Genomic DNA, 71,164 nt, shown 5'->3' with positions numbered 1-71,164 from the left:
ACAACTCACGCACCTGATTTGTCTGCACTCACGCACCTCAATCAATGTTCATTTATATAAACATAACATAAATCACAAATGTCTCAAAGGACTGTACAAACCACTACGACTACGACATCCTCGGAAGAACCCACATAAGGGCAAGGAAAACTCACACCCAGTGGGCAAGGAGAACTCACACCCAGTGGGACGCCAGTGACAATGATGACCATGAGAACCTTGTAGAGGACCTCATATGTGGGCAACGCCCTCCCCCCTCCCTAGGGGACCGAAAGCAATGGATGTCGAGCGGATCTAACATGATACTGTGAACGTTCAATCCATAGTGGCTCCAACACAGCCGCGAGAGTTCAGTTCAAAGCGGATCCAAGACAGCAGCAAGAGTCCCGTCCACAGGAAACCATCCCAAGCGGAGTCGGATCAGCAGCGTAGAGATGTCCCCAACCGATACACAGGCGAGTGGTCCATCCTGGGTCCCGACGAGCGGTCTATCCTGGGTCCCGATTCTGAACAGCCAGTACTTCATCCATGGCCCTCGGACCGAACCCCCTTCACAAGGGAGGGGGGGACAGAGGAGAAAAAGAAAAGAAGCGGCCAATCAACTGATCTAAAAAGGAGGTCTATTTAAAGGCTAGAGTTTACAAATGAGTTTTAAGGTGAGACTTAAATGCTTCTACTGAGGTAGCATCTCGAACTGTTACCGGGAGGGCATTCCAGAGTACTGGAGCCCGAACGGAAAACGTTCTATAGCCCGCAGACTTTTTTTGGGCTTTAGGAATCACTAATAAGCCCGGAGTCCTTTGAACGCAGATTTCTTGCCGGGACATATGGTACAATACAATCGGCAAGATAGGATGGAGCTAGACTGTGTAGTATTTTATACGTAAGTAGTAAAACCTTAAAGTCACATCTTAAGTGCACAGGAAGCCAGTGCAGGTGAGCCAGTACAGGCGTAATATGATCAAACTTTCTTGTTCTTGTCAAAAGTCTAGCAGCCACATTTTGTACAAACTGTAATCGTTTAATGCTACACATAGGGAGACCCAAAAATAATACGTTGCAGTAGTCGAGACGAGACGTAACAAACGCATGGATAATGATCTCTGCGTCGTTAGTGGACAAAATGGAGCGAATTTTAGCGATATTACGGAGATGAAAGAAGGCCGTTTTAGTAACGCTTTAATGTGTGACTCAAAGGAGAGAGTTGGGTCGAAGATAATACCCATATTCTTTACTGAGTCGCCTTGTTTAATTATTTGGTTGTCAAATGTTACAGTTGAATTATTAAATAGAGGTCGGTGTCTAGCAGGAACGATAATCAGCATTTCCGTTTTACCTGTCATCAATACACCTATTAAAGCCTGTAGTTGCCAGGCAGTCAGCCTGGCGACATCACCCTCTACCACCCTCTACGCACCCTTGCTCCATGCTGATGATCCATGTTCTTTTCTCGTTCCCTCTTAAGTTTTGTTATTCATGCCATAGTTTGCAAGTTTTGTTTTATGTCCATAGTTGTACTAATAGTTTGGTTTCATAGCCAAGTTTTGTACCTCCTCTGAGAGCGCCTTTTGTTTATACCCTTTGTTTTGTTTTCTACTTTTTGAGTTATTAATTCAAAGATGTCCTTACCTTCACGCCATGTCCGTTCCAATCGCTTTGCCCCACGGGAAAACAAACCACACTATAGTCCTCGTCATGAAATACAGTATGTATTGATTGATTGAAACTTTTATTAGTAGATTGCACAGTACTGTACATATTTCATACAATTGACCACTAAATGGTAACACCCGAATAACTTTTTCAACTTGTTTAAGTCGGGGTCCACGTTAATCAATTCATGTACTGCTAAAACACCCAAAAAGAGGAAGTCCGAGGAAGAATAGGAAAAAAGTTATACGTCTAAAAAACAAAGAAGAGCCAAAACTCATATAAATATTGGTCCAGTGTATTCAGGAGGGAGGGCACCGCGGGCCAGTCTTGGTGTCATGAACTGTGGTCTGGGTTATGTTGTTTTGGACTCTTTTAGTTCCTGTTTGCGTTCCCTTGTTTGTTAGGTGACCATGGCGACTTATTAGTTTCACCTGCCTAATGTGTTCGGGATACGCACCTGCTCTAATTAAGAGACTATTATTCAAGCCTGTCTTTGCCTGCTCGTCGGCCTGGCGACATTGCTCTTTGAATGCTTGTTTCATGCCACTGCTTCATTCATGCCGCAGTAAGTCTTGTTCGTTCTATGCCACCGTTTGTTTAGTTGTTTTCCATGTCCATTGTTCAGTCTAAGTGTTAGCGTGTGTTTCCTGCGTTAAAATGTATATTCCTTAGCCTCTCGTTCAATCGGCACGCTTTCCTTTTGTTTTAATTCCTGTCTTTTGTCCTGTGTAGTTAGATTAATGATAAATATGTTCCTACCTGCTACCTTTTGTCCGTAAAAGTCCGATTGCATCTCGGGAGAGCAATCCCCGCAGTAGGCTGCGACCCCCACCCCATCATGACACTTGGAATAACTTTGGACGCGCAAGAGGCAGTTTTCCTTCTACCGAAGAAATCTAATGTTCCATTTTCCTATATTTTGTGTGTATCCTTTTTGCATGGCGTCATGTGTTACTGATAGTCCTTTATCTTCTGCAACAAAATACAAATTAGGGGATCTTTTGATGCAACTTCAGACTGTCAACAACCTATGCGTGTGCACGTACAGCTCTTATGCGCGGTTTTGTGCACTTCCAGAGAGGAGGAGCCCGGGAGGGACTTTCAAAGAGAATATATATATATATATATATATATATATATATATATATATATATATATATATATATATATATATATATATATATATATATATATATATATATATATATATATATATATCTCCTGATATATGTAAAAATCTCCTGATGATTGAGGGAACCCCTCATGAAACAGTTCTGTAGAGACAAAGTAGTCTTGTGATTTTTATATACGTATATATGTATATATATATACGTATATATATATGTATATATATATATATATGTGTATATATATATATGTATATGTGTGTGTGTGTACATGTATGTATGTTGTGTGGGTATATATATATACATATATATGTCTATGTGTACATGTATGTATGTGTGGGTATATTTATATACACATATATGTATATGCTTATATATGTATATACGTACTGTATGTATATATACGTATATATGTGTGTGTATACATGTATACATATACACACGTGTGCCTATATATATATATATATATATATATATATATATACATATATATATATATATATATATATATATATAAATGTGTATGCATATAGACACACGTGTGTATATATATATATATGTATACTGTGTGTTTGTATACATACCCACAAATACATATATGTATTTGTGGGTATATACTGTATATATACACATATATGTACATACTTATATATATATACTTATATATGTATATATGTGTATGTATATATGAGTGTTTGTATACATATATATACACACGTGTATATATGTATATATATGTGTGTATACATATATATATATATATATATATATATATATATATATATATATATATATAGATATATATATATAGATAGATAGATATATAAGGGACGGCGTGGCGCAGTGGGAGAGTGGCCGTGCGCAAATCGAGGGTCTCTGGTTCAATCCCCACCTAGTACCAACCTCGTCACGTCCGTTGTGTCCTGAGCAAGACACTTCACCCTTGCTCCTGATGGGTGCTGGTTAGCGCCTTGCATGGCAGCTTCCTCCATCAGTGTGTGAATGTGTGTGTGAATGGGTAAATGTGGACGTAGTGGACGGTAGAAAAGCGTTATACAAGTACAACCCATTTATAATTTTTATATATATACTATTATTTGTAATTATTGTAATTATTTCTATTATTTGTAATTATGTATGCATATGTAGGTATATAAATATATATATATATATAAATTATTACTATTATTTGTAATTATGTATGCATATGTAGTAATAGTAATAGTAATAATTTATATATATATATATATATATATATATATATATATATATATATATATATACCTACATATGCATACATAATTACAAATAATAGTAATAATTTATTACCATTGAGGCATTTGTTGTCAATGAAGGGCTGTTGTAAAGCCACATACAAACACAAGAGACTAGGATCTCACAGCCACAAACTTTGAACACAACATGACCTTTTGGCTGTAAAGTCTTGAAGGATCAGGCTTCCAATAATAACTGAACTGTGTAGATTGCTAGTAGATAAACACATGCTGAGTTGATATTTAGGTCAACTTCACTGTGGACGATGCGAAAAGGCAACACCCCCGCCCCCAGCCGGCAGCTCTGCAGTTTAAATCTCTGAGAAGTACAGGATGTTCCATCACAATCTGGACATACAGCGCACGCACACACTCATCCAACTGGTCCTTGCTGACAAAACAGGTGCAGGACTGCATGAAATGTGAGCCATGAAAGATGGTATCTGAAAACTCGATGAGCATAATACTTGCTAAGGATGAACAACATTTTTTTTTTCAAGCCGATACCAAAATTACAAATTTCCTGCTTCTCAAAACAGATACCTTATTTGTATCTGCTATTTTTTTAATATTTTGGTTTACCTGTATTTTATGCACACCTGGTGGTAAGAAATACTCAAACAAAGGTGCATTTGGCAAGCTATTTGTATATTTGTCTTGACAAAGGCCAGTACCTTCCATGATGGGCTTGTCATCCATCACCCTCAATGCCATTATAAAATCATAAATCGCTTTAGAACACACAGGCCTTTCTGGGCTGCTTTTTTAGAAAGAGGCTTTTATAAGGCTTTCAAAAGACCGTGGTAACAATGCTGGCTTTTCAGGTGGCTGATGAGGTCTGTTGCGTAAAAGTGTTTGTCCCTCCTCGTGGAATGTTTGCAGAACATTTGGTACAAATAACACATGAAAAGTCTTGCTTTGAAATAGCGACAAATTTCCACAGGATTGACACCATATTTGTTTACAATGAATTCAGGTTTACAGCATAGCACTTACTGTAGGAGAAAACAACGACTTTATTCGCTAAGCCGAACCTATTGAAGCGTTGTTGTAGTTAATTAGGCTGACCATATTGTGAAATCCCAAAAAGAGGACACATAAATGCGTGCCAAGGCGGGCAGCACGCCAAGGCCGGGACTAAGTGAAAATTTGCCAATGATACTTGAACTTGCTTTATAAATAATATATTTATTTAAATAAAGCATTTTTTCTCCTCTGTTGGCACTAGGAATTTTCAAAATGGGGTCCCATGGACCTCATCAAGTCATAAAAATGGGGTCCCACAGTACATTTTTGGGATCCCACTTTTTTGTAAGCATTTTGAAAACAAATGATAAACGTATGCATTGTCCTGTTTTATCTCAAATTATATACTGTGTTTTGGAAAAAGGTTGTCATAAATGTTACTTAATTAATTAAAAGTAATAATATAAAAAGAAGACAAATTTGTATGCAAATGTAAATGTATTCAGTTCTAAACATTCATTTACTTTCTTCTTTCCTTCGTGGATCTAAACTTTACCGGTAGTTTTTTCTATGTTCTAATTTAATAAGTTGTAGGTGTATTTATTTCAGAATAGAAGTGTAAAAAGTGTTCTGCTTCGGTCATGAAATGATAATGGTGTGCCAGGGCATACTTACATTTTATATTTAACGCTTAAATCTCTGGAGTCTACATCAACTTTAGATCTATTCCTCATTTCAAAATGTTTTATTTTTTATTAATATTGTTTGTTTTCCGCCCCTTTTTGTCAAACAAAACAGTTTTTTTTATGGCAAACACACAAAATATGCAAAATCTTCCACCAAAAATATTTTTCAAAGTGTAATATTTGATGTGACGTAATCGGGGTTGAGGTGGGGGGATTAAGGGGTGGCGGGGGTGTATATTGTAGCATCCCGGAAGAGTCAGTGTTGCAAGGGGCTCTGGGTATTTGTTCTATTGTGTTTATGTTGTGTTACGGTGCGGATGTTCTCCCAAAATGTGTTTGTCATCCTTGTTTGGTGTGGGTTCACAGTGTGGCGCATATTTATAACAGCATTAAAGTTGTATATACTTCCACCCTCAGTGTCACCTGTATGGCTGTTGACCATGTATGCCTTGATTGACAGTCAATGCGGTACTTCGCTCTCTCTGTCAGCCTCCCACACAAATGTTGCTGCGTGCGCACACATTCGCAATTCGTTACGTTATTAACCCCTCTTAACCCTGTACGTACATTGAAAATACACGCAACCTTGACCCAAAACGCCGGACATTTGAGGCATTTAAGAAACCCCGCCCGGACACCCCGGACAGTCCCGCAAAAGAGGACATGTCCGTGGAAAAGAGGACGTATGGTCAGTCTAAGTTAATTGTTATCTGAGCTATTTTTTAATGAGCTCAGATGTATATATGTGACGTCATAGTTCCTCAAATCGATCCGATATTTATCAGGCTATATTTATCATGCACCCCTACTTATTGCTACATTTATTTACTGCCCTCAACTTCCAGATTCAATGTCCTTGGCTACGTTCACACTGCAGATTAAATGTGATATTTTTAGCCCTAATATGACCTGTATCAGACTTATTTTAAATCTGACACAGGCCTCTTTTGTATGTGGTCATAAATCCGATATCCATCTAATATGACTGCAGTCTGGACAAGTGGGTTGCATACAGAAAAGACGAACGAAAGAGCAGAAGACAGTAAATGTCCCACCACTCCTGACTCCTCGCCCACACGCTCCTCGGAACAAATGTTGCAGAAAGTGCCGCACAAACTGCTATAGCCGAAATGCTTTCCCTCGGTCTTCTTAATCCCCTTCACAACATAATTTCGTTAAAAACAGGTTGACTTCTTTTTGCATAAAATCCTTCAATTTGTCACAAATCGTGGCCATGTTTACTTTAGCGAACACAGCACCACCTGTGACATGTTTTGTGCGCATGCGGGTCAACTTCATGGACATATTTCAATCACAAAAACAAAGAAAGGGTACATTTATTGGTAACGTGAACCACTGTAGAAAAAAGTTAGAATTTGAACAAAAAAAATGAATTGGCCATCATACCCTGCAGCATGACTGCAGCCCTTGTTGAACTGTTCTTCGAAAGAGGGCTGATTGCACAATTTCATAGTATCACAGGGGGTGGTTGTAACGTTAGAAATGTGGGAATCAAAGCTCAAAGGCAAATTGTTCACACTGTCAGGAGCTTGATAGAGAGAAGCTTTAGGGGCGGCATATTGGCTGCAGCTACAACCCCAACGTGGGCTGCCTGTTAATTCAAAGTGTTTATTTTCACATGCAAAGTCAAGAAATTTTAAAGTCAACAATGTATGTCGATACATTGTAAAAAAATATCAAAATATGGGTTTGTTGGGCACTTCCTGGTTTGTCATGTCGCCATGGTTGCATATCTGTTTCACCTGTTCCTTGTTTCTGGACTCTTACCTGTTTGTTGATTACCTTCCTTATTTAAGCCTGCATTTTCTGTGACTCGTTTTCGCATCCTAGCCTTTTTTTCCCCCAACAAGTGACGACGCTAACTCCCGACATTGGTGAAGCTGTTTTTGTACTTGCTAGCTTCCATGCTATTCCTGTGTTTAGTTCCCTAGCTTCCATGCTACCGCTTTTGGTTTGTCTTTTCTACTTAGCACCAGTGTTTTTGTTCTTAGCCTGATTTTAGTTAAATAAACCAGCATTTCTTTCCCTTACGCTGTGTCCGAGCCTGAACTGCATCTTGGAAGAAGCACCACACAATGCAGAGCAAACGTCGCAGAGTTCTCTGAATTTGCACTTGTTTTTTTTGTTGTTTTTTTTATCTCAGCTTCCATCCATTTTCTACCGCTTGTCCCTTGTGATTTGCCTTCTTCTGCTGCCAAGTCATGTCATGGCAAAAATAAATGATGTAGCACTACACCACACATCTGACTGTCTAAGTAACCATCTAAGTAATCTGTATGAGAGTAACGGTGTTGCATATAAAGCTCTAATCAACCACCTTAAGCCAAATGGTCTCAATTTGATCGTTTGCGCTTTGTGAGCAAGGCCTGGCTACCTGTATGAGGATTTATATTGGCAATTATTCATAATATGCAGAGAGCTCATTCCAAATTAATAAATGGTAAATAGGTTGTACTTGTATAGCGATTTTCTACCCCTTTTTAAAGGTGCCCAAAGCGCTTTGTATTTCCACATTCGCCCTTTCACACACACATTCACACTGGAAGGTCAAAGATCAACATCTAAGAACTGTATATGGTTAAATGGCACATAACTCAACACTGTTGGTTGTCCGTGGCCACTTGCTAGAAAAAAAATACTTGTTCCGTTACTCACGTATTATTAATGTATTAATGTAAGTGAACCGTGAAAGGCTTGCCAAAGTAGAGAAAAACAGGCACCGCAGTCCAACAATTAAAAACAGTGTGTGTTACAGTAAAAGACTATTGAGGAAACTTTAACCTAATTAGCTCAGCTTTATTTCATGCAAATGTGAGGAGATTTTATGAGGCAGCTAGTGGAAGTATTCAAAAAGAGGTTTGTGTTGCAAAGTGGAAATACCTGATTAATACTCAAGTGTTTTAAGTAACTTCCACAAATAAACACCAACCAGTGAAACACATATGTGCATCTTTAGTGTAATTCTGTTGTGATGTGTGTAATTTGAAGTGACATTTCAACAGCAGAAGTAAAGAGGGCTGGTAGATTTGACAGCTTTAATAAATGTAAGTGCAGCAGTAGTGCGACACTGCAGAAGTCCCACACAAACAATGCACCTTTTAAAAATGGGCCCCAAACTTTTGTGTTTGAGCGATTTATTGTAAACAGACCTTTGGTCCACAAATCCAGCACATTTAACCTGCTGGACCTTAACCACACTTACTGGCAACAACTTTAGACATTCCTGCGCAATCTAATTGTATGAAGAATGTCATCTTTACAAAGATAATAATGCTCTGTTTGAAAAATGTATCAATATCACTGATGTTAGAGTTTGGAGGTGTACATTTAAAAAATGTATGGATGTATGGAACTATAATTGCAAAATGGCCATACGACCAAACAATGCAATTTTCTTGTAACTCTTCTTCTTTTTTTGTTTTACTCCTACACATATTTAACAATTCAAAGTGTGTATTGGCCCATGTTTTGTTCTTAAGTCGAAGATTAGTGATTTCAGTTACAGGAGTGAATATTTAGCATAGATTTAGCAAATACTTAAAATATAGCCAATTGGTATTTGTACTTATAGCATGTTGACACTTATGCGGATGACAGTTATTTAACAAAAAACTGTCTTTAAAAATAAACAAATAACATCAAATTAATAATTAGGTACCAGGATTGTGCTGATATATTAACTCCCTCAATAGTTTCCATTTAATCAAATAAACAGGAAAAATACATTTCTTTTTATAGAAGGACTTACCTGCTTCTTATTTTTTGTCTTCCTATGGCCTGCAGATGATCTGAATGATGCAACTTCATGTGGACCATGTTATTTGTGGAATATTTTGAACATTTTAGTTGGGTAATACAGCATGTTAGGGTAACAGGACTGAGTAAAAACACAGCCTAATAATTAAAGTGTAAAATTTGTGTTTATTATTTTTGGAGGCAAATTCATTTAAAGTATTGTTGGGATAAAGCATAACACAAATATGCAAAAAATATCAAACATTTTTTTAGGGATTTCAGTCAATATGTTTGATAGTAAAATCTAAATTTAGGAAGCGGGGACAGGCTACATTAAATTTGTCTATTATGTTGTATATATCTAATATGCATGGATGTCAATGTGCAAAATATTGCCTCATTAAAATCATTTTACAGTTTATTTAATAATGCATTTATACATTTTATTTCCTGTGGGTGCAAATGGCACTGGTTTGGTGGAATGGCGAATAACAATAACAATAACCTCAGTTGAGGTGCTTTAAAGTGTGTAATTGTTGCGATCCGCTGCTCGGATCTGTACATATTCTGGTTTATTGTTCCATTTTTGTATCACCCTGTTATTTAACGTCTTTATTTCCTGTTTAGTCTGTCACCAAGGTAGCTCATTAGTTCACCTGCCCCTTATCTACGCACACCTGTTTCTTCTAATCACCTCCCTTATTTAAACTCGCCCCTTTTCGTTATTCATTCTCGGATCCTAATTTGCCCTCGTGCAACTGTGATGTCTTGTTTGTTCTTGCTCTCTATCGCTAGCTCTCACGCTACGTTTATTTTATTCCTAGCTTTCACGCTAGTTGTTTTGTGTTCTCTTTTGTGCCTACGTGCCAGTTTTATTTTCTTAGTGGTTTATCCTAGCTTTCACGCTGGCGTCTTTTTTTTGCCTTTTTCCTTAGCTCCTGTGTTTTTGTTCCAGCCTTTTATTACTTTAATAAATCCATTTATATCTTACCTTGTTGTGTTCATCGCTTCGACGCATCCCTGGAAGAACCAATCCGGCATCACAATGCCACACAAGCCTCACAGTAATGCTACAATAAATCTTACTCCATCACTGTGACTCTTCCAATCAGTTCTTCTAGCATGGCAAGGAAAGTCTGCTTGACACTCAGATGTGGAATTACAGCTGGGAGATATACTCGATATATCGCGGGTTTGTCTCTGTGCGATATAGAAAATGACTATATTGTGGTATTCGAGTATAAGTTCTCACACAGTTGCTTTTAGCTGCTGGCATTACACCCCAGGCTCTTCCCACTCTTTCTTGTCTCTCCTTCTCACAGACAGCAAGCGCACCTTCTTACATACGTCACATACGTATACGCCCTCGGGGAGCAGAGAGGTAGCAGCATGGGTAACGTTAGCTGTGGTGCTAATGGTAATACGAGAGGAAGAAGGTGCGGATCTGGTAACAAATAAAGAAATAAATAATTAATTCCTAAGAAAAACAGCAGGGGGTCCATCGTCTGGCGGTGGTTTGGCTTCAAGAGGGAACATGTCAAACAGACAACCGTAATTTGTCATGTGTGGGGCAAAAGCGTTGCTAAAAATGTAGCATTACTGCTAATATGTAGCATCATTTGAAAAGTCACCTAGTAGAGAATAAAGAGTGCTTACTCCGTATATCAAAATCTCCATTCGGTACCACACTATCAAAATGCCGAGGCAAACATTTCCAGATCAACACCGTATGAAAAAAATAGTCAACAACAAAAGGAGATAATGTCCGCAGTAACCTACCACATAGCAAAGGACGAACACTATTTGATTTCCTACTATGCAGCTCATTTTTATTTGACACTTTTTGAAATATCTTGTGTGACATCATGCACAAAAGTGCACTTTATTTATTTTAAACTATTGTAGTGGCGTTCTGTACAAAAAGTGCACTTTAATTTAGTGTTGTTTTGATATGTCATCTTAGTGACATCATGCACAAAAGTGCACTAATGGCGTGTTTTAAAATGTCTCTGACAATCTTGCACTTTCTGTTTTGAAATGACATGAATGTTTGTGCCACTGTTTAATAACTGTTTAATAAATACAGTTTTGGTCAATTGACTTAGTTGTGATTTCCCTCTCTGCATGAAAGTTTAAAATGAGCATATATGAATGCAGTATGAAGAGGAATGTTTTAAAGTAGACACATAGAATCATCATAGTGCTGTGATTATATGTATCAAGTGTTCATTGAAGTAAGGCAAAATATCGACATATATATCGTGTATCACGCTTTGGCCTAAAAACATTGAGATATTAAAAAAAGGCCATATCGCCCAGCCCAATGTGGAATACAGTAAAACTCCCTAATTCTACAGAGTATTGCTTGTTAATACGTTCTGAGGTATGGTGGAATTGGCAAAATGTCGCCCTGGTTAGCCCACAGTGGAACTGTCACTTCGCCCTACATCAGGCAAGGCAGTGAGGCGGAAGCTGGAACAGTGTGTACCAAAATGTATCGACAGTTGGAGCTTTTGTTCTGGCTGATGCACCACCCGCACGAACACTAAAGATCATGTGGATACTGTGTTTAATTTAGCCAAAAACAATATACTTTATATTTGTGTGTACTACATATCTACATACATATGGTACATATGTATATATATATATATATATATAGAGAGAGAGAGAGAGAGAGAAAGAGAGAAAGAGAGAGAGAGAGAGAGAGAGAGAGAGAGAGAGAGAGAGAGAGAGAGAGAGGTATAATATGTATATACAGTATAGCAAATGAAACTTTTATGGCCAATATATTCCTGCTGCTGCTAGTTACAGCATTGTGGTACAATAATGGGAATATTCAATATATCCATACCTTTGTTTAAACATGAACATGAAATATAATGTATGGGTCACATTATAAAGTTATACATTTTACACTGCTGCCCTCTGTTGGTTGATTGCATCCACAACTTCCTCAGCCAACCATGTATGAACATTAAATCCCATTATTCTCCACCATCATGCAACTAAATTAAATCAATTGACCACTAACCACTTAGTCATTTGTTGATCCCAGCTTACTTTTGAGCTCAGTTATCTGTCTCTTCATGTGGTCCATGTCGCTGGACATTTGCCTGAAACAAGTAAGAACATTTCTCAGCCTAACACAACTCATCCTCACACGAGGAGATATAAAAAAAAACGGTCTTTGTTGTGTTACCTATGAAAGACCTGGGCCTTGCTCAGTTGGCGATGAAGGCACTTGACCATGGCTGCAAAGCGCTTGTTTTGAATCTAAAAAAACCAACAAAAAAACCTTGGTTTTGTATGCAACACGTGTGAGTGGTTGATGATGTCATCATACCTCAATGTCTTTATTTATCTGGGCATGAGTCTCCAACTCTTTCTGCAGATTCTCTCTCATCCCAGCTATAGTTTTCCTCATGCCAGCAATCTCTTCTTTCAGAGCATCAACTTCTCTCTGTAGAAAAAAAAAATCTGCATTTATGTGGAACTAAATTTCAAGGTCAAAATCAAAACCAGACTAAACCATGCCTTAAAAAAACAACCTTTGCCATCCGGGCAGTGTTTCCATGACAATTCTTTAAGTCCTCCTCCAGTTCACCTTTGGCCTTCCTCAGTGTCAGAACCAGTGCCCTCTTCTCCTCCAGCTCCTTGCAAGCCAAAGTCCAGCCTGCTGCATGCAAAGCCGCCTGCCTGTGGCCATTCATCTTTCTTCTATAAATGTTGAACTGTATTCGTGCCGTGCAGGCCTTTTCTTCCTGCTCACATATTTGCTCTTGGATTTTGATGTTGTCCGCTCTGATTGAAGCACACTGGTCATTTTGGGCCTGCATCTGCCGCTTTGAATACGTCATCTCGTCCTCCAGGACGAGGAGCTCTGTGGCTTTACATCTCAATTTCCACTGGGCCTCATCACCTTTCTTCTGCACACCTGCCAGAATTACCTGTTAATGACATTCATCATTTAAGCACGTCATTCTCCTACTTCAGTGGTTCTTAACCTGGGTTCGATCGAACCCTAGTGTTCGGTGAGTCGGCCTCAGGGGTTCGGCAGAGGTCAAAACACACCCGACTCATTGTGTGAATACAAACTTCTCCCTATTGGCGTATTACGGTTTCGGCAACAGCTGACTGGTTTTTGCAGGTGTGTGATTGGTTGGTTTTGTTGTTTGAACAAGGTGATGTTCATGCACGGTTCATTTTGTGCACCAGTAAAAAAACACTTTACACTTTAGTATGGGGAACATATTCACCATTAATCAGTTGCTTATTAACATGCAAATTAGTAACATATTGGCTCTTAACTAGTCATTAATAAGTACTTATTTATGCATTATTCGGCATGGCCTTATTATAACCCTAACCAAATAACTCTAAATTAAGTCTTTATTATTTTTATAATATGTTCCCCTTGTCATGACGCGGAGTCAAACCCGCGTTTCCTCGGCGGCTGGAGCTGTGTGCGCCTGTACTGACAGTGCGCCAAGAGGCGCCTCTGCTGACTACGCACTTAGACACGCCCTCACTCGTGCTGAGTGCAGCACGCCCACGCAGCAACGAGCCTGCAGCCTATCAATAATCATCACACCTGGATTTGATGAGAGGGAGCAGCATAAAGACCAGCAGACCCGAGGAACCTTTGCCAGAACGTCGCTAACCTTCCAGTAAGCATCACGTCTGGCATTTCTTGTTTTCCCACTGATTTTCTCGCCCTTGTTTTGCTCTATCTCTCCGTGTTTTCCCCTGGTTCATGTCCTTTTGTATTTCCTCAGTGACTCCCCTGTCCTCCCTGATTGCGCCTTGTCACTCAAGTCCCATCTGGATTCTTGACTGCTCTCCTCGATCCACGACCTCCCTGCTCAGACCCAGACCACGCTGCCCTGCTGTTGCCCATGACCTCATGCCTGTCCACGACCTGCCTCTTCGCCTTGCACTCTTGGATAACGACGAAAGATATAACCAACATTTACAGACAACAACCCTTGGTAATATTTACATATTTAAAATAACACATAGTCAACACTCATTCACTTTGAGTAGCATACACACGCCAAGTATTCATCAAAGGTTTTTAATAAGCCTTGTAAACCGCAGTCCTGCCCTGGTTGTCGCCTCCTTCCCTTTTCTTTCTAGTACACAACACCCTTAGTGTCCAAATAACTCTAAATTAAGTATTTGTTACTTAGAATATGTTCCCCATACTAAAGTGTTACCAAAAACATATAACTTTGTCTTGAATTTGAAAAAATAAATAAAAAATTCCACTAAAGTCGGGTTTGGTGAATGCGTTTACGAAACTGGTGGGGTTCGGTACCTCCAACAAGGTTAAGAACCACTGTCCTACTTCCACACATCTTAATTGTGACCATTCTAATTAGAAGCAGACACAGCGTCATGAATAAATAATGATTCATAATAATAAATAAAGCTTTTCCAACCTGTAGGTGGCTGAGTGTCTTCTGCTTCTCTTGCAGAGTTTCAGTCTGAGTGTGGCCATGTTGACTAATATTTTCTAGGGCTTGAGTTAATGATAACTCACTCTGACCCTCTGGTGAATAAATAATAACAACATTACAACTTATTTGTAATAAATATGTGTATAAACATCACGGCAATTGTACATCATCAAATAAGCGGGTTTAACGTCCTTACAATTAGCAAAGTTTTAAATAAATGCTAATGCTGGTTAGCTTGAAATAATGCTGTATATTTAGAAAATGTGCAAATTTCATTTTGCCAAACGATGTTGTAGTTATTAATAACCTTACCATCTGTACAAGCTGCCATTTAAACAACAGTCAACTAACGTTTTAGACAAAAATTTACATTAAACGAGTTTATATGTTGCGTGTGTATTTTTAAAACTCGTAATCCCAGAGTTCTTTGCGGCAGCAGTTTGCCGTCGTTCATAGAGAGCTTATAAATAGACGCAGCATTGGCTGCTGTGACGCGAGAAATTAAGCCGCCATCTTGAAGTGGTGATGAGGAGCCGGCGAGCAGCCTAAACTGTCAGTTGACAGGTAGAAAACAAAGATGCCGGGATGGTGTTCAGCGTCTTCGTGCTCAAATGAGCGGACTGTTGAAAATAGCAATCGGAGGATTACTTTTCACAAGTAAAATCCAACATTAACGCACTATTATTGTATTTTGTGAAAAGAATAGTGCCACATAGTTGAGAAGGAGCAAAGATTGATTGATTGATAGATACTTTTATTAGTAGATTGCACAGTACAGTACATATTCCGTACAATTGACCACTAATTGGTAACACCCGAATAAGTTTTTCAACTTGTTTAAGTCAGGGTCCACGTTAATCAATTCATGGTAGATCTTCAATAGTACTGAAATAGTAGCCGCTAGTAAACAAGAGTATGACCACAATATAATTGCTTGCCAATTAAATTAATTAAATTAAAAAATGTCATAACATAAAGTTGGAATAAATGATGAAGACAAAGATTGTAAGAGCCAACAGGGGTAAGGACCTTAGTCTTGATCAGGGGTGCCCATTACGTCGATCGCGAGCTACCAGTCGACCGCGGGGGGTGTGTCAGTCGATCTCCAGCCAGGCTTTTAAAAAAAATAGACCTAAAAATTAGTGATCATCAATCTTCACCAAGACGTCACTTAAATGACATTCGCGGCACCCGAGGGTCTTGTGAGATGACGCTGGCTGCTGCAAGATCATTATTATGAAAATATGACCGAGAGGAAGGCGAGAAACACTTTTTATTTCAACAGACTCTCGCGCCCTACCTTCCATCAAAACTCTAAAGGCCGACTGCACATTTCCTATCTTCACAATAAAAGCCCTGCTTCATGCTGCCTGCGCTAACTAAATACAGAGTCTCGGAAAACTGGCGTGCACAAGCGATCCCTCAGAAAGCTGGCGTGCACATCACTTGTGCACGCCAGCTTTCCGAGACTCTTATTTTGTTAGCGCAGGCAGCATGAAGCAGGGCTTTTATTGTGAAGATAGGAAATGTGCAGTCGGCCTTTAGAGTTTTGACGGAAGGGACGGCGCGAAAGTCTGTTGAAATAAAAAGTGTTTCTCGCCTTCCTCTCTGTCATTTTTTCATAATAATGAACTGGCAGCAGCCAGCGTCATCTCACAAGACCCTCGGGTGCCGTGAATGTCAATCAAGCAAGCTACGGAATTTGCCGCCAATGTTTTTCTTGTAAAGTGTATGGAAGCTGGATGAATTAGATGCCAAAAACCAACCACTTTCATGTGGTATTGTACAGAAAGGACAACTTTTTTCTCCTCCATTTGAAAATGTGGGCGTTATCATCATTACTGTCTGATTCCAATCAATGCAAGTCATCAGAATCAGGTATTACACCAACTTATATTCTTGTCTTTGTGAAAGAAAGACATCTATATGTGTTACACATGCTTGTATTATCATTAAACACATTTAACTTGTTTACAAAAATGTCTCTTTCATAAATAAATAAATATAAATGATATATATAAATGAGGTAGATCCCCTTGAGTTGGTCAATTGAAAAGTAGCTCGCCTGCAGAAAAAGTGTGGGCACCCCTGGTCTAGATTGTGTAAAAGGGGAGGGGGGGGGGTGTAATATCCATCCATCCATCCATCCATTTTCTACCGCTTGTCCGTTTTGGGGTCGAGGGGGGTCGCATGGAGCCTATCTCAGCTGCATTCGGGCAGAAGGCAGGGTACACCCTGGACAAGTTGCCCATTCATCACAGGGCCAACCTGTGTTGGGGTGTAATATGTTAGCTAACTAGACAATCAGATGGACAGTGGCTATACAGTATATACAAGACTTAATTTAGTCTACCTTTCCAACCCATTTTTTGCGTTGGATACACGCATGTATATACAACCTAATCATCGACAACAAGCTGAATGCGTCAAAACACGCTGAGGCCCTCTACAAGAAGGGACAGAGCCGCCTCTACTTCCTCAGGATCCTTCAACGTCTGTACAAAGATGTTGAAGATATTCTACGAGTCGGTGGTGGCGGGCACTTTCTTGTATGCCGTGGGACGCAAACAGACTGGACAAGTTGGTAGAGAAGGCCAATAACGTGGTGGGAGTGGAGCTGGACTCTCTGGCGGTGGTGTCAGAGAGGAGAAGTCTAGCAAAACTCCTAGCCATTATGGACAACACCTCCCACCCACTACACTCAGACCTTGCGGAGAGAATGAGCACGTTCAGTGGAAGCCTCAGACTCCCAAAATGTAACACAGAACGACACAGGAGGTCCTTCATACCGACAGCCATCAGACTGCATAATGCATATGTTCCTTCTTGACTACACTTAAATGTGGAATATATGTAGAATATATTTATATTATTTATATATTATATGTAATAAATGTCATATATTAGTTATTTTTATTATTGTTTATTGTGAGCGAACTGTGGTGCTGAATTTCCCTCAGGGATCAATAAAGTACTTTCTATTCTATTCTATAATGTTTCTTGAATTTAATAATAGTTGACCGTTTTAATTCCCCCTTCTCTGGGATTATATTCCCAGTTTTGATCTCGGATCTCTAGTCACTTATAAGAATATTCTATTACGGTTAAATAAACTATGAATAATAAAACACGCCAAACATGTGTCCTTTATCATAGCTACACGTATGACAAAAAACTGCGTGAAAATCAGTGGTATTCAATGAGGCAAAATGAATTAAATACGCTGACAGTTCATTGCTCCTGCCAAATGAATTGCACTGAGTGGAGCGGATCACCACTCCAAGATGGCGGCCCAGCATCTTGTCAGCGACGGTAAGCATTAGCGCTCAATGCTGCGTCTACGGCCGTCGTTTCTCACCACACTTCCGGGTTTCGTTCTAAAGTCGTTGCATGTTTATACAATTTAATACGTTTTGTTTTCTTGTAGACGAGTGAGTTATCAAATGTTTTTCCTTAGTTGTTCTCGCTTGTGTTCCGTCAGTACCCGCGAAGTATACACCCAGCTACGACGAGGACCGTGGAGGACAATTTCAGGACATATAAGTGCTAAAGACGCTAATGTGAATGTGTTCCTAGCAGCGCAGCGCTGTGTTGCTTTGCCTTCAAGACGCCTCTGTCACAGTCATGTGGGTGACTTGTACAAGAACGATGCTGTTCAAAAGTATATTCAGCAACTCATGGAGGAGCAGCAAGTTCTCCAACAGCAGCTGCAACGTGCACACCTGAACGAAGCAGACAGGAAAGTGATGGTGAAGAGACACACACAGCTGCTGCCCTTTGCAAATATCTTCCATAGTGTTGAAAAAGCTCTCAAAGAGCTTGCGGAAGTCCGGGCACTTTTGTCTTGTAAGTAAATGTCCATCCATCCATCCATCTTCTTCCGCTTATCCGAGGTCAGGTCGCGGGGGCCAAGGCTGTCCTTTGTCACCGATTCTGTTCATAACTTTTATGGACAGAATTTCTAGGCGCAGTCAAAGCGTTGTGGGGTTCCGGTTTGGTGGCCGCGGGATTTGGTCTCTGCTTTTTGCAGATGATGTGGTCCTGATGGCTTCATCTGGCCGGGATCTTCAGCTCTCACTGGATCGGTTCGCAGCCGATTGTGAAGCAACCGGAATGAGAATCAGCACCTCCAAGTCCGAGTCCATGGTTCCCTCCCGGAAAACGGTGGAATGCCATCTCCGGGTTGGGGAGGAGACCCTGCCCCAAGTGGAGGAGTTCAAGTACCTAGGAGTCTTGTTCACGAGTGAGGGAAGATTGGATCGTGTGATCAACAAGTGGGACAGTTCGGCGTCTTCAGTAATGCGGACGTTGTACCAATCCGTTGTATTGAAGAAGAATCTCTAAATTTACCGGTCGATCTACGTTCCCATCCTTACCGATGGTCATGAGCTTTGGGTCATGACCGAAAGGATAAGATCACGGGTACAAGCGGCCGAAATGAGTTTCCTCCGCCCGGTGGCCGGGCTCTCCCTTAGAGATAGGGTGAGAAGCTCTGTCCTCCGGGGGGAGCTGAACGTAAAGCCGCTGCTCCTCCACATCGAGAGAAGCCAGATGAGGTGGTTAGGGCATCTGGTCAGGATGCCACCCGAACACCTCCCTAGGGAGGTGCTTAGGGCACGTCCAACCGGTAGGAGGCCACGGGGAAGACCCAGGACACGTTGGGAAGACAATGTCTCCCGGCTGGCCTGGGAACGCCTCGGGATCCCCCGGGAAGAGCTAGACAAAGTGGCTGGGGAGAGTGAAGTCTGGGCTTCCTTGGTTCCCCGCGACCCGACCTCGGATATGCGGAAGAAGATGAATGGCTGGATGGGTCGTGGGGGCGGCAGCCTATGTAGGGAAACCCAGACATCCGGCTCCCTAGCCACTTCGTCCAGCTCTTCCCGGGGGATCCCGAGGCGTTCCCAGGCCAGCCGGGGGACATAGTCTTCCCAACGTGTCCTGGGTCTTCCCCGTGGCCTCCTACCGGTCGGTCGTGCCCGAAACACCTCCTTCGGGAGGCGTCCGGGTGGCATCCTGACCAGATGCCCGAACCACCTCATCTGGCTCTTCTCAATGAGGAGGAGCAGCAGTTTTACTTTGAGCTCTTCCCGGATGGCAGAGCTTCTCACCCTATCTCTAAGGGAGAGGCCGGCCACCCGGCGGAATTTGATTAATTGAAACTGTTATTAGTAGATTGCACAGTTCAGTACATATTCCGTACAATTGACCAGTAAATGGTAACACCCGAATAAGTTTTTCAACTTCTTTAGGTCGGGGTCCACGTTAATCAATTCATTGTACAAATATATACTATCAGCATAATACAGTCATCACACAAGTTAATCATCATAGTATATACATTGAATTATTTACATTATTTACAATCCGGGGGGTGGGATGAGGAGCTTTGGTTGATATCAGTACTTCAGTCATCAACAATTGCATCAGCAGAGAAATAGACATTGAAACAGTTTACTTAGCAGGATAAGTACAGCCAGCAGAGAACATAGTGAGTTCAGATAGCATAAGAACAAGTAAATACATTAGAAATACATTTGATTATTTACATTAGGTTATTTACAATTCGGGGAGATGGGATGTGAATGGAGGAGGGTATTCGTAAAGGGTTGAAGTTGCCAGGACGTGTTGTTTTAGAACAATTTTGAAGGAGGATAGAGATGCACTTACTTTTACATCTGTTGGGAGTGCATTTCCTCATTGATGTGGCATAGAAAGAGAATGAGTTAAGAGTTAAGGAGGAAACTCATTTCGGCCGCTTGTACCTCTGAACTTGTCCTTTCGGTCATAACCCAAAGCTCATGACCATAGGCGAGGATGAGAACCTAGATCGAACGGTAAATTGAGAGCTTTGCCTTCCGGCTCAGCTCCTTTTTCACCGCAACGGATCGATAGAGCATCCGCATTACTGAAGACGCCGCACCAATCCGCCTGTCGATCTCACAATCCACTCTTCTCTCACTCGTGAACAAGACTCCGAGGTACTTGAACTCCTCCACTCGGGGCAGGGTCTCCTCCCCAACCTGGAGATGACGCTCCGCCCTTTTCCGGGCGAGAACCATGGACTCGGACTTGGAGGTGCTGCTTCACATCCCAGTCGCTTCACACTCGGCTGTGAACCGATCCAGTGAGAGCTCCTCACTGGATCTGAGTAAATGTGTTTTTTTTTTATTTTCTGTTTTGGGTATCTAACATTAACCAGCACAAATGCAACTTAAATGGTGGCGATCAGGAGGATAATAGTCTGCTCTCATTCCATCCCAACTCCAGCTGTCCACAAAGATGAAGATGAACAGTTAGTCCAGCTGCTGAAAGAAGAGGATGCTATTATCTCTCATAGGATTTCAACGTTAATAAAAGAGGTAAAAAAATTCTCACGCACATAGATTATCAAAAAATAATTTGTATTTAATGAGTCTTTATTGTCTCTCCAGTTGATGTACACTCTAGTACCGACTGACCCTATGGACCCTAGTAATGTCCTATTAGAGGTGGTGTCTGGGCGAACAACGGGAGGTTTGGGATTTTTTGTCAACTTACAGTGCATCCAGAAAGTATTCACAGCACTAAAGTTTTTCCACATTTTGTTATACCACTGCCTTGTTACAAAATGGAATACATATCTTTATTTCTTAAAATTCGACTGGCAATATAATGATAATGTGGTATTTTTTAATTTTTTTTAGATACACCAATGGTCCAACTGGAAACATCCTCAGTGATGTAACCTAGGATCACAGGGGGTTTCGGGTCTTTCAACAATCAAACCTCCTCCTCTAGGCCAGTGGTTCTCAAATGGGGGTACGCGTACGCCTGGGGGTACTTGAAGGTATGCCAAGGGGTACGTGAGATTTTTAAAAAATATTCTAAAAATAACAAAAATTCAAAAATCCTTTATAAATATATTTATTGAATTATACTTCAAAAAAATATGAATGTAAGATAATAAACTGAGAGAAAAGAAATGCAACAATGCAATATTCAGTGTTGACAGTTACATTTTTTGTGGACATGTTCCATAAATATTGATGTTGAAGATTTTTTTTTTTGTGAAGAAATGTTTAGAATTAAGTTAAGGAATCCAGATGGATCTCTATTACAATCCCCAAAGAGGGCACTTTAAGTTGATGATTACTTCTATGTGTAGAATTCTTTATTTATAATTTAATCACTTGTTTATTTTTCAACACGTTTTCAGTTATTTTTATATATTTTTTTTTAAATAGTTCAAGAAAGACCACTACAAATGAGCAATATTTTGCACTGTTATACAATTTAATAAATCAGAAACTGATGACATAGTGCTGTATTTTACTTATTTATGTCTTTTTTTTCAACCAAAAATGCTTTGCTCTGATTAGGAGGTACTTGAATTAAAAAAATGTTCACAGGGGGTACATCACTGAAAAAAGGTTGAGAACCACTGTCCTAGGCGACCCACCCAGGGTTGATCAGGCCCCAGCCTGTATCCAGGTAGCGCTACTGCCCTACATGCCACGCCTCTCCCCTCCTGGTCCACAGCCACCTTGATGCCACTTCTGCATCAGTGGCTAACTTGATGGCCTTTCACTGGCTGGCCCCTGTGATGCCAAGCATTCTGTAGGCCCTGCAGAGGGATTTTCCCACAAACCCTCGACATCCCACTTCAATGGGTTGGCATATCGCTCGCCAGCCATTTCTCCAACACTCCTCCACAAGCTGAGAGTACTTTGCACTCTTCCTCTCATTGGCCTCCTCCATACGGCCCTCCCAAGGCACTGTGAGCTCCAAGAGGCTTACCTGCCTGGAGGCCATTGAGGTAAGCACAATATCTGGACTTAGTGTTTTGGAAACCACGTCAGGGAACTTCAACTGCTTGCCCAGATCAACTGACAGCTCCCAGTCGCGTGTTGCTGCCAACCTGCCAGAGGAGGTGTTCCGGGCAGCCTGTGTTGACTTCTCCCCAGCTCTGATAAAAGCGGTGCTCTTCACTGGGCGGAGGCTCTTGCTTTGACTATCTCCCCTGCAGATGGAATTGGCTATGCCATCGGCAATGGAAAATTCATAAAAAAAATATCAAGTAAGTTCACAGCATTTGCTCAATACTTTGTTGGTGCACCTTTGGCAGAAATTACAGCATTAAAGGCCTACTGAAATGAGATTTTCTTATTTAAACGGGGATAGCAGGTCCATTCTGTGTCATACTTGATCATTTTGCGATATTACCATATTTTTACTGAAAGGATTTAGTAGAGAACATTCCCGGTAAGGTTTATTCAGGTGTACTGGAGAGGAGGCTTCGCCGGATAGTCGAACCTCGGATTCAGGAGGAACAGTGTGGTTTTCGTCCTGGTCGTGGAACTGTGGACCAGCTCTATACTCTCGGCAGGGTTCTTGAGGGTGCATGGGAGTTTGCCCAACCAGTCTACATGTGCTTTGTGGACTTGGAGAAGGCATTCGACCGTGTCCCTCGGGAAGTCCTGTGGGGAGTGCTCAGAGAGTATGGGGTATCGGAATGTCTTATTGTGGCAGTCCGCTCCCTGTATGATCAGTGTCAGAGCTTGGTCCGCATTGCTGGCAGTAAGTCGGACACGTTTCCAGTGAAGGTTGGACTCCGCCAAGGCTGTCCTTTGTCACCGATTCTGTTCATAACTTTTATGGACAGAATTTCTAGGCGCAGCCAAGGCGTTGAGGGGTTCCGGTTTGGTGGCCACGGGATTAGGTCTCTGCTTTTTGCCGATGATGTAGTCCTGATGGCTTCATCTGGCCGGGATCTTCAGCTCTCACTGGATCGGTTCGCAGCCGAGTGTGAAGCGACCGGAATGAGAATCAGCACCTCCAAGTCCGAGTCCATGGTTCTCGCCCGGAAAAGGGTGGAGTGCCATCTCCGGGTTGGGGAGGAGACCCTGCCCCAAGTGGAGGAGTTCAAGTACCTAGGAGTCTTGTTCACGAGTGGGGGAAGAGTGGATCGTGAGATCGACAGGCGGATCGGTGCGGCGTCTTCAGTAATGCGGACGTTGTATCGATCCGTTGTGGTGAAGAAGGAGCTGAGCCGGAAGGCAAAGCTCTCAATTTACCGGTCGATCTACGTTCCCATCCTCACCTATGGTCATGAGCTTTGGGTCATGACCGAAAGGATAAGATCACGGGTACAAGCGGCCGAAATGAGTTTCCTCCGCCGGGTGGCGGGGCTCTCCCTTAGAGATAGGGTGAGAAGCTCTGCCATCCGGGAGGAGCTCAACGTAAAGCCGCTGCTCCTCCACATCGAGAGGAGCCAGATGAGGTGGTTCGGGCATCTGGTCAGGATGCCACCCGAACGCCTCCCTAGGGATGTGTTTAGGGCACGTCCAGCTGGTAGGAGGCCACGGGGAAGACCCAGGACACGTTGGAAAGACTATGTCTCCCGGCTGGCCTGGGAACGCCTCGGGATCCCCCGGGAAGAGCTAGACGAAGTGGCTGGAGATAGGGAAGTCTGGGCTTCCCTGCTTAGGCTGCTGCCCCCGCGACCCGACCTCGGATAAGCGGAAGATGATGGATGGATGGATGGCATTGACGATAAAGTTCGCAACTTTTGGTTGCTAATAAAAAAGCCCTGCCTTTACCGGAAGTAGCAGACGATGTCTTCACCGGTGTGAGGCGCAAGCTCCGCTGATCTCCGGTAAGAGGCGACTTTTTACCACAATTTTCTCACCGAAACCTGCCGGTTGACAAGTGGTCGGGATCCATGTTCGCTTGACCGCTCTGATCCATAGTAAAGCTTCACCTCCATCAATTTTAAACACTGTGTGTTTGTGTGGCTAAAGGCTGAAGCTTCCCACCTCCATCTTTCTACTTTGACTTCTCCATTATTAATTGAACACATTGCAAAAGATTCAGCAACACAGATGTAAAAAATACTGTGTAATTGCGCGATGAAAAGAGATTACTTTTAACCGCAAGTGGTGCTGGCTAATATGTCCCCTCCAACTTATAACGTCACAAATATGCGTCATCATTCCGCAACGTTTTCAACAGGAAACTCTGCGGGACATTTAAAATTGTAATTTAGTAAACTAAACCGGCCGTATTGGCATGTGTTGCAATGTTAATATTTCATCATTGATATATAAACTATCAGACTGCGTGGTCGGTAGTAGTGGATTTCAGTAGGCCTTTTAAGTATTTTTGAAGATGATGCCGCAAGCTTGGCACACCTCTCATAGGGCAGTTTTGCACATTCCTCTTTGCAAAACCTCTCAAGCTCTATCAGGTTGTATGGGCAGCGTTGTTTTTTGTCCAGAATGTCTCTGTACATTGTTGCATTCGTCTTTCCTTCTATCCTGGCTGACTGGTCCCCCAGTTCCTGCCGCTCAACAACATCCACACAGCATGATGCTGCCACCACCATGCTTCCCTGTACAGATGGTATTACCATGGTGATGAGCGGTGCCTGGTTTCATCAAAATATGAAGCTAAAGTTAAATTTTTGTCTCTGAGATTTTGTTTCGCATGGTCTGACAGTCTTTCAGGTGCATTTTGGAGAACGTAATACTAAGAAATGGTTTTCGTCTCTCCACTCCACCATGCAGGCCTTATTGGTAGTTTGCTGCAGAGACGCTTGTTTTTCTGGTCCTCTCTGTAGCTCAGACAAGAGGAATCATCGAGTTCTTGCTCACCTCCCTGACTAGACTAAGATGAATGCAGCAATGTACAGACACATCCTGAATGAAATGCAAAACTTCCCATCCAACCTGATGGAGCTTGAGAGGTGCTGCCCAAAGATAGTCAAGCTTGTGGCATCGTATTCAAAAATACTCCAGGCTGTAATTGCTTCCAAAGGTGCATCAACAAAGTATTGAGCAAAGATTGTGAATACTTATGTACAATTGAATTTTTATTTGTGTTTTAATACATTTGCACATTTTATAGAAAAAAACCTTATCACTTTGTAAATGTGGGATATTGTGTGTATAATTTTGAAGACTAAAATCAATTTATTCAGTTTTGGATGAAGGCTGTAACTTAACAAAATGTGGAAAAATAAAGCATTGTGAATACTTTCAAGATGCACTTATTTTTAAAACGCTTATAATAATAGAGATTGATTTTGACTTGAATATTTCTTTTTGTCCTAGGTGATATATGTCAGCAATTCACCCGAGAAATGTTTGACATGTATCAGGGTTTTGCTGCTTACAAGAGATGGGATTTTGAGATGTTGAACTACACACCTGCTGAGTATGGTATGTTTGATGTGTTACGCATTTTACCTGTTAAGATTCGAGATCAACCGATTATCGGCGCCCATATTTGACATTTTGAAATATAGCAGTATCAACCTTTTTTCAAATCTGTATTAGCTTTTTTTCTGCAAAATTACATTAGCAGATACAATATGCACAAATATGATTTAAATAGTAAAGTAGATCACCATGTGCTGAAACAGCAGCCATTTACCCCTGCATGAGAAAATGCCATTTTTGTTGGGAGCCCTTTTTTAAAAAAAAAGTCATTTAAGAATCAAAATTACACCATCAATAATTCACCCCAAATATCTCTTGATTTCTGACAGGGCGTTTATTTGAGTTATTGTGAGAATTTTTCCCTGATCTTCTCAGCTGCGTTCACCACAGCCATACCCCTCCTTCTCTCCTTGCAGTCCTGATTGTCTAAAGTACAGATTATTTTTTGCTGGGAAATCCTGTTATTGTCCTTCTTTCCCGATGTCTTCCCGGTAGGGCTGGGCGATATGGCCTTTTTTTAATATCTCGATATTTTCAGACCATGTCACGATACACGATATATATCTCGATAATTTGTCTTAGCCTTGAATGAACACTTGATGCATGTAATCACACCAGTATGATGATTCTATGTGTCTACATTAAAACATTCTTCTTCATACTTTGTCTTATAATTATATATTTTTTTAAACAATAAATCCTTGTTCAGCTTTATACTGACGTATACTCGTAATTTTTATCTAACTTTCACTGCAAACGAATATCGGCTCCAAATAACGGTTATCAGCTTTCTTGACTACAAAAAATCGGCGTCTGCCCTGGAAAAACACATGTATTGATCTCTGGTTAAGACTTTTCAACTTTGTTTTGTGTGCTTGTTAGGTGGTTTACATCACGCGGCTGTGCTGATATCCGGGGAGAATGTGTACAGACATCTGAAGCACGAAGGGGGAACACACCGGGTGCAGAGGATCCCTGAAGTAGGCCTTTCGTCCAGGATGCAGCGCATCCACACTGGAACCATGACTGTAATCATCCTGCCTCAGTCTGTTGAGGTACAGTTAAACTTTGGTCTCTGTATGCCCCACTTTTCGCCAAGTACATTTTTGACCAAGTGTTTTGCCAAAATGTTCTCTTTGTATATCTACTCGGTTATTATACGTAACAAACAAGTAGTCCATTTGCTCGCGTATAATTCAACAGAATATAGTGCCCACAGAAAGAATCACACACACTTGTCACTTAGTCTTATTTTTTGTACTGTAAAATAACCTTCCACAAGGCCAAAGAATGTTACCAGCACTTTGATCAGCACTCTCCTCCCTCTCTGCTCATTGCCATCTTCACCCCAAAAAATATTCAATAAAGATATGCAATGTAAATGTTCACTCATCCATTTCATATGTATTTCACAATGTTTTTTTGCATGTAAAACTATAATTATTTTCTATGTAATGTATTTTGTGTTAATATTTTTGGGTTAATTGGATTTGCATTATTTCTAATGGCTCGTGTGTCAAAGCCGCCACATTGTTTTACGTGACCCGGAAAAGCTTGGAAATAATGTGCACCAGTAAAGCACTTTATCTTTCTTGCTATATTTAGCTAGTTATTTGCAGTTTTTTCCTAACCTGCATCCAGTACAATTGCAATGTAATACATCACATATTTCCAGTTGTTTCATCACAGCACGTTCGAAAAGGAGTAAAGGAAAGAGATCTTATTTAACCCTACCTCTTTTCGTATCATAGCAATTATATCCCATTTCTTTGTTCTCTGTTTGTAACAGAACAGTGAATAAATAAATAAATTAAATATACCAGTAAGTAAACAATCATTACATACATAGTACATATTAGACACATAAACAAATACACAATAATAAAAGTTCTCATAAATCAATAGTTAAGTAATTTATGGTTCACCTAGGAGATTAATGAGATTATTTAAATTTCTAAAGAAAATAAGGTTCAAAATGTTCATCTTTGTATTTTGTGAACACTTGTAGTTTGAACAGTTTCTTAAACTAAATCATATTAGTGCTTTGTTTAATTTCCTTGCTTAATCCATTCACTAATTTAATTCCACATGGTGATATGATAAAGTCCTAGGTGTTGTACGTGCATACATGTGTTTTAAATGAAATTGTCCTCTCAGGTTATATTTCTTCTCTTTTGTTTACAATAATTGTTGTACATTATTAGATAGCAGGATATATTTTTCTTTGTCTATAATTTTATTGTTTGCAGATGCACAAAGTCGTTCAAATTCAATATTTTTGATTCAAAGAAATAAATTGTTTGGTATGTTCTGTATATCCAACATTATGTATTATTCTTATTGGTCTTTTTTGTAACACCATTAGTGAATTAAGCGCACATTTGTAGTTATTTCCCCATATTTCTACACAATAACTCAGACATGATAACACTAGCTAGCAGTGTTTTGTAAATGTATTTGTTCTTTCAATTCTGACAGAAAAAAAATGCATGTATGGCATGCAATTGCATGTCTTTAACATTAACTGATCATTCAACAAACCTTATATTCACAGATTTTTTGATTAAATAAAAATATATACTTATATATCTGCTTATCACCTTGACCTATGATTTCAAGGCAAGTTATCGATCAATTTGAACATAAAAAAATACAACATTTTAATGCAAATGCATAGGCAATTGTGCAATAATATCATGAGGCGTTAAAATCAATTAAATAACAACGCGACAAAGATGGATAGACATTAAGACGACAAAAGGTATCGCTGTCAAAAATCCAAACTTTGTATAAATATTTGGACAAATTGGGGCTTATGAGTAGGCAGCTGCTCTCACATTCGCATATTTTCTGTAACATCCAGAAAAAAATTATGTCAGCCAGCTTGAAGATGGCATGTATGGCATGCAATTGCATGTCTTTAATATTTTTTGATCATGCAACAAACATTGACATGTTTTTATTAAATAAAAATAAATGCTTAAACATTTGCTTATCACACTGACTTATGATTTCAAAGCAAGTTACCCATAAATTTGTATGTAAAAAAAAATACAACAATCAAATGCGTAGGCAATTATTTAATAATATGAGGCGACAATACATTAAAATCAATCAAATAACGTGACAGAAGTAGACGGACATGAAGACAGAAAATATATCGCTGCCGGGGGAAGAGATTTTTTTTTTTTGTCATGAAAAAGGGAGGTTTGTTGGGTTGGTGCACTAATTGTAAGTGTATATTGTGTTTTTTATGTTGATTTAATGAAAAAAATATATATATATCTTCTGCGGCCCGGTAGTTGGGGACCACTGTATTATATGATCAAATGCATATGCAATTGTGTAATGAGATGACTATACATGAAAATTAATATACCGGTATACAGTATGCACTGCTACAAGCGGCCCTCTGAGGGCAGCCATAACTGCATTGTTGCCCTGAATGAACACTTGTGTAATACAACTATCTTATGGAAAAATGTATTTGTACGATTCTGTGTTTGTCCGATTTTTCCCAACAGGTTACTAACAAAATTTGAGGTGCCGATGTTTTATACCTCCAGTCATGATAATGCAAATTTTTAAACATTTAAAAAAATAAAAATAAAAAGTATATTTTTTTTCACATAACGACTTAACATTTTTTCATCCATAAGTTAATTCATATTTTGTATTGCCTCCTTTGCAGCTTGCAAATACGTAATCTATAAGATAAAAATGCATGAGGATATTTTTTTTTTGTAAAATAATTTAATTCGCAGATAAAATTATATTTTAGCATTAAACTACCATTTTAGTTGAGCAGCTTAAATAAACAATAGTAATAATAATTATTAAAGCTGTCAACACATGGAGGCTATGCTATTATTCTTTTCAGGCTGGCCTTAAACTTACTGTATTGTTTTGATGTGGGTCGTCATTATTTTTGGAATAAGCTGTGTGCCGAGCAAAAATAAATTGCGTTTCAGACACCTCAGACACCCTTGATTGACATAGATTTGACTTGAAGCGTATGTGATCTTAGGTGGACATCAACATCGGTGCTAAGGAGCTGCGTGTTGACACATTCAGATCTAGTGGTGCCGGGGGTCAAAGTGTCAACACAACGAACAGCGCGGTGCGTATTGTTCACATTCCCACAGGTAAGACATTAAAGTACAGTAGCTGCTCGACCCTAATACTCTGGTGTTTTAATGTCAGCGTTTTCCTCAGGTATTACAGCAGAATGTCAACAAACCCGCTCTCAACTGAAAAACAGAGAAACCGCCCTGCGCGTGCTGAAGGCCCGCCTATATCAAAGGATAATGGGTAAAGAAACCGAGCAGAGGCATTTAGCTCGTAAGAAGCAGGTAAGTTGCCTTCTATAAAAATATCTTATTTCTAAGGAAGATGGCATCTTTTTACTCTACCCACGTCTCTTGACACCAGGTGGGCATGCGCTCACAGTCAGAGAGGATTCGCACGTACAACTTCAGCCAGGATCGCATCACAGACCATCGGACTGGCTATGTTAGCAGAGATATAAAAGTTAGGACCTCAAATAAACTCTAATATCATAGTAATTATATGTAATGTCACATATTGTGTTTTTCAATCCATAACAGGAGTTTATGCGAGGAGGGGAAGCTCTCGATGATCTCATCACTGATGTACTCGAACACATGGAATTGGGGGCTCTGTTAGACCTGGTGGAGAATGGTGGCAACAACCTGTCAAGGTCTGCAGATTGACAAGCTTCAAAAGTCCCTTTGTAAAGTATTTATTGCTAAACTGCAGCAGGAGATTTTATGTAAATATGTTTTGTATGGCTTGTTCAGCTTTAGCATTTATTTCAAGCTTTTTGTCACATTATAGTCTCTGTGATGCTGGTCATTTATTCCTCAAAAGACAAAATAATAAATCATGAATCAAAAACACTTTTCATAAAGTTTATCTTGCTAAAAAAAAAAACAGATTTGGATATTATTTAACATCATTTGTTTAAGGAGCTTAAGAAGTTTTATGTAAAAAAAAACAAAAAAAAAAAACATTGTACATTAAAAAAAAACAAAAAAAAGAAATCTGGTTGATTGATAGTATTTCATTGTTTGCATTTGCTCAGCAAAAGGGAACATAACTGTCCCAAAAAATGCAAGTGCAATTTCGGAATTCCAGATATTGACATTTTCACTCAGTCATCATTGTCCCTCTGTCGGAAGCGTCTGGATTTGCCGTTCTGTGTCTTGCTTTTCTTGAATGAGGCAGGTCCGCTTTCCACTCCGAGTGAGGTGATGATGCGCTCCATGAACTTAGGCTTCGGTTCCGGTGGTAACTCAATTGGTGCAACTTCTGCCTCTACCCTTGCTATGGGCAGCTGTAAGTCCACACTGGCGCTGTGGAGGAAAGGGAACACAACTGAGCTACTCAATGCATCATCATAAAGATCTTTTTTGTGCTCACTTACTATGGATCCTTCTCCTCCTTTATCTGCTCCCAAGCCCCATAAGGGTTGAATGCTTTTGGCCTCCTGGCTTTCACCTCCTCTTTTTGTGTTATCACTTCAGGTTCAACATTTGTACTTTGGACCCCCTCTTTCTCCTCCTCAACTTGAGGCATTTTGCTGCTGGTCCTATCTTCTTCCTTTTCTAAAGGTTCATCCTCTGATTTTCTTTTCTGGAATAGAAAATAGGGATGTTTCAGTAAAACAGTAAGGCAAAACACTCTTCTGAATTCCTCTTACCATTGAGGAATTGTTTGGGTCTTCTGCTTCCTGAGACAACTGCGCAACATCAGAACCCTTGTCTCCACCTGTTGACTCCTCCTGAGATGTTGACTTTTCCTGATGCTTTTCCACCGTGCTGGATGCTGTGCTGGATTCAGGAGCCTCACTTGAGGGCAATTTCTCTGGCTTCTCCCATCTGGACTCTTGAGAGGTAAGACAAACACGGTTTTAGATGATGTTGGCCATGCATATTCTTATTTATTCAGTTCACTGAATCCTCCGAGCATTTAATGAAACCCAACTGGACTGTTCAAGTTGTGTTAAAATACATTTCGCTCAAAGATTAGCTAGGATCAATCAAACTTTGTTTTTTTTCTTTTGTAAACAAAGCAGGAACACTTACGTGGAACGATATATGAAGTCTTTATTGCTCAAACGACAATTGCCATCCTCTCACATTGCTCAGACTTAATTATAATGAATTAAAACAGTATAGAAATTGGTCAATGAGCTGAGTTTGTACTTTTACTGCAATTTTGTGCCTACTTTTAAGTCTGTGTGGTATAAAACAAGTACAACATCAACATAGCATTAGTTTACCAATTTTTGTTGAAATCCAGCACTTTTTGAGGTCACCAGGAGCACTTAACACATTGATAACATATTCATAAAACTACAATTTGATTTAGTTATTTTAGTCTCGAAACATTGCAACTTTTGCATAAATTTTCTGAAAAAGCTACCGCGAATCACAAGAGGGACTGTTTAGGTAGAGACATAGAGAGGCTATACTTGTTGGTTCCTGCAGCATCCTCTCAGAATAGGGCTTTCTTTTCTAGTCTTTGAGCATGAACTAATACAACCTTTTCGTAAAACGGTGAAACGTCTTCAAAGACAGCCTAAACCGTCCAGTTGCGGTCGATACAATGCCTTGAAAAGATTTGAAGGCCTACTGAAACCCACTACTACCGACCACGCAGTCTGATAGTTTATATATCAATGATGCAACACATGCCAATACGGCCGGTTTAGTTTACTAAATTGCAATTTTAAATTTCCCGCAAAGTACCCTGTTGAAAACGTCGCAGAATGATGATGCGTGCGCGTGATGTCACTGGTTGTAGCGGACATTTTTACCAGCCCGATCCAAGCTATAAGTAGTCTGCTTTAATCGCATAATTACACAGTATTCTGGACATCTGTGTTGCTGAATCTTTTGCAATTTGTTCAAATAATAATGGAGAAGTCAAAGAAGAAAGATGTAGCTGGGAAGCGGTGTATTGCAGCTGCCTTTAGCAACACAAACACAGCCGGTGTTTCCTTGTTTACATTCCTAAAGGTGAAGCTTTACTATGGAACAGAGCGGTCAAACGAACATGGTTCCCGACCCCATGTCAACCGGCAGGTTTCGGTGAGAAAATTGTGGTAATAAGTCAGCTCTTACCGTAGACGTGAGTGGAGCTTGCGTCCTCCTGCAGCTGCGGCCTCTCTTACCTCCTCCCACCGGAGACACTGGCGGTCACCACACCCGTGGCCACACCTCTCCGACTTTCAGGTACCAAATAATCTCACTAAAACACTAGTAACACAATAAGCAGATAAGGGATTTTCCAGAATTATCCTAGTAAATGTGTCTAATAACATCTGAATCGCTCCCACTGCCCTCGCCTTTTTTTTTTTTTTTCTAGTCCTTCACTTTCACTATCCTCATCCACAAATCTTTCATCCTCGCTCAAATTAATGGGGATATCGTCGCTTTCTCGGTCCGAATTGATCTCGCTGCTGGTGGCTATGATTGTAAACAATGTGAGGAGCTCTACAACCCGTGACGTCACGCGCACATTGTCTGCTACTTCCGGTACAGGCAAGGCTTTTTTATTAGCGACCAAAAGTTGCAAACTTTATCGTCGATGTTCTCTACTAAATCCTTTTAGCAAAAATATGGCAATATCGCGAAATGATCAAGTATGACACATAGAATGGACCTGCTATCCCCGTTTGAATAAGAAAATTTCATTTCAGTAGGCCTTTAAGATGATCTGTGATAGCAAAATACATAACAGTAATATTAGGAATCACCTCCTGTGTGAGTGTTGTACCAATATGTATATCCTTCGGGACTGACACCTTCCATCCAGAGACTGCCGGAAGCTACCTAAGAACATAAAAACCTAATTTAGATACAATTTCATTATTAAAAGAACAAACACAATCAATTCAACATGAATACCTTATTCTGTTCGGGTTGCACAACGTCTGAGCAACTTTGAGAGCCTTCAGGTGTGGTCCATCGTGACTCTGCAACAGAATATAGCCAAGTAAATGGATCTGACACTTTTGGTTTCCGTAATAGTAATACCCTACTTAATAAAAAAGTATTTATCTGGTTATCCTCACCTCCAGTGATTGTGTTGAAATAGTATGTGGTTCCATCATCTGCATGTCCTTCAACCCATGCCTGTGTTACATTTGGCTGACTTGATTTTGCTTTTTTCTTCGAAGGTATCCTGGAATGTGGTGCTGGCTCACACAGTACCACAGGTGGTGCTTTAGGTTTTAACAATTTTGTGGTTTGGACATCGTATCCTGACACAAAAAAAGATCACAATAAGGAAGCTTGTTTTTAAAAAATATATAGTATTACACATTTACTTGATTCCATTTCCATCCTCTTCAAGTCTTCTTGATATGCCCTCTCCGCAGCCTCTTCCATTGCTGCAAACTGTTTAGACGCACGCTGATCCTGCTTGGCTTTTTGGACACTCTTCTTTTTAATCTGCAGAGAGAGATAAATGATGTGACGAATGACAACTTCGGGTAACCAATCAGTAGACAGCTATGAAGTCAAACTCTTCAGTCTGGTCTTTATCACTCATGCCAGTCCTAGGACCCATGCCAAGACACACATTTTTTTTTAGCTGATATTATTCCGCACACCATCAAAACACATGACACAGATGAATATAGTACCTCACTAATTTTGGCTGCCACATTTTCTTTGTGATTCTTCCCTCTTTCGTGGAATTCTATGCTCTAGAATTAAAACAAAACAAGAAGTCATGAACATTACAGTCGGCAAAACACTGTGCAAATGTTGGCTTACTCACTGGCTTATTGTCCGCGATCCAACATTTGCAATATTGGCAAAATTTCCTCGGTTGTGACTTCCAGTAGTCCGCCCTGAAAATAATAATTCAGTTTTAGATGGATGTTTGGCAGCTAATGAGGCTAACTGTCCAAATTCATTCTTCCTAAACTCCAATACGTGACCAATATGTCTTTGTAACTGTAAATATTGCGCATTCAAAGGTTATTACTTACATTTATAGTCTTTGGGTTTGATTGTGAGGTAAATAAGAGTTAAAACTAAGAAATGGAGGCAGCGGCTGTCCACATTCAGGAATAACACGGGCCATTAATGATGACGTCATAATCCATAACGTTTGCTTGTAGTTTATTGGATCTTCCAAAACACACTACGGCTTCCTGTTGTGTTCATGATACGGAGAGCGATTTCCAAATAAAGTTAAACGCGAAAGTCAACATGAGTGTGTCAATAACACCAAAACTAAAATGGATATTTGTCACAACCTTCTTAAGTCAAAACCCGTAAGTGGGTAAAACACTGCATATGTCCCATATGGTCTAGCGGTTAGGATTCCTGGTTTTCACCCAGGCGGCCCGGGTTCGACTCCCGGTATGGGAACTACTCTTTTTTTTCATTGGGAAAAAGTACTGACTAATTGTCTGTAATTGGACTTTTCGGTATATCCACAAAATATTAGGTCCCAAGTACCACCAAGTGCTAACCAACAAATGAGCAAAGACTAAATTTGGTCTTAACTCTTGGAATAAACTAGTAACATAAATGAAGCATTACGAATAAAATTCTGGACCATTTATTAAAAAGACTTACACTTACTCAGTGGCCTAGAGCAGTGGTTCTCAAATGGGGTACGCGTACCCCTGGGGTTACTTGAAGGTATGGCAAGGGGTACGTGAGATTTTTTTTTAAATATTCTAAGAATAGCAACAATTCAAAAATCCTTTATAAATATATTTTTTGAATAATACTCCAACAATATATGAATGTAAGTTAATAAACTGTGAAAAGAAATGCAAAAATGCAATATTTAGAGATACTTTACAATGTCAAAGAGCGCAGATTAAATCCATGGACACGGCACATTTGTACTTGGGGGCGTCCAGCTGCTATAAATAATCTCCTTTTTTTTTTTTTTTTATGTTTATTTATAAATTTCAACAATTACAAAGAGTAAGTCAAAGAAAAATATAAAACATTATAAAACATTATGAAAACAGTACAAAACAGCGTCAGGGGTTGTAAATTCAAAATAACAAAAATAGAATACCAATATATATATATATATATATATATATATATATATATATAATAAACAAAGTGCAAAGCTATAGGCTCATTCAGATCCATTAAATAACTTAAATTTGGAACACAGCATCATCGTTTTCACAGCTTTTTTGTTGTAGAGGTAGAGAGCGTCTTTTTTAAAGACACAAAAGATAGGACGGGTATTGAGAAACTTACATTTATGAATATAAAACCTAGCCAATAGAATAATGAGGTTGCAAAGGTAGAATTCCTTTTCAAATTTTCCCTCATACAGTGTAAACCAAAATGTCACATCTTTAAAACAAAGCATACATTTGTCATATATATATATATATATATATATATATATATATATATATATGTGGCCCTGCGATGAGGTGGCGACTTGTCCAGGGTGTACCCCGCCTTCCGCCCCATTGTAGCTGAGATAGGCGCCAGCGCCCCCCGCGACCCCGAAAGGGAATAAGCGGTAGAGAATGGATGGATGGATATATATGGCCCTGCGATGAGGTGGCGACTTGTCCAGGGTGTACCCCACCTTCCGCCCGATTGTAGCTGAGATAGGCGCCAGCGCCCCCCGCGACCCCGAAAGGGAATAAGCGGTAGAGAATGGATGGATGGATATATATATATATATATATATATATATATATATATGTATGTATATATATATATATATATATATATATATATGTGTGTATATATGTGTATATATATATATATATATATATATATATATATATATATATATCACATCTTTAAAACAAAGTACACATTTGTCATGAAGTAAATGTACTTTTTTTTTTTTTTTAAAGGTTTATTTATAAATTTCAACAATTACAAACAGTAAGTCAAACAACAATATAAAACATTATAAAACTTTATGAAAACAGCACAAAACAGCGCCAGGGGGTTGTAAGTTCAAAATGATAAAAATAGAATACAAAAATATATATATATATAATAAACAAAATGCAAAGCCGTAGGCTTATTCAGATTCATCAAACAACTTAAATTTGGAACACAGCATCATCGTTTTCACAGCTTTTTTTTTTTGTTAGAGGTAGAGAGCGTTTTAATGTAAAGTTTCAGATCTTTTTTAAAGGCACAAAAGATAGGACGGGTATTAAGAAACTTACATTTATGAATACAAAACTTAGCCAATAAAATAATGAGGTTGCAAAGGTACAATTCCTTTTCAAATTTTTGTTCATACAGTGTAAAACCAAAAATCACATCTTTAAAGTAAAGCACAAATTTGTCATAAATATTGTCCAGGATGAAGCGACAGATTCCCTGCCATAGTGATCGAGTGTTTTCACAAGTCCAAAACAAGTGGTTGACAGTCTCTGGGTGCATGTTACAAAAGGTGCACGTAACATCAATGTCCTTTTTGTATCTAACCATCACAGTCTTTACAGGGTAATAGCGATGGATGATTTTAAATGATATCTCTTTGACTTTGTTGGTAAGTAAATACCTGTTAGGAAGGGACCACGTTTTGATCCAACAGATGTCATTTACAACATTATTCCATAAGGAAATGACATAGGAGACAGAAACACAATCATTTTGGAATAAGCTGCGGATTTTTCTGTTATTTTTTTGATCAAAGCAAAGTTTCCCCACAGGAGTGTCAAGTGGATCATTCACAATTTTTACAGCAGAAAGAGGAGGTGTGTAAGCCCTGTACAACATAATAACACCTGTTGGGATGGCATCAAATACAATAGCAAATTGTTTGGGAGTCACAGGTATCTTAAATTGGTTGAGAAATTCTTGGTAATTAAAAAGTTGACCTTGCTTATTGAAAAGCTGACTCACTAAAATAATGTTATTGTTAAACCAATTGTTGAGGAAAAGAGATTTCCTTTTGTAACATATGTCTTTATTGTTCCAGATGAAATATTTGGTAGGTGAAAAATTGTGCTTGTATACAAGAGACCATGCTAGAAGGGCTTGTTTGTGGAAGTTTGAGAGCGCAACAGGAATCCTATCAATGTTATAATTACACAATAGCAAAAATTTTAGGCCTCCAAGGTTAGAGAATACATGATGAGAAATAAAGTTCCAAATTGAGGTAGGGTCTTTCAAGTAGTGTCTTATCCAATTAATTTTAAAGGTGTTGTTTAGTGTAGTGAAGTCAAGAAAGTTTAGACCACCCTGATTGTAATTGTTCATTATAACAGATTTCTTAATATAATGAATTTTGTTTTTCCAAATAAAGTCAACCAGTATTTTGTCAATAGTTTTACATATTTTTTGGTTAACATCTAAAGAAATAGCTGCATACGTAAGCCTGGAGATACCTTCTGCTTTGGAAAGTAAGGTTCTGCCTTTTAAGGATAAATCTCTCTGTAGCCATTGGTTAAATCTTTTCTTAGTTTTTTCTACAACTGGGGATAGGTTGATTGGCAACACTAAAAATTGGCCCTAGTGTGTGAATGTGAGTGTGAATGTTGTCTGTCTATATGTGTTGGCCCTGCGATGAGGTGGCGACTTGTCCAGGGTGTACCCTGCCTTCCGCCCGATTGTAGCTGAGATAGGCGCCAGCGCCCCCCGCGACCCCGAAAGGGAATAAGCGGTAGAAAATGGATGGATGGATGGATGGATTGAAGTACAATGCCGATCTAGAGTTTTGATTTTTAGTGATATGTATTCCTAGGTAATTAATACTATCCTTAACTGGAATTTGAGATACAGACATAATTTCACATCTCTTCACAGCCATTAGTTCACATTTATTCACATTTAGACGGAGACCAGAAGCCAAGGAAAAAACATGAATCATATCCAAGGCTAGGGGAATTTGAGAAGAGTCTTTCAAAAAGAGTGTTGTGTCGTCAGCCAGTTGGCTGATAATTATTTCTCTGTCTAATACAGAAATCCCCTTTAAATGACTAGTTTTTATATGAACTGATAACAGTTGGGTGGCTAACAGAAATAAATATGGAGAAATAGGACAACCTTGCCGTATCCCACGTTTTAACTCGAATCTTGGAGATGTACCAGATTTGAGCTTTATAGAACTATTACCATTGCAGTACAAAGTCTTAATTGTTTTGCGGAAAAAAAATGCCAAAGCCAAATTTTTTTCAAGTGTCCTGAATATAAATTCATGTTCGATCGAGTCAAAAGCTTTGTAAAAGTCCAGGAAAAGAAGGAAGCCTTCATCATTAATGACCTCTGGGTAATCCAGAATGTCAAGTACAAGCCTGATATTATTAGATATGTGTCTTCCTCCCATAAAACCTGACTGTGTCTCATCAATTATGTCATCCAGAACCAATTTTAAACGTTTAGCAAAAATAATAGCTACAATTTTATAGTCATTGTTTAGAAGACTAATTGGACGCCAATTATCAGTGATTAGTAAATCTTTGTTTGGCTTGGGTGTAAGGGTAATAAGGCCCTGTGTTAAAGTTGGAGGAAGGGCACCTGTATCAATATTTTCACAAAATACTTCTAGTAAGAAAGGAGCTAGCTCTTCTGAAAATATTTTATAGAATTCAGATGTAATACCATCTACTCCAGGAGATTTGTTATTTTTTAAACTATTAATTGATTCCACTACTTCCTTGAGACAGATTGGACGGTCACAGAATACTTGGTCAGCTGTGCTGATTGATTTAGTTTCAGTTAAGGTATCCATAAACTTAACAGCATCACTTTCAGAGTATTGACTATTGTATAATGTTTTGTAAAATTGAGAACAAAAATTTGCAATCTGTTTTGCGTCATTGCAAACCACATCATTTATTTTCAATTGATCAATGGTGTTATTTTGAGCCTCCGATTTTTCTAAACGAAAGAAATACGCAGAGTTTTGTTCACCTTCCTCCAGCCATTGTTTTATAGATCTTACAAAAGCTCCTTCTGCTTTTGATTGATACATTTTGTCTAATTTATTTTGGTTTTCTAAGAGACTTTCTTTTTCTTCTGCTGACATATTATCTGGACATATAGAGGATAATGCAGTAATGATGGAAATCACATTTTCCTCCTCAGAACGCTTATTCTTAGCTAGATTGCTGCAATATTTTCTAATAAATTTACCTACCTCATATTTAAGGAGTTCCCAATTAGTACAATAATTATTTTGGGTTTTGGCTTTATTAAGAAAAAATGTTATTAGATCTTTAATCCTAATTTTAACTGCTTCATGACATAAAACTGAACTGTTGAGTTTCCAGTATGAGCTTTTTGAAGGATTGTGAGAGGGATGTAAAGAGATGTGAATCTGAATAGCCCTATGATCAGTCAAAGGAGTGGAGAGAATTTGAACAGTAACACAGTTTTGAAGTGATTTAGAAATTAACCACATGTCTATTCTAGACTTTCTTGAGCCTGATTTATTGGACCAGGTAAAGGAGGTCTTATTCTGATTTTTATATCTCCAGGCATCAATTAAATCAAACCTTTGCATTAATAACTTCAGATTTGAGCTGACACTAGTTTGAGAGCCTGGTGGCCATCTATCAAGTGAATTGTCAATGACAGTATTGAAGTCACCTCCGACAAGTATATAAGCATTTGGAAATTTGGCAAGCCAGTGTAAAATCTTATTTTGCACTTCATTGAATAAAATAGTATTGTCAGGCACAGAGTTATATCCATAAATGTTAGCAACTATAAAGTTTGTTTTCTGAATCTCAAAAACCTGACAAATATAATGGCCATTTTTATCATGATCACTATGATGCAATAAGACTCCTGTAATTTTGTTTTTGAATGTGCCAACTCCTCCAGAACGCTGTGATGCATGAGAGCAATATATCTCATTACCCCATTTAGATCTCCAACATTTTACATCATCATTAATACTGTGTGTTGAAGTAAATATACTTTTTTTTTTTTTTTTTAAAGGTTTATTTATAAATTTCAACAATTACAAACAGTAAGACAAACAACAATATATAACATTATAAAACATTATGAAAACAGTACAAAACAGCGCCAGGTTCAAAATAATAAAAAAAGAATACAAACATATATATATAAATAATAAACAAAATGCAAAGCCGTAGGCTTATTCAGATTCATCAAACAACTTAAATTTGGAACACAGCATCATCGTTTTCACAGCTTTTTTGTTGTTAGAGGTAAAGAGAGTTTTAATGTAAAGTTCCAGATCTTTTTTAAAGGCACAAAAGATAGGACGGGTATTAAGAAACTTACATTTATGAATATAAAACTTAGCTAATAAAATAATGAGGTTGCAAAGGTACAATTCCTTTTCAAATTTTTGTTCATACAGTGTAAAACCAAAAATCACATCTTTAAAGTACAGCACAAATTTGTCATAAATATTGTCCAGGATGAAGCGACAGATGCCCTGCCATAGTGATCGAGTGTTTTCACAAGTCCAAAACAAGTGGTTGACAGTCTCTGGGTGCATGTTACAAAAGGTGCAGGTGACATCAATGTCCTTTTTGTATCTAACCATCACAGTCTTTACAGGGTAATAGCGATGGATGATTTTAAATGATATCTCTTTGACTTTGTTGGTAAGTAAATACCTGTTAGGAAGGGACCATGTTTTGGTCCAACAGATGTCATTTACAACATTATTCCATAAGGAAATTACATAGGAGACAGACACACAATCATTTTGGAATAAGCTGCGGATTTTTCTGTTATTTTTTTGATCAAAGCAAAGTTTCCCCACGGGAGTGTCAAGTGGATCATTCACAATTTTTACAGCAGAAAGAGGAGGTGTGTAAGCCCTGTACAACATAATAACACCTGTTGGGATGGCATCAAATACAATAGCAAATTGTTTGGGAGTCACAGGTATCTTAAATTGGTTGAGAAATTCTTGGTAATTAAAAAGTTGACCTTCCTTATTGAAAAGCTGACTCACTAAAATAATGTTATTGTTAAACCAATTGTTGAGGAAAAGATATTTCCTTTTGTAACATATGTCTTTATTGTTCCAGATGAAATATTTGGTAGGTGAAAAATTGTGCTTGTATACAAGAGACCATGCTAGAAGGGCTTGTTTGTGGAAGTTTGAGAGCGCAACAGGAATCCTGTCAATGTTATAATTACACAATAGCAAAAATTTTAGGCCTCCAAGGTTAGAGAATACATGATGAGAAATGAAGTTCCAAATTGAGGTAGGGTCTTTCAAGTAGTGTCTTATCCAATTAATTTTAAAGGTGTTGTTTAGTGTATGAAGTGTATAGATATACTTGAAAGAGAGAAGTCCTTGTGCGTGACGTCATAGTCATGCGCCAATGACAACACTTGCGCATAAAGTATGCGCCTGGGTGCCTGCCCTTCGACGCCGCCAGCTTGAAGTATTCCCTGTGGCGGCTCAGGCGGATTCGTCCCAATCGCGCCAGTCGCATGATCAGCACCATGGCCGGCTCCTCACACCGAATAAAGCTTGGGCCGCTTGTTGCCGCCATTGACCAGGGCACGAGCTCCACACGGTTCTTGGTAACGTACCGGCGGTCCATCTGTGCTAGTTTAGTAAAGCAGTGCTAGCTCGCAAATTGAATATTGTCACCCGAATTAATTTATGTTCATACTTGTTTATACAACTTACATGAGCGCCTTGAAAATATTTGCATTTTCTAATAAAAAAAAATGTTTAATCAAACTTTCTGTCATAACTAGGGCTTCGAATCTTTGGGTGTCCCACGATTCGATTCAATATAGATTTTGGGGTCACGATTCGATTCAAAATCAAATTTTTTTTTTCAATTCAACACGATTCTCGATCCAAAAACAAATTTTTCCCGATTTCAGAGGATTCTATATTCTTTCAATACATAGGATTTCAGCAGGATCTACCCCAGTCTGCTGACATGCAAGCAGAGTATTAGATTTTAGTAAAACGCTTTTTTAATTGTAAAGGACAATGTTTTATCAACTGATTGCAATAATGTAAATTAGTTTTAAATATTAAACGAACCAAAAATATGACTTATTTTATCTTTGTAAAAATATTGGACACGGTGTGTTGTCAAGCTTATGAGATGCGAAGCAAGTGTAAGCCACTGTGACACTATTGTTCTTTTCATTATTTTTTATAAATGTCTAATGATAATGTCAATGAGGGATTTTTAATCACTGCTATGATGAAATTATAGCTAATATTGATACTGTTCTTGATAATATTCATTTTTTTTCACTACTTTTGGTTTGTTCTGTGTCGTGTTTGTGTATCCTCAATTGCTCTGTTTATTGCAGTTCTGAGTGTTGCTGGGTCAGGTTTGGTTTTGGAATTTGATTGCATTGATATGGTATTGCTGTGTATTGTTTTGTTTGATTAAAAAAAAAAATCGATTTAAAGAAAATTCTGAATCGCACACCGTGAGAATCGCAATTCATATTCAAATTTATTTTATCTTACACCCCTAGTCATAACCCAAAGCTCATGACCATAGGTGGGAATGGAAACGTAGATAGACCGGTAAATTGAGAGCTTTGCGTTTTCGTTCAGCTCCTTCTTCGCCACAACGGATCGATACAGCGTCTGCATTACTGAAGATGCCGCACCGATCCGCCTGTCGATCTCACGATTCACTCTTCCCTCACTCGGGAACAAAACTCCTAGGTACTTGAACTCCTCTTGGAGCAGGATCTCCTCCCCAATCCGGAGATGGCGCTCCACCCTTTTCCGGGCGAGAACCATGGACTCGGACATCTGAGGTGCTGATTCACATCTCAGTCGCTTCACACAAAAAGTATGCCACCTGTGCAACAAATACAGTCATGAAATGTCCTCTCTCCTAAATATTCTAAAGTCAACTGTCGGATTTATTATAACAACTTGGAAGAGTTTGGGAACAATAGCAACTCAGCCACGAAGTGGTAGGCCACGTAAACTGACAGAGAGTCAGCATAGTGCAAATATTTTTTTGCAGTCCGTTCCTACAGAGCTCCAAACTTCCATGTAATCTTCCAATTAGCCCACGTACAGTACGCAGAGAGCTTCATGAAATGGGTTTTCATGGCTGAGCAGCTGCTCTAAGCCCTACATCACCAAGTCCAATGCAAAGCGTGGGATGCAGTGGTGTAAAGCATGTCGCCACTGGACTCTATAGTGGTGGAGATGCCTTCTCTGGAGTGATGAATCACGCTTTTCCATCTGGGTAATGGGATGGACGTGTCTGGATTTGGAGGTTGCCAGGAGAACGGTAGATTTCGGACGGCATTGTGCCGAGTCTGAAATTTGTTGCAGGCGGAATTATGGTGTGGGGTTGTTTTTCAAGAGTTGGGCTTGACACCTTATTTCCAGTGAAATTAACTTTGAATGCTCCAGGATACCAAAACATTTTGGACAATTCCATGCTCCCAACCTTGTGGGAACAGTTTGGAGCGGGCCCCTCCTCTTCCAACATGACTGTGCATGAAGCAAGGTCTATAAAGACATGAATGACAGAGTCTAGTGTGAATTAACTTGACTGGCCTGCACAGAGTCCTGACCTGAACCCAATGAACACCTTTGGGAATTAGAACGGAGACTAAGAGCCAGGCCTTCTTGACCAACATCAGTGTTTGACCTCACCAATGCGCTTTTGGAAAAATGGTCAAAAATTCCGATGAACACACTCCTCAACCTTGTGGACAGCCTTCCCAGAAGAGTTGAAGCTGCAAAAGGTGGACCGACATATTGAACCATATGGGTTTAGAAGTTCATATGTGGGTCAAGGCAGGTGGCCAAATATATTTGGCAATATAGTGTACTTCAGGCTTGTTGGATTATAAAGTGACAGGTGCACCACTACAACACATATCTATCAGCATATATAAATACTTGTGAACCCACCACTGAAAGGTTTAAATGAAAGCTGTAAGCTGCTTAGTAAACACTAATTGTGCTCTTTGAAGGTGTTCAATTCCAAAACGGCAGAACTCCTCAGCCACCATCAGGTGGAAATCAAACAGAGCTTTCCCAAAGAAGGGTAAGTCAATTAACAAGCTCTGGTGCAATACTACCTGTAAATTATCACACACCTTTTTTGTAATGCACCTCTTAGATGGGTAGAAGAGGACCCTAAAGAAATCCTGCAGTCGGTGTACGAGTGCATGGAGCGCACATGTGAAAAACTCACCCAGCTTAACATTGACATCTCAAATATTAAAGGTATGCAGTATTTGGACCTGTGCGTTTACATTATATGGAATAATAGTTTTGATTGTCACTTTCTAGCAATTGGCGTGACCAACCAAAGGGAAACCACACTTGTTTGGGACAAGGAAACAGGCGAGCCCCTCTACAATGCAATAGGTGATGTTTGTTGTTTATCTGGCTACTAAGAGTACTCTTACTTAAACTGACAAACTTATTTCCTTTTTATTTTGTAGTTTGGCTTGACCTGCGGACTCAATCAACAGTTGAAAGTCTGATTAACAAAACACCAGGGAGGAACAAAAACCACTTGAAGGTTAATATTTCAAAATTTTCCCCACTATCTTTTCTACAAGAAATAAGTGTTAACCTAAAGGGGAACTGCACTTTTTTTTTGGAATCATGCCATTCGTTCACAATCGTTATGAAAGACAAGACGCAGACTATTTATAACAACACCGCGATCAATAGCTTGTGTGGCTATGACGCTCACCAGCCGACATTGGCTGGTGAGCTCCCTCCTTGCCTTGGTGTGTGTGAAAGTTTATTCTAGATCATAAATAATGCCTCTCTCCTTGATAGTAGAATGATGAGAATATAATCCGACAAGTTGGACACTTGGACATCCAGTTTAGACCCGACAATGGCGAGAAATACACAAAAATACGCTCGGCTCCACTTTTTTTTTTTTTTGTGAGAACTGGAAGTCATTCTTCATCCAAAAATGACTACCAATTTTCTATCAGTCAGCATCCTAATGACAGCAGACATTGTAAAGTAAGTGATGTATTATTATGTTTGTTGTCGCTCATGATGTCTGCAGTGAGTAGTGATCAGTGATGTTGTTGAAGTAAAAAAGCGAACTTTGTGACGCGGTTTTGAAATTAATGCGCTGTGTATGCCCAAAATGATCAAAATACGCAAAAAAAGACATCTGATAAATGTGCCTGTTACTACCTCTCCCGTCCAAAGGCAAAACCCAGTAACTAAATTTTGGTCAAAACTGAGCTGATAATAATTTTGGAGTTCCTAGGTGATATGCTTTACATTAGTGTATGCGATATTGTAATGTGTTCCGTAAGTAAGCATGGCAGGACCTAGCAACTACCACATAACCGCGTAGATACAACGGAAAAACCTAGTATCTCAAGGGACCAATCGGAGCTTCTTTTTTTAGTCGCCTTATTGTCTTTAATGAGACATTTGCACGAATGGGGGCCGACGGTCAACCTGATTATGTGATATTATGGCACGAGGGGATATTTGGAAGATTGGCCCAGGACGTTGCAAGAACCTTCATTAAATGTATTGTTGTTGATTCTTCCCCTTGCATACTCTTTTGGGCAGATAACTGTGGAGGTCAAAATAAAAACTGGACGCTGTACACGGCTCTTGCCCAATGTGCAAACGCAGAATGGGGCCCACCCGAGATTGTGATAAAATATCTGGAGAAAGGGCACACGTTCATGAGAGCAAATTCAATCCATGGCTCAATCGGCAAGAAAATGAAAGCTCAAGAAAACATCTATACGTTTGATGACTTTGTAAATCTTTGTAAGACAGAATCAAGATAGATTGGTTTTCCTTTGTTGTCTCAAAATCAGCTAGAAGTGAGTTACTAGGTTTTGCCTTTGCACGGGAGACCTTTACATATACAGCATACTTCCAGCAGAATTTCTCCCCAGGGATTATTAAAGTATTTCTGATGAATACGTGGTCGAAAATGGATTGATGGATGTTTGGATGTTTTTTTAAGCGCTTTATAGGCAGATTAGTGCAGATCCATTGTAAGCAGACATTTGATCGCATTTATTTACTAGTTAAAAATTTTATCTATTAATAAAATAACTTTTTCAAGGGGTCATATTATGATTTTTTTTCCCCCTACATTTATGACGGTTCTTTGTAGTTAACATAACGATTAATAGTGGGTTTTTTTAGTGAAATGTTGCCTATGTTATGTTTGACAGACTGTTTTCAAGCTGCTTTCTGACCGTCCTGTCAGGATGCGCGGTTTTGTGGGCGGTCTTATTTACGGGGCTCCACTTTGACTGCATCTTCTCCCGCCATCTTTTGTTGTAGTGTTTAGCGCTTCCATAGCAAGTTTATTGAGAATACAGATTAAACCATACTCTACTTGGTGTTAGTAATGGGAACAGTGGAGGATGAATGTCCATGCCCCACATCTAGAGGATAGAGAAAAATTATCTTACTGACTACAATGGCTGATGCGTGCAAAGCATGCTGGAATACATTCACACCATATATGGACAATCGATGGTTTTTCCAATTGGTGATGCAACGTCCTGTTTTAGGGGTGGTTTAGCTCGGTTGGTAGAGTGGCCGTGCCAGCAACTTGAGGGTTGCAGGTTCAATTCTCACTTCTGCCAACCTAGCCACTGCCGTTGTGTCCTTGGGCAAGACACTTTACCCACCTGCTCCCAGTGCCACCCACACTGGTTTGAATGTAACTTAGATATTGGGTTTCACTATGTAAAGTGCTTTGAGTCACTAGAGAAAAAACGCTACATAAATATAATTCACTTCACTTCACTTTAAGGACGTATGGAAGGCAAGATTGTTTTATAAATCCATCCATCCATCCATCCATTTTAATATCTGCGCAATGCCGCCAAGGTTTGATTTCAAATTTTCGGTACTTATGAAGATCCTAAATACACATCAGCAGGTACCAATAGGTTAGAAAAGTTGGTTTTCCATAATAGGGTAAAACAAAGCACCAAATAATATCTCCTAACAGATGCCATTTGGGGGTCCTGATACACGCACACCATAATACCCGTATGTTGAAGCACAGTGCATCTGTATTTTGTGGGCGGTCTTATTTATGTTCTTCCGCTTTGACTGTCTTCCCCCGACAGCAATGTTGTAATTTTTAGCTCTTTTACTGCGCGTCTACTGACAGACATTAGTTCAAACTATACACTACTTTGTTCTAAATGACGACAGTAGAAGATGCATGTGCATGTATGAGCGAGTCTGCCCCACAACAGGATAAAGAAAATGGCGCTTATTGACTACAGCGTGGACTCGCGCAAAGCAACCATGTATGGAGATGGGATAGACCTTATTTATCCCCCACATTGAGGAAATTATGTGGTTGCAGCGCATATACAAAAAGTCCACACAAATTAGTTTAAAACGCATGAAAGCAAGAGACACACAAGATTATAAAAGACATAAAAAAAACACAGAGCTGATACAACCAGCTGCAACTTCAGTGGGGCCATTTTAACATACAGCTACAAAGTGAAACACAATGAAAAAACATTTTATTTCAAATTCTCCGGACTTGTGCAGATTACAAATACTCAAACTTGTACCAATCGGTAAGAAATGTTGGTTTTGAACGATAGGTCCCCTTTAAGTAGCAACCACCTTGGCTGGATTGCAAGTGCTGTACAATATCTACCCTAATTGACTTCATTTTACATTTAATCCCCCCTCGGAGGTTTCTCATTGTTCCCATTGGATTGAGTTTTTTCTTGCCCTGATGTGGGTTCTGAGCTGAGGTTGTTGTGGCTTGTGCAGCCCTTTGAGACGCTTGTGATTAAGGGCTATATAAATAAACTTTGATGGTTGATTTGAGTTAAACAAATAACATTTCACTGCCTTTAAAAAGCACAAAACAGGTCTCCCAATCAGCACTTACTTCAGTGCAGTGAAACTTCGCTGGCTGATGGACAACGTAGAGGAGGTCCACAAAGCTGTTGTTTCTCACCGTGCCATGTTTGGCACCATTGATTCTTGGCTAATTTGGGTGAGGCTTTTGTTGCCTGTTGACTTTTTTTTTTTTTTTTTGTGAAAGAGGAGCTGACTGGGTATTTTGTAAATGTCCCTGCAGTGTCTAACCGGCGGCAAGTCAAGTGGGGTCCACTGCACAGATGTGACCAACGCCAGTAGAACCATGCTGTTCAACATTCACACTATGGACTGGGACCCAGAGCTCTGCAAGTAAGGCACCTGCTTTGCTTTGTGCGTACGTCTTGCATCCACTTACAATGTTTTTTCCAATCCCCCTCAGATATTTTGGCATTCCAATGGAAATCCTGCCGCGAGTGAGAAGCTCTTCAGAAATCTACGGCCTCATGGTGAGCCATTGTTTGGAATTCATGCTTAGCGGCATGCTGTTTCTAAAACAACAAATGATTGCATGAACTTTGACTAAGAAATCTTTTAGGCATTATATTGTATGTCATTGTCCTTCCTCTCTCACCGGTAGAAAATATGTTCTAGCTGGGTAAGTAATTCTGTAACTCTTCCATCACCTTACTCATCATGCTAAAAAAAACCCACCCTGCTTTTTCTGCTTATTTGACCTAGTGGCACACTCTGAATCCCACAAGCCTATTTTTTATTACAGCAACAAATAGTTTGATGTGTTTGTTTGAATATGTGGTGGTTGGTTTGTGTGCCAATTTGCCTCTCTTGTGATTGTCACCCACCCTCTTTCTGCTGCAGCAACCAACCCCATTAAAGCTTCTAAATCTCCTCACTCCTATAACAGTGCCCAACCGGTGGCCTCACAAAGGAGTAAAGAGATTTAGTTCATGTCCATGTGAACACAGGTGTATTTCAAAAATATTTAGTTTTGGCCTATTGTACTGAAACTAATATTTTAATATTTATGGAAACGTCAGTCTAAGGCATTTGCCTGTAAATGCTGGGGCTTGTCTCACTTGCATGCACTGCTTTAAAAAAAAAATATTATTAAATAAAAAAAAATGCCCTTGAAGTAGGAGTAAACCTTAGTTGAAGTTGTACCGAATTTGCAGTACTGTTATTGCTTTATGTGGTTATTGTTTTTACTGTGATATTGTCTGGGCAAGGTGGCTTCACGTGGCAATGGTTGTTTTCTTTTAACTTTTTAGCAACAAATTGTGACATTTTTAGACATGTTTTATTCCATACAGCCTTTGAATGTGATTTACTTGTATATCTGAGTACACTAATTCCGTTCCAGTAAATAAATATCATATTTGATTTTTTTTGCAGAAGTCTGGAGCACTCTCTGGTATTCCCATTTCAGGGGTAAGTTTTTATTTCATGAATTTTATAGTTTAATGTGAATCACTGTGACACCATCTGATGTTCACGCATGTCCTTCCAGTGTCTTGGGGATCAATCGGCAGCGCTGGTCGGACAAATGTGCTTCCAGGATGGGCAGGCTAAAAACACGTAAGTGTGTGTGTGCCCTGCGATTTTTAGAGAGCACCAGGTCACAATGTTTGTCTTTCAGGTATGGAACAGGTTGCTTTTTGCTGCGCAACACTGGACCCAAGGTGATGCCACTGACTAATAAATGTCCGTCGTTTAGAACATCCTTTCAAAAATGTTTTGATGTTCTCTTTTGCAGCCAGTAATGTCTGACCACGGTCTTTTGACCACTGTGGCCTACAAACTGGGTCGAGACAAGCCTCCCTGCTATGCATTGGAGGTACATTTTTACTAATGACTTTCCCTTGTGTTACAACAAGTACCAATATGGTTACGTATGCAGACGACACAACTCTGTACAGTACTGCCTTTACCTAGAATGACCTAGAAAATAACTTAAATCAGGACCTAGAGAGAGAGAGAGAGACGCTGGGTAAAAGATAATATACTTGTGAATATTGACAAAACAAAAAGCTTTCTTTTTGGATCCAGGCATATGTTAGATATACTTAGTGAGCAGGTTAAAAAAGCAAAACTGCTTGGTGTGCTATTAGACAGTCAACTGTCATGGTCCGATCTTATTGATGGTATTTTAATGAAAATGTGAAGAGGTTTAGCCATGATCAGGAAATGCTCCACTTACTTGACATCTTCAACAATGGGTTAAGTCATACAGTCCTTGGTTTTCTGTCATCTTCGTTACTGTCCTATAATATGGTCTGCTACGACTAAGTCTGACCTGAACAAACTGCAACTTGTTTAGAACAGAGCAGCTGGACTTGTTCTTTGCGCACTAATATTTAATATATGCGTTCACGCATGTCCTGGTTATCTGTTGAACAAAAGATGCATTGTAGTCTCCTTATGTTCTTTAGAACTATCATGTTAGATCAATCACCAGATTACTTTTACAAACAGTTTTTAAAATCAACTAACACACGCATTCATGACACTAGAAATGCCAGCAATGGCTGTTTGGCAGTTCCTGCTCCCAGGACCAAGCTCTTCAAACATAAAGTCATGTATAGAAGTATATCATTCTGGAATCAGTTGCCATCTCACATTAATCTCTCACAAAGTAAATCATCATTCAAGACAGCTTTGAATGTACACCTTTTGCAGCTGCCTACATTACATGAATTTTTAATACTGGGTTTAATTAACTAGCATTGTTATCTAAAGTTGTACTTTTCTTTTGTATATTTTTTGGTAATGTATGTATCCATTTGTATTTTTAATTTGTAGGCTCTTATATGGACCCAGGAAGACTAGCGGTCGCCTTGGCGTCAGCTAGTGGGGATCCATTAAATAAACAATGAATACAATTTTTGAAATGAGCATACCCATCAAACAATAAATCCCATTGGATTCTCACCAGGGTTCAGTAGCCATAGCAGGAGCTGTGGTCCGTTGGCTGCAGGACAATCTTGGGATCATTGGATCTTCAAAAGAGCTTGGTATGTTCCGCTATCAACACATCTTTTAAAGTGCAGTAGCTAACAAAAAATAATACACCCCTTGGCAGCCATTTTTATTGCAGTAGTTATTCTCAGGGGACAATATCACTGTAATTAAACTTGGATGAACTTTTAAGCTGCCCACCACAATAAGCCATGAGCGTAAGTTATTGTATTTCACTAGATTGGTCCAAAATTATTTACTACAAATTTTTGTTCATCCTTCAATGCCAGGAACAGAAAAAAATGAGCAAAACAAATTAAATGCTCCTCCACTAGATGGCATAAGGGACATAATTAACATGTTAGATAATTAACATGTTAGAGTACACTATGTTTCTAAGGTAAAATATGTGTTTGCTTAAATAACCCTGATTTAGAGTGTCATTGTACAGCTTGTAAAGCAGCATACAGTTAGTTACTCTTTCACTGAAAATTGTGCAATGGAGCCAATATTGTCTAAATAGCTGACAACGAAAGTGAACACCAACCTACCTGGTAATTGTCTGGCCTATAATCAAGCATAATAGCGTCATGGCCTGGACTTGCATGAGTACTGCTGGTGTTAGAGAGCAGTGGTTCTTTGAGGGGAAACCTACATTTTAATATTTACTATGATGTTGTGAAACAAAGCTTTTTTTCAACATAGTCACAAACCTACCTGTGTTCATATTGACAGCAGTTTTCATTTAGTTTTACTCAGTCTTTTGACGAACAAGTCTCCTAGTTTTAGTATATTTTTGATAATCTACATTGATTTAGTTTTAGTCGGCTAGATTTTCACTACATTTTTAGCCAGCTAAAATCACAGTACATTTAGTTGACTAAAATATAAATTATTAAAGCATCTTTAAAGCTTCTTTGAAATCACGTTTATTTAGTTTACCTGCAGGTTGTCATTTTTGGTCCACATGTAAATGTGGCATTTTTTACAACTTTTAAAAAAAATTTTTTTATAAAGCAGCTTCACAAAGTTTGTCTGCTGTCAGTCAGTGTCATCTATAAGTCTATCCCATCCAAAGTTGTCATCTTTAACATTACTGACAGTTAATCCTGTGCTTGTAATTATTTGCTGCAGAGCCACAAAGTTGTGACATATTAAAGAGTTAAAGATTTACTTTGTTGGCATTGTTTGCTGTTTTCATTGTACCATGTGACCCACTCTTGTCATCTGAGCCGCTTCTGTAACTGTCAGTATTTCGTTGGAGCAACTGCCGCGCTTCGAAAAATGTGGACGAAGGAGGAGTGCAAGGGTATTTAACATCCATCAGCTCTGTAATGTCATAGAGGAGTGAAATAAATATTGACACTTTAGACCATGGGTGTCAAACTCTGGCCCCCGTGTAATTTCATTTGGCCCTTGAGGCAATATCAAATTAACATTAGAGCTGGCCCGCCGCTGTAACACCGCATTCACCTCTAATACTCACACTCCTCAACCCTCCCGATTTTCCCGTGTGACTCCCGAAAATCAGTGCCCCTCCCGAATTTCTCCCGATTTCCACCCTGACAATAATATTGGGGGCGGGCCGTAAAAGCACTGCCTTTGGTGTTCTCTACATGTCACCAGGTACGCTTTTCCTCCATACAAACATCGTCATGGCCCACTCACATAATATATGCGGTTCATACACACACACAAGTGTTTGCAAGGCATACTTGGTTAACAGCCATACAGGTCACACTGAGGGTGGCCGTATAAACAACTTTAACACTGTTACAAATAAACGCCACACTGTGAACCCACAGCAAACAAGAATGACAAACACATTTCGGGAGAACATCCGCACTGTAACACAACATAAACACAACCGAACAAATACCCAGAACCCCTTGCATCACTAACTCTTCCGGGACGCTACAATATACACCACTGCTACCACCAAACCCCGCCCCAACTCAAACCCGCCGCCGAAAAGAGGCATTCAATTTGTATTTTTATGTTATTTGATATGCCGTTGATATTTTTATAATTATTATTATTTAAAACTCGATTTTGCATGTCACAATAAAGTTATATAAGCCTTGCTTGGTCAATATTCAATGCAAAACTTGTTTGGGTCCCTATTAAAGGATTAATTTGTTCAACCTCGGCCCACGGCTTCGTTGAGTTTTAAATTTTGGCCCACTCTGTATTTGAGTTTGACAGCCCTGCTTTAGACCTGTGAAGTGTAATTGTTTTGTCAGCTATTTGTACAATAATGGCTGTGGTGAGTTATTTTCAGTGGATTGTAAATCCACACTACTCTAAATGATATCCAAGTTTAATTTCTATTGTATTTCCCCTTCAGAAGATATAACAAAGTTTTTTCAAGTGGGCACATTTTTACTCTATGCAGAAAAGTTGGCAGCATCAGTTGGAACATCGTATGGGTGTTACTTTGTTCCTGCCTTTTCCGGCCTCTATGCTCCTTATTGGGAGCCCAGTGCCAGAGGGTAGGACCGAGTTTGGACCACTTGAGAGCAGAACTACTCCATGTACTTTCTGTCTACTGAATCTTTTTGTGTGTCCCAGGGTCATTTGTGGGTTAACCCAGTTCACCAATAAGAGTCACTTAGCGTTTGCTGCACTGGAAGCTGTCTGCTTCCAAACAAGAGAGGTGAAACCTCACACAGACACACAGACAAGCATATCTCTCCTTAAAGTGGTTGGAAATTGTGCTCGAATACCTGTTTATTTGTTTGCAGATCCTAGATGCAATGAATCAGGACAGCGGCATTCCTCTCACTCAGCTGCAGGTTGATGGAGGAATGACTTCCAACAGGTTGCTGATGCAACTGCAGGCGGACATACTCTGCATCCCCGTTGGTAGGCCTTCCCATTGCTTTTTTTTCCATATCATTGCTGCCTGATGTGAAAATTGTATCACGTTACTGTAGAATGTGGAGAATCTCATGTTACAAAGTCAAAATCCTTTAAAGTAGGGCTGTCTTCAAATAGTCGAAAAGTCGACGATTTGGAGGAGTCTGATTCGACTATAAATCTCGCAGTTGAATCGTCCCCTGCGAGCAAGGGAGGCAAGTTGAGTACCTGCTGAGGATGATGGATCGATTGTGTTCATCATAAGTTCTTTAAATAGTAGTAAAATGTTATTGTGTGCAGACAAACAGTTTTTAAAGAGTAAATGATCACTCTTACTGCTCAGTTTCTGATGTCACTTTAGCCTTTATCAGAGCGGTCAATGCTTGCTGGTTTAATAACAGCTGGCTGTGTATTGGCCTCCCACAAATCTCATCCTCTAAAAAACTTGGTCCGCACCTAAAAATCAAGAATGTTGTAAGGATGTTTCTACATGGAGAGACGCGCCGGACTCGCCTGAAATTGGATACGCCCACTAGGTGTAGGTCTCTTGCAAAGGTAACGATCCTTCCGCAAGTTCACATATGCAAAATTTGTTACGACTCGTACTTCTTCTATTTAGTCAAGTTTGTTTTCTTCTCGATGCTGGGCCTCACAATCCAATCTTTACCATGTTTTTCCTATCTGAAAGGTTTAGCTAATTGAGATCTGTTTTGTTCATTTTAACAAAATATTTATTCAAATTTTTCCTTAAATGCCTACTGAAACCCACTACTACCGTCCACGCAGTCTGATAGTTTATATATCAATGATGAAATATTAACATTGCAACATATGCCAATACGGCCGGTTTAGTTTCTTAATTGCAAATTTTAATTTCCCGCGGAGTTTATTGTTAAAAACGTCGCGGAATGATGACGCGAGCGTGTGACGTCAGGACTGTCAGGAAATATTAGAGCAGCACTGTTCGCGGCTGAAAGTCGTCTCTTTTCATCGCGCAATTAAACAGTATTCTGGACATCTGTGTTGCTGAATCTTTTGCAATTTGTTCAATTAATAATGGAGAGGTCAAAGTAGAAAGATGGGAGTTAGGAAGCTTTAGCCTTTAGCCACACAAACACACAGTGATTCCTTGTTTAAAATTCCCGGAGGTGAAGCTTTACTATGGATCAGAGCGGTCAAGCGAACATGGTTCCCGACCACTTGTCAACTGGCAGGTTTCGGTGAGAAAATATTATTAAAAAGTCGCCTCTTACCGGTGGAGTTTGCGCCGTCCTTGTATCTGCTGTGACTTCCCTCAAACACTGGCCTCAAGACACCCGTGGACACACCCCTCCGACTATCAGGTGCTATTTAGTCTCACTAAAACACTAGCAACACAATAGAAAGATAAGTGATTTCCCAGAATTATCCTAGTAAATGTATCTAAAACATCTGAATCCGTCCCAATGCAATCGCCTTTTTTTAAACTTTATTTTAATTTTTTTTAATTTTTGTAGTCTTTGCTATCAATATCATCATCCACGAATCTTTCATCCGCGCTCAAATTAATGGGGAAATTGTCGTTTTCTCGGTCCGAATAGCTCTTGCTGCTGGAGGCTCCCATTAAAAATGTGAAGCGCCCTCACCCTTGTGACGTCATCGTCTGCGACTTCCGGTAAAGGCAAGGCTTTTTTATCAGCACCAAAAGTTGTGAAATTTATCGTCGATGTTCTTTACTAAATAATTTCAGCAAAAATACAGCAATATCGCGAAATGATCAAGTATGACACATAGAATGGACCTGCTATCCCCGTTTAAATAAGAACATCTCATTTCAGTAGGCCTTTATCTTTGGACTTGTCACCATCTAGCTGCTAGAGCTACAGTAAATCAATGAAATTACTTTTTATTTTTCTCTTGGAAAAAAGCAGCAATGCCATAGATTCGAGTGAGCATCATGAAAATCTTCATCCAAAGACAACCCTACCTTAAAGTGGACTTTGTTATTGTCATATGCAAAACAAAAGTTGCTTTTCTTAAAGATACGTATTTCCTGAAGGAATGTTAAAAATAATTATTGTTCCATGTCTTTAGTAAAGCCTTCCATGCCTGAGACTACCGCTCTGGGGGCAGCGATGGCAGCCGGTGCAGCAGAGGGTGTCAGCGTGTGGAGTCTGAACCCAGACGACCTGAGTGAAGTGACGTCAGAGAAGTTTGATCCTCAGATCAACACTGAAGGTATATCAACAGGTGCACGTCCCACTCACATGGCAGGTACAGTGGTAACTTGGTTTAAAGGCTGTACGGTGCGACAAATTTAGTTGCAAATGCGCCTAAAAATAGACTGACTTGGAAAAAAAAAAAACTGTCGCACATGTGCAAATAGGGATTTCAACCATTTCATCACATTTTGCTCGACAATACATCCATCTAAATTTGATCCAACTAGAGTAAAATTTTCGCCAATCTCTATAGCATGTTTGAAACAAACTTGAACTATAACCATAACCAAATGGACAAGTGATTGGTGTCCATCCCTCCACGGTTGGATATGCTTTAATAGATGGCTCTCCCTCTAGTTGTCTTTGACAACTCGTCTTCAATTAAGGTAAAAGTAATGTAAAATGTTTATTATCTGTCATTTATTTGTATTTGACATTATTTTCTGCATATAAAACTAAAATAATCTCTATAAAATGGGTTTTGTGGGAACATGTTTGTGTGTCCGGAACAGATTAATTGAATCAACATTACTTCTTATGTTAAAAAAGCACTTCGGTTTTTGTAGTATTCAAATTTTGTCTGACCTCTTTTTGAAAATGGACTACAAATGAAAAATGGAAGTTCCACACCGCAGTTCAAGATTAGTTAGTGTGATTATCTTGATGTTTCTGGCAGAGAGTGAGTTCCGGTATGCGCGTTGGAAGAAAGCGGTTCAGAAGTCTATGAACTGGGAGACCACAGAGCTTCCGTTTAATGGAAATGGTAGGAAGGTTCATTTTGATTATAGTATTTATTTACTGAATCCCTTTTAAGCATGGTTTGTGTGACGTCTTACTTTTGTGATCAGGTGAAAGCAGCATCTTTAGCAGTGTCCCACTGGGCTTCTACATCATGGGCAGCATGCTGATGCTGATTGGAGCCAATTATATTGCAGGTTGGTGTTCACTTGTTTCAGTTCTGAAGACTAAAATCATTGTCATCAAAACTAAAAAACAACTCCTGTCTGTCACCTAAAGGCCACAAATAGTCCCTGGCATCTGGCGGTAATCAGGATTTCTTTCAATTTCTCCAAGAAGTCACTGCAGAAGAAAAAAGGCTCATGAAACAGATACTGAAAGCAGAGCTGCCAACATGAAAGCATTTTTCGTTTTCTGTCCCTTGAATACACTTTGCTCCTTTCCAGGTACATATTTTGTTTCACTTTCAAGTGCAGTCTTAGACCTTGTACTGCAGCAGCATGTGATTGGACTACTTCTAGTAGATTATTCTAAAGAATACAATTCGCTTTTGCAAATGTCCTCTCCTCTGATTTTGGATCAACATTTGCAATAACGTCGATGGATTAGTTCTCACTTTTCCATTGTTCTCTTGCAACAAAGATAGCTAACCATCAGAGCCCTCGTAAAATGACTTCAAGGTTGGCGGATCTGTGAATGTGACCTTTTCCCCTTTTTAAATTGTCTTGTTGAACATGAACTACAGCAGGAGAAGGCATGCAGGATGTTTTGCTTACTATGTCAATGTGTTGTCGATACTTACTGCCGGATTAACGTTTTAATCTTTAAAACCAGTACATTCACACAACTTATTTTTCAGTTACCACCCCTCCTAAAACTTGTTTTACTTAATTTTTAGAGCACTTTATACAGCATTTTCCTTTGTGGGTCTATCAATGTTTTAAAGGGGAAAAAATATTACGGTATGTGGAATTTCCAATTACAAATTTGCTGAACTGATTGTAAATCAGACGTAAGCATAAAAATGTATTTAAATATTGGTCTATGGATCTTCTTATATGAAAGTGTCTAATCAACGCACTTGATCAAGTACTTGCAGAATGAATATAGATCTGTATTTATTTGTGTGTGCACACCTGAATGGTAAAACTGTCAAGACCTAAAAGTTTGTCAAATTATGGACAGAAACTACTGTAGATCGCGGTAACCATAATGAAAAAGTGTCTTGTCATTTTGTAATGTATGATCACCATGAAGATATGCACTTTGTTCTGATGCTTTCATTGTTGTGGGAAAATATTGGTTACATGCAGAAAAATATCTGAAATAAATTATTCTTTGGACAACTTTTCTTTGTGTGATTTTACATTTAGGCTTTTACTCTTTTTTTGGTAGTATTTTACTCTTTACTAAAACTGCAGCACTCAAGTAATCTTTATTTTTTTGCTGAAAGTTCAATACCGTAACATTTGTTGTTTCTTGTATATTTTTTATTTTTAGCTTAGTTTTTTTATTTAAGTTGTTTGTTCACTTTGTTTGCCCTTTTCTGCTTTAATGCTGTAAATATCCCCGTTGTGGGATAAATAAAGGATCATATTGTCTTATTTATCGTCGCAAAAAAGTTGTAGTGTTCCCCTCGATTATTACATGCTAAATTTCTGTGATTTTGGAAAAATATTTTGATTTAATGGAATATTGGAGGAATTTCTCTTTAAGCCGTCCACACGGTTTTCACACGCACATTTGAATATTTCTTCCTCCCACCTCCAAAGACATGCACCCGGGGATAGGTTGATTGGCAACACTAAATAGGCCCTAGTGTGTGAATATCTCTGTGTTGGCCCTGCGATGAGATGGCGACTTGTCCAGGGTGTACCCGCCTTCCGCCTGAATTCAGCTGAAATAGGCTCCAGCACCCCCTGCAACCCTGAAAGGGACAAGCGGTAGGAAATGGATGGATGAAAAATACTTCATAGGCTCTAAAACCGACAACATTTTAACATAAAACTTCAATGAGCACTCCACTCTCAATGTAGTCAATGGTACTCTAAAATCCACGATGAACTGAGGTCGCAGTAAGTAAACCACAAAGTGGCGAGGGAACTCTGTATTGAGTCTGCAACCATCGAACAATGTTTTCGCTTTTTATATAATCCACGAGCATGTGTCCCAGTTATGACTAAACACGGGGATAATGTTACAATGTTACAATCTGCAGTCCTCCCCGAGATTTCTCATAGTCATTCACATTGACATCCCAGTGGGTTGTGAGTTTAAGGGCTCTGAACCGAGGATGTCTTTGTGGCTTGTGCAGCCCTTTGAGACACTTGTGATTTAGCGCTATATAAATAAACATTGATTGATTTTGATCTGTGGATTTGGGTGGTTCTTTTGACACCATATTTCAAGGTTGTCCAAAGAATCTTTTCTTGTTGTCCTTTAACACATTCTTCAAATACAACTCCCAAACAACAACACACATTGTACTAATAATATTAACTGCAAAAACCTGTGGTAATTTTGATTGGGCCTGCTACCTGTTGTGAATCTCTGGTAGGCTTGCCAGTGCCACCTTTCAGAATTTTTAGGGTTTGGCTCCCCAAAATCCTGAAATGCATAGAAATAAATAAATGATAAATGGGTTGTACTTGTATAGCACTTTTCTACCTTCAAGGTACTCAAAGCTCTTTGACACTACTTCCACATTTACCCATTCACACACACATTCACACACTGATGGAGGGAGCTGCCATGCAAGGCGCCAACCAGCACCCATCAGGAGCAAGGGTGAAGTGTCTTGCTCGGGACACAACGGACGTGACAAGGTTGGTTCTAGTTGGGATTTGAACCAGTGACCCTCGGGTTGCGCACGGGCACTCTCCCACTGCGCCACGCCGTCCCCTCGTGTATCTTGTATTTGAAAAAACTAGATGCTTTGATTTAATTGACATTATTTCACTCGTCATATTGGCCTCTGGGCCCTGGCCCTAGGATCACTTGGTGGTCAGTAAGGAAAGGGAAGTCAAAAAAGCATTTAGTCATACTTAAAGTTTAAAGTGCTTTATAAGCAATGAACATTGCTAAAGTGCTGTAAATTAAACAAATATTTGCAGTTTGACAACCAAAAAAATTAAATGAAATACTTGAACTTGTGTATACATGTTTAGATAAATTATTACATCCATGTATCGTAACCAGCCTGAACTTGAGCATAAAGGCCTGGTCTACTGTATTCCATACATATAAAGTGCTGTAAATTAAACAAAGCCTGTCTGGGGACACCTTTACTGAAAGAGGACAATATTAAATGAAATTTTAGTATATAAAGTGCTATAAATGTAACGATTGGGGACACTTTTACTATAAGGGGAAACAAATGAAACACTTGTGTGTATACATGTTAAAAGCTGAATAGTCTGAACTAGGCTGAATTTGAGCATATATTTTATTACCGGTCGGGAACCTTTTTGGCTGAGAGAGCCATGAAAGCCTAATATTTTAAAGTGTATTACCATAAGAGCCATATCATAGTTTTTAACACTGAATACAAATAAATATATGCGTTTTTAAGTCAGACCTACATTTTAAAAGTATTAATCAACCAATCAATCAATGTTTACTTATATAGCCCTAAATCACTAGTGTCTCAAAGGGCTGCACAAACCATAAGTCTTATTTTTTTATATAATTTTCATTCTGAAGCTAACCAATAATAAATAAAATACTTCTTTGGCAACACTAAATTGGCCCTGGTGTGTGAATGTTGTCTGTCTATCCGTGTTGGCCCTGCGATGAGGTGGCAACTTGTCCAGGATGTACCCCCCTTCCGCCCAAATGCAGCTGAGATAGGCTCCAGCAACCCCCGCAACACCAAAAGGGACACGCTGTAGAAATGGATGGATGGACTTCTTACCATTGATGTGACTTCTTGAACAGGTGCGGTTGAAAACGGATGGATGGATTAAAATGCATAAGAATGTTTTATATGTTGAACGTTATTTTTAACACTGATTACCAGCGTAATTATTCACTACTAATCGTGTTAAGCAATGTCAGCTAAGATGTATCTGAGAGCCAGATGCAGTCATCAAAAGAGCCACATCTGGCTCTAAAGCCATAGGTTTCCTACCCCTGCTGTATTACATGCATATAAAGTGCTGTAACAAAGCCTGTCTGGGGACACTTTAAGACAGGGGTGTCCAAACTTTTTCCACAGAGGGCCGCACACGGAAAAATGTAAGCATGCGGGGGCTATTTTGATATTTTTCATTTTCAAACTATAACAAAATATATGGATTATTTTTTTAACAATTAGGGCTCCTGGAGAGCATAGAGCAGGGGTCACCAACGCGGTGCCCGCGGGCACCAGGTAGCCCGTAAGGACCAGATGAGTAGCCCACTGGCCTGTTCTAAAAATAGCTCAAATAGCAGCACTTACCAGTGAGCTGCCTCTATTTTTTAAATTGTATTTGTTTACTAGCAAACTGGTCTCGCTTTGCTCGACATTTTTAATTCCAAGAGAGACAAAACTCAAATAGAATTTGAAAATCCAAGAAAATCTTTTAAAGACTTGGTCTTCACTTGTTTAAATACATTCATTCATTTTTTTACTTTGCTTCTTATAACTTTCAGAAAGACAATTTTAGAGAAAAAATACAACATTAGAAATGATTTTACGATTTTTAAAGACATATACCTTTTTACCTTTTAAATTCCTTCCTCTTCTTTCCTGACAATTTAAATCAATGTTCAAGTATATATATATATATATATATATATATACATATATACATATATATATATATGTATATATATATATATATATATATATGTTTTATTGTAAAGAATAATAAATATGTTTTAATTAAATTCTTCATTTTAGCTTCTGTTTTTTCGACAAAGAATATTTGTGAAATATTTCTTCAAACTTATTATGATTAAAATTCAAAAAAAATATTCGGCCAAATCTAGAAAATCTGTAGAATCAAATTTAAATCTTATTTCAAAGTCTTTTGAATTTCTTTTAAAAATTTTGTTCTGGAAAATCTAGAAGAAATAATGATTTGTCTTTGTTAGAAATATAGCTTGGTCCAATTTGTTATATATTCTAACAAAGTGCAGATTGGATTTTAATCTATTTAAACGTGTCATCAAAATTCTAAAATTAATCTTAATCAGGAAAAATTACTAATGATGTTCCATAAATTCTTTTTTTAATTTTTTCAAAACGATTCGAATGAGCTAGTTTTCGTCTTCATTTTTTTTGGTTGAATTTTGAATTTTAAAGCGTCGAAATTGAAGATAAACTATGTTTCAAAATTTAGTTTTCATTTTTTTCGTGTTTTCTGCTCTTTTAAATCGTCCAATTAAGTATTTTTTTCATCATTTATTCTCTACAAAAAACCTTCCGTAAAAGGAAAAAAAAATGTACGACAGAATGACAGACAGAAATACCCATATTTATATATATATATAGATTTATTTATTAAAGGTAAATTGAGCAAATTGGCTATTTCTGGCAATTTATTTAAGTGTGTATCAAACTGGTAGCCCTTCGCATTAATCAGTACCCAAGAAGTAATAAAAATAAATAAATAAATAGTTGGTGAAATAAGTTATATTCCATACGATGAGTTAAAGTAAGGTTATTTTGAGAATGAAAGAATGGATGGATGAATAAATTCAGAATGTTTATCGTGATTCTTGTTCTTTGTACTTTGTAAACACTTTAAGTCTGAAGAGTTTCTTGAAGTGGATCATATTACTACATTGTTTGATTGCTTTGCTTAATCCATTCCATAATTTAATTCCATATACTGATGGTCTTAAGTGTTGTACGTGCGTACAAATGTTTTAAATTACATTTTTCTCTAAGATTATATTTCTCCTCTTTTGTTGAGAAGAATTGTTGTATATTCTTGGGTAGCAGGTTATAGTTTGCTTTGTGCATAATTTTAGCTGTTTGCAAATTCACTATGTCATGGAATTTCAGTATCTTTGATTCAATAAATAAAGGGTTTGTATGTTCTCTATATCCAACATTATGTATTATTCTAACTGATCTTTTTTGTAACACTGTTAGTGAATGAAGTGTACGTTTGTAATTATTTCCCCATATTTCTACACAGTAACTCAGATATGGTAACACTAGTGAGCAGTAGACAATATAAAGTGATTTTTGGTCTAGAACATAATAAGCTTTATTCATTATTGACGTTTTTCTTGCTACTTTATGTTGTATATTTTTATATGAGGTTTCCAGTTCAATTTATCATCAATCATTATACCTTGAAATTTGGTTTCATTTACTCTTTCAATTTCTAATTCGTCTATTTGTATTTGTGTTTGACTTTCTCTTCTACTATTACCAATTAGCATTTTTTAAATTTTACTGAGATTCAATGATAGTCTGTTTTTGTCAAACCATCTTTTTAATTAGTTCATTTCTTCTGTTATTATTTGTATTATCTTCTGTGTGTTCTCTCCTGAACAAAACGCTGTTGTATCATCCGCAAATAATTCCAACTTTAAATCTCTTGTAACTTTACAAATGTCATTTATATAGAGATTGAACAATTTAGGTCCTAGTATTGATCCCTGAGGTACACCACAGGATATATTTAGCGTTGTAGAAGTGTGTTCGTCTAGCTTTACGTATTGTTTCCTTTTCCTTAGATAACTTCTTATCCAGTTTAAGACTAAACCTCTGATGCCATATCGTTCTAGTTTTTTGAATAAAATATTGTGATTAATTGTGTCAAATGCGTGAATGTGAGTGTGAATGTTGTCTGTCTATCTGTGTTGGCCCTGGGATGAGGTGGCGACTTGTCCAGGGTGTACGCCGCCTTCCGCCCGATTGTATCTGAGGTAGGCACTAGTGCCCCCCGTGACCTCAAAAGGAATAAGCGGCAGAAAAATGGATGGATGGATGGATGTGTCAAATGCTTTGGTTAGATCCATAAACACTACTGCCACACATTTTTTTTTACTATCTATTGCATTGGTATTTTCTTCTATAATTTCAATTAAAGCCATTGAAGTTGAAAAATTAGCTCTGTATCCATATTGGTACTCTTTGAGTGTTTTATTTTTATTCATGAAACTCTGTAAAGAAAATAAAGACAAAAGGAAAAAAAACTCGGGCATCTGGTCAGGATGCCACCCGAATGCCTCCCGAGGGAGGTGTTTAGGGCATGTCCAACCGGTAGGAGGCCACGGGGAAGACCCAGGACACGTTGGGAAGACTATGTCTCCCGGCTGGCCTGGGAACGCCTCGGGATCCCCCGGGAAGAGCTAGACAAAGTGGCTGGGGAGAGGGAAGTCTGGGCTTCCCTGCTTGGGCTGCTACCCCCACGACCCGACCTCGGATAAGCGGAGGAAGATGGATGGATGGATGGATGTGTGGCGGGCCACACTTTGGACACCCCTGCTTTAAGAGAACTATAGTAAAATGAAACACGTTTTTTTGTGTGAAATCATAGGAAAAGATGAAGAAAAAAAAAGACAAAAAGTGCATATTTTTGGAGGTGTTTTCTCATTTAAAGTTGAGGACGCGGTGGAGTATCTGCTGTAGACATTTTTTTTAAAAACGCGCGGTGCACCCTGGGGCGGTCAGCAGCGTAACTAGGCAACGATCATGACAGACAGCGCAGAGGGGCGGGGCTTCGTGCTGCGTTCAGGCAGACGGAGTCGGAGAGGATTTGACCCGGAGGAGAGCGAACCAGATGTATTATTTACAGCCACGCCGCTCAGCTTTTATTTTGTTCATTATGGTTGAATTCAGTCTTCACGTGTGTTTGTGAAAGTCGGACGCATGAGACAAAGAGGAAAATACGGAAGAAACCGCGCCCCGTATTGGTTCAACATTTCAGTCCGGGTCCATTCCCTATTTTACGGGGCAGGTGGCAATTAACCCTAACTAACTTCTGGTATGGTCAGTTGCTTTAAACTATTTCTGAAGTGGAAATGCTTAGCAATGTGAAGACATTGTGATAACATGGTAAATGTCTTGCTTCAAACGTTTCAATGTGATACAAAATGATTGACTGTTATAGCTAACAGCCACCAATTTTAATTTTGGGGGACTCAACAAAATGTCGACGCTAATAGCTGGCTAGCCCACAGGTGTGACAATGTTCGAATTTGTTTTTGACATACAGCATTTGCATTGTTGTAATGAGCAGGCCCTTAACATACTTTTGTCACATTCTACACAAAAAATAAAATGTAGGCATTTTCCCCATGTAATGCAGTATACCGTATTTCCTTGAATTGCCGCCGGGGCGCTAATTAATTTAAAACATCTTCTGACTCCTGCGCTTACCAAAGGCATGCGGTAAAAGTAAGCACGCGCTAATTATTTTAAAACTTCTTCTCACTTTGGCACTTACCAAAGGTATGCAGTAAAAATTTGAGTGTGATGTAAGCTTGGACCTTGAATCCTACTGAATACCTCTTAATCTTCTTCCCTTCATCCATCCATCCATTTTCTACCGCTTATTCCCTTGTGGGGTCGCGGAGAGCGCTGGCGCCTATCTCAGCTACAATCGGGCGGAAGGTGGGATACACCCTGGACAAGTGTATCCCACCTCATCGCAGGGCCTCATCGCAGGGCCAACACAGATAAACAACATTCACACTCACATTCACACACTAGGGCCGATTTTTAGTGTTGCCAATCAACCTATCCCCAGGTGCATGTTTTTGGAAGTGGGAGGAAGCCGGAGTACCCGGAGGGAACCCACGCATTCACGGGGAGAACATGCAAACTCCACACGCGATTTCAAATTACCGGTATTGAAATCAGCCTCCTCCATTTTGAAAATGATGACAGGGGAAGTGTTACTCTTGACGTCACGAGTTTGACCCGGCGGTAATACTAAGCATGCGCTAATTATTTTGGGAAGCGAGTTTGACCCGGCAGTAATTCAAAGCAGGTGCATACTATATGCCCTGCGGTAATTCAAGGAATTACGGTATATATATTCTTAGCTTGTCTATGTTGAGTTGATATTAGCCTGTTAAAATTAAGCCACGTTGGAAAATATTTGGACACCTTTTCCTACAAACCCCGTTTCCATATGAGTTGGGAAATTGTGTTAGATGTAAATATAAAGTGAATACAGTGATTTGCAAATCATTTTCAACACATTCAGTTGAATGCACTACAAATACATGATATTTGATGTTCAAACTCATAAACTTTATTTTTTTTTTTTGCAAATAATAATTAACTTACAATTTCATGGGTGCAACATGTGCCAAAGTAGTTGGGATGACCTCAGGCCCAGCGAAGCCAATGGCGTTCCTTGATGTTGTTGATAAATGGGTTTTGCTTTGCATAGCAGTTTTAACTTGCACTTACAGATGTAGCAACCAACTGTAGTTACTGACAGTGGTTTTATGAAGTGTTCCTGAGCCCATGTGGTGATATCCTTTACACACTGATGTCTGCTTTTGATGCAGTACCGCCTGAGGGATCAACGGTCCGTAATTTCATCGCTTATGTGCAGTGATTTCTCCAGGTTTCTCTGAACCTTTTGATGATTTTACGGACCGTAAATGGTAAAATCCCTTAATTCCTTGCTATAGTTCGTTGAGAAATGTTGTTCTAAAACTGTTCGACAATTTGCTTACAAATTGGTGACCCTCTCCTCATCCTTGTTCGTGAATTACTTAGCATTTCATGGAAGCTGCTTTTATACCCAATCATGGCACCTACCTGTTCCCAATTAGCCTGCACACCTGTGGGATGTTCCAAATAAGTGTTTGATGAGCATTCCTCAACTTTATCAGTATTTATTGCCACCTTTCCCAACTTCTTTGTCACGTGTTGCTGACATCAAATTCTAAAGTTAATGATTATTTGCAAAAACATTTAATTTGAACATCAAATATGTTGTCTTTGTAGCATATTCAACTGAATATGGGTTGAATATGATTTGCAAATAATTGTATTCCGTTTATATTTACATCTAACACAATTTCCCAACTAATAAGGAAACAGGGTTTTTATATAGCTGGCCTGTGCAATTATTTTGACTCGGGTGCCACGTTTAGAGAAAAAAATGTGTCTGGGGGCCGGTATATCTACTTTTAGGAACACTAAAAACACGGTGAGACAGGGGTTAGTGCATGTGCCTCACAATACGAATGTCCTGAGTTGTCCTGGGTTCAATCCTGGGCTCAGGATCTTTCCGTGTGGAGTTTGCATGTTCTCCCCGTGACTGCGTGGGTTCCGTCCGGGAACTGCGGCTTGTTTCCACCGCCAAAAACATGCACCTGGGGATAGGTTGATTGGCAACGCTAAATTGGCCCTAGTGTGTGAATGTTGTCTGTCTATCTGTGTTGGCCCTGTGATGAGGTGACGACTTGTCCACCCGAACGCAACTGAGATAGGCATCAGCGACCCCGAACAGGACAAGCGGTAGAAAATGGATGGATGGATGGAGGAACACTAATACAAAACCTCACAATAATGTCTGATTGAACGCTAAAATCGTTATGGTAAACCGCCTTAAAAACGTAATGGAATTTTAAAAAATTCTTTGAACGATAAAACACTGAATATTGACAAAATATGAATGTCACACCCCCTTTCCATCGACATATTTAACAATCAAGTGAAATGCAACAAACAGTGAAATACGAACGCGAGGGGTACACAATAACCCACCTACAATCTAATATATCTGATAGATCACTAAACTTTTGAACTTTGTTGTGAAAATCTCCTTCCGCGTTTGTGGGAACACTTCCCGTCCACGCTGCTTGGTGCCTCGTCTGAGCTACAGTGACATAGATTACCATAGTAACAAATTCGATTACCATAGTAACTAATTCGATTACCATAGTAACTGGTATATCAGCCATAAGTTCAAGACTTACGGTCATTAGAAAACATGACTGCACATCATAATGGCAGCTACACTTTCCATCTTAAAGATCTAAAAAAAATATTTGGTAATGTCCGGCGGGCCAGATTGAAAAGCTTAACGGGCCGCATGTGGCCTCCGGGCCTTAATTTGCCCAGGTCTGCTATAGACACTACCGGAAATAATGCCATCCATACATTTCCTACCGCTTATTCCCTAAGGCAGGGGTGTCAAATTCAAATACAGAGTGGGCCAAAATTTAAAACCGAACAAAGCCGCGGGCCGAGGTTGAACAAATTAACCTTTTAATAAGGACTCAAACAAGTTTTGCATTGAATATTGAACAAGCAAGGCTTATACAACTTTAAAGTGACATGCAAAATCGAGTTTCAAATAATAATAATTAAAAAATATCAATGGCATATCAAATAAAATGTTAATAAAAATTGAATGCCTCTTTTCGGCGGTGGGGTTGAGGTGGACGGGGTTTGGTGAAAGCTGGGGGTGTATATTCTAGCGTTCCGGAAGAGTTAGTGCTGCAAGGCGTTCTGAGTATTTGTTCTGTTGTGTTTATGTTGTGTTGCGGTGCGGATGTTCTCTAGAAATGTGTCATTCTTATTTGGTGTGGGTTCACAGTGTGGCACATATTTGTAACAGTGTTAAAGTTATTTATACGGCCACCCTCACTGTGACCTGTATGGCTGTTGACCAAGTATGCCTTGCATTCACTTGTGTGTGTGTATAAGCCACATATATTATGTGACTGGGCCGGCACGCTGTTTGTATAGAGGAAAAGCGGACGTGGAGACAGGTTGTAGAGAACGCCAAAGGCAGTGCCTTTAAAGCCCACCCCAAATATTGTTGTCCGGGATGAAATTCGGGAGGGGCACTGAACTTCGGGAGTCTCCCGGGAAAATCGAGAGGGTTGGCAAGTAAGAGTGTTAGCAGTGAATGCGGTGTTACAGCGGCGGGCCAGCTCTAATGTTAATTTTGATATTGCCTCAAGGGCCAAGTGAAATTACGCGGCGGGCCAAATTTGGCCCGCGGGCCAGAGTTTGACACCCATGCCCTAAGGGGTTGCGGGGGGCGCTGGAGCCCATCTCAGCTACAATCAGGTGGAAGGTGGTGTACACCCTGGACAAGTTGACCTGAAATAATGAATTGGCCAATATGTATGCAGGTTGTCACCAAAAATGAATGAATTTTTGTCTGGTCTAAATATGGTTTTATTGTGTGTATACTCATAATTCCATCCATTTTCTACCGCTTGTCCCGTTCTGGGTCGCGGGGGCTGCTGGAGGCTATCTCAGCTGCATTCGGGCGGAAGGCGGGGTACACCCTGGACAAGTCGACCTGAAATAATGAATTGGCAAATATGTAGCCAGGTTCTCACCAAAAATGTATGGATTTTTTTGTGGTCTAAATATGGTTTTATTGTGTGTATACTCTAAAATCTAATGTAATTTCTTGAGTGCTGCTATAGAAACACCAAATAAATTTTTAAATGTATAGTTTAAAGGTGGTTAAAGAGTACAAAACACAGTCAGACTTTGTTTCAAATTCCGCAGCTTTTTGCCATTTGTCAACAAGGAAGTGCTGTCAGGTGTGGCATGTTTTAGTTCCTCATTTCTGTCCTGTTGCGACCAGGGAAAGACCGCAAACTGAGAACTTGGCAATAAAGGTAAAGCAAATGATTTATAACGTTAAGTTTGTATAAAATGTGCATTGTTGAACATGTTTTATGCTTTCTTTTGTAGATCCCCAGGAAAATCAGTGCCAGAGAACTGCTGATGAGTCACCAGCTCAGTCAGGTATTCAAGGCAAACTGATCGTGTGGTATTTGCTTTTTACTTCATGAATGTGCAGTGACAACTCCAACATGTTTAACCCCTCAGAAGAGGAAGCATGAGGACTCATTCAATACTGAGTACTGGGGGACTTTCACCCCTGACATGAGTCCTAATGTGTCCACGCCTTGTCTCCAGTCGCCTCCGGCTCCCAAGTCTCCGATGACTTTGTTTCACTGGCAAATCCAACAGGAAGCACAAAGGTTTGAAGGTGTCTCCCCTGAGGTGCTGACAAGCCAGGACATTGACGGCGACACGTGTGTATTGTACCCTCACATCTTACCATGCCTTCTTTGGCTCACGTTCTTGTTTTTTACCAGATGTCTTCACGTAGCTGTGGCTCAAGGCAGAAGGGCTCTGGCCCACGTTCTGGCTGCCCAGATGGCAGGCTGCAATGCTTTAGAGATGAAGGAGCACAAAGGGCAGGTAAAGATTTTGACACATTGCAGAATACATTTTGCTTACACATATTTTTTACAACACTCGTTTCAAGTGACCGGAAGTGCACATTCAGCTTTGCGATGCGCCTCCACAAGCCCGGTTAGTGTGACTATAAGTGGACTACATTTGTATTTTTTATTCGAGAATCGTATTAATTGGAACATCAGCTTCTAGCAGATTGCAGTTGCACTTTAATGCTTAATTTGAAAAATAAACACAATGGCTAAGTAGTTCAGATTGCCAGGGCGTTGTTGTTATGACTTTGTCATATTATTTGCACAATTTGCTATGGTGCATGTACTTTTTAAAAAAGGCTAAAGAAATATTATACATATTTTTCTT

At 39.3% G+C, this 71,164-nt stretch overlaps 5 protein-coding genes and 1 non-coding gene across 12 annotated transcripts in view; 4 read left to right on the top strand and 2 right to left on the bottom strand.

The window, feature by feature from the left end:
* Positions 1-12,160: 12,160 nt before the first annotated feature.
* LOC133544332 (citron Rho-interacting kinase-like) lies at positions 12,161-15,352 on the bottom strand. Its single transcript, XM_061889543.1, has 6 exons — positions 15,237-15,352; positions 14,907-15,016; positions 13,014-13,412; positions 12,809-12,925; positions 12,665-12,738; positions 12,161-12,578 (listed from the first exon to the last, which is right to left on the bottom strand). Exons 1-6 carry the CDS (start codon positions 15,253-15,255, stop codon positions 12,500-12,502), a joined length of 798 nt encoding a protein of 265 aa, XP_061745527.1. The 5' UTR covers positions 15,256-15,352; the 3' UTR covers positions 12,161-12,499.
* Positions 15,353-18,177: 2,825 nt separating this feature from the next.
* On the top strand, positions 18,178-31,041 carry mtrf1 (mitochondrial translational release factor 1). 3 transcript variants are annotated; one of them, XM_061890048.1, is made up of 9 exons: positions 18,178-18,236; positions 21,192-21,283; positions 21,356-21,437; positions 26,015-26,122; positions 27,005-27,177; positions 30,150-30,267; positions 30,338-30,474; positions 30,554-30,652; positions 30,730-31,041. In XM_061890048.1, the coding sequence occupies exons 1-9, from the start codon at positions 18,209-18,211 to the stop codon at positions 30,853-30,855; spliced, it is 963 nt and encodes a 320-aa protein (XP_061746032.1). In that variant the 5' UTR covers positions 18,178-18,208; the 3' UTR covers positions 30,856-31,041. The 3 variants fall into 3 exon arrangements, with proteins under 3 accessions (XP_061746032.1, XP_061746031.1, XP_061746033.1); XM_061890047.1 differs by lacking the exon at positions 18,178-18,236 and adding an exon at positions 18,255-18,770; XM_061890049.1 differs by lacking the exon at positions 18,178-18,236 and adding an exon at positions 18,550-18,673.
* Positions 30,869-35,338, bottom strand: wbp4 (WW domain binding protein 4). Its single transcript, XM_061890050.1, has 10 exons — positions 35,148-35,338; positions 34,934-35,006; positions 34,797-34,859; positions 34,479-34,602; positions 34,224-34,412; positions 34,057-34,124; positions 33,906-33,981; positions 31,845-32,029; positions 31,569-31,777; positions 30,869-31,497 (listed from the first exon to the last, which is right to left on the bottom strand). Coding segments are annotated over exons 1-10 (1,191 nt in total). The 5' UTR covers positions 35,150-35,338; the 3' UTR covers positions 30,869-31,295.
* Positions 35,339-35,460: 122 nt separating this feature from the next.
* On the top strand, positions 35,461-35,532 carry trnae-uuc (transfer RNA glutamic acid (anticodon UUC)). The gene has a single exon. It is a non-coding gene; the product is annotated as a tRNA-Glu (tRNA).
* Positions 35,533-42,442: 6,910 nt separating this feature from the next.
* gk (glycerol kinase) lies at positions 42,443-59,006 on the top strand. 2 transcript variants are annotated; one of them, XM_061889976.1, is made up of 21 exons: positions 42,443-42,642; positions 45,043-45,116; positions 45,192-45,298; positions 45,365-45,442; positions 45,520-45,599; positions 48,927-49,064; positions 49,149-49,258; positions 49,329-49,395; positions 49,527-49,544; positions 50,300-50,335; positions 50,415-50,482; positions 50,544-50,586; positions 50,661-50,741; positions 51,840-51,918; positions 54,258-54,354; positions 54,434-54,518; positions 54,607-54,727; positions 56,795-56,938; positions 57,599-57,685; positions 57,771-57,857; positions 57,940-59,006. In XM_061889976.1, the coding sequence occupies exons 1-21, from the start codon at positions 42,550-42,552 to the stop codon at positions 57,948-57,950; spliced, it is 1,704 nt and encodes a 567-aa protein (XP_061745960.1). In that variant the 5' UTR covers positions 42,443-42,549; the 3' UTR covers positions 57,951-59,006. The 2 variants fall into 2 exon arrangements, with proteins under 2 accessions (XP_061745960.1, XP_061745961.1); XM_061889977.1 differs by lacking the exon at positions 49,527-49,544 and having other exon boundaries at positions 42,444-42,642.
* A 6,315-nt stretch (positions 59,007-65,321) lies between these two features.
* The window catches only part of nfkbiz (nuclear factor of kappa light polypeptide gene enhancer in B-cells inhibitor, zeta), a 39,487-nt gene continuing 33,644 nt past the window's right edge, over positions 65,322-71,164 (top strand). For 2 of the 4 annotated variants that reach the window (XR_009804659.1, XM_061889910.1), the window contains exons 1-5: positions 65,322-65,588; positions 70,103-70,215; positions 70,292-70,345; positions 70,430-70,638; positions 70,702-70,807. Coding sequence is in view for 1 of the 4 variants with exons in the window: in XM_061889910.1 (XP_061745894.1) it covers positions 70,325-70,345; positions 70,430-70,638; positions 70,702-70,807 (336 nt within the window). In the remaining 3 variants the exon portion in view is untranslated. Of the gene's footprint in view, positions 65,594-70,102; positions 70,216-70,291; positions 70,346-70,429; positions 70,639-70,701; positions 70,808-71,164 lie in introns of all 4 variants that reach the window. The other 2 variants (XR_009804661.1, XR_009804660.1) reach the window with 2 other exon arrangements.

This window comes from Nerophis ophidion, linkage group LG27, assembly GCF_033978795.1.
Source record: "Nerophis ophidion isolate RoL-2023_Sa linkage group LG27, RoL_Noph_v1.0, whole genome shotgun sequence".
Taxonomy (NCBI): Eukaryota; Metazoa; Chordata; class Actinopteri; order Syngnathiformes; family Syngnathidae; genus Nerophis; species Nerophis ophidion.
The sequence above is the reverse complement of the archived record's forward strand: the minus strand, read 5'-3'. Positions and strand labels throughout refer to the sequence as shown.

Excerpts from the sequence above, each read along its gene's own strand:
- LOC133544332 (XM_061889543.1), bottom strand. Across the intron at positions 13,413-14,906 it reads AGACACTCAGCCACCTACAG|GTAATTCTGGCAGGTGTGCA; the intron begins GTTGGAAAAGCT and ends TGTCATTAACAG. Across the intron at positions 12,739-12,808 it reads AGATAAATAAAGACATTGAG|ATTCAAAACAAGCGCTTTGC; the intron begins GTATGATGACAT and ends TGGTTTTTTTAG.
- gk (XM_061889976.1), top strand. The coding sequence starts at position 42,550 with ATGATCAGCACCATGGCCGGCTCCTCACACCGAATAAAGCTTGGGCCG. Across the intron at positions 54,355-54,433 it reads TGGGAGCCCAGTGCCAGAGG|GGTCATTTGTGGGTTAACCC; the intron begins GTAGGACCGAGT and ends TGTGTGTCCCAG. Across the intron at positions 54,728-56,794 it reads CATACTCTGCATCCCCGTTG|TAAAGCCTTCCATGCCTGAG; the intron begins GTAGGCCTTCCC and ends CCATGTCTTTAG.
- wbp4 (XM_061890050.1), bottom strand. Across the intron at positions 34,603-34,796 it reads TGGCAGCCAAAATTAGTGAG|ATTAAAAAGAAGAGTGTCCA; the intron begins GTACTATATTCA and ends CTCTCTCTGCAG. Across the intron at positions 31,778-31,844 it reads ACCCAAACAATTCCTCAATG|AAAAGAAAATCAGAGGATGA; the intron begins GTAAGAGGAATT and ends TTTCTATTCCAG.
- mtrf1 (XM_061890047.1), top strand. The coding sequence starts at position 18,368 with ATGTTTTTCCTTAGTTGTTCTCGCTTGTGTTCCGTCAGTACCCGCGAA. Across the intron at positions 27,178-30,149 it reads TCCTGCCTCAGTCTGTTGAG|GTGGACATCAACATCGGTGC; the intron begins GTACAGTTAAAC and ends ATGTGATCTTAG. Across the intron at positions 30,653-30,729 it reads ATGTTAGCAGAGATATAAAA|GAGTTTATGCGAGGAGGGGA; the intron begins GTTAGGACCTCA and ends AATCCATAACAG.